At 59.1% G+C, this 69430-nt stretch overlaps 1 protein-coding gene across 1 annotated transcript; it reads left to right on the forward strand.

Moving 5' to 3' along the window:
* Window positions 1–326: 326 nt before the first annotated feature.
* NTN3 (netrin 3) lies at window positions 327–28562 on the forward strand. The gene is made up of 7 exons (XM_050906153.1): window positions 327–430; window positions 4252–5243; window positions 12433–12621; window positions 19456–19605; window positions 20220–20273; window positions 27669–27743; window positions 28018–28562. The coding sequence occupies exons 1-7, from the start codon at window positions 327–329 to the stop codon at window positions 28344–28346; spliced, it is 1893 nt and encodes a 630-aa protein (XP_050762110.1). The 3' UTR covers window positions 28347–28562.
* Window positions 28563–69430: the final 40868 nt, after the last annotated feature.

Consider the following 69430-nt stretch of genomic DNA (forward strand, 5'->3'; position numbering starts at 1 on the left):
TTCAGTGGCAGGGCTGCAGCGGATGGCAGAGCACCGCTCGAGCCACTCATGCCTTCCCCCTCTGCTTTAGAGAAGACTGCTCCCGTGCTGCGAAGGTCCTGGGATCAAATCTGGCTAATAACCCCCTTCCCTCCCCGCCCCGTGTTGTTCCACTTAATCCTGTAATTACGTCTGCAAAGCTGCCGCTGCCCCTGGTCTGCTGGGTGGTGACCCTGGGCCTGCTGTAGGCACCAGCATCCGTATTTGGGGAATTTTGCTCTCTTTGCCATGGCTCACCTGCTGCACTTGCCTTGTGCATTCCATTTTGGGGACCAAGCACCCACCCGATGGGTCGGCATCGGGAGACCCGGAGCTCCGGGCGTGCATCTGCATCTGGCATCGCTCTTGGCAGCGCTGCCTCCTGGGAAGGCAATGGGAAGGGGAACCCACGGTGGGCTGGAGCATCGCCCCGACAAGCCTCCTACAAGGCAGGGAAATGCCGCCGGTCGCCTTGGGAAGCATGCTGCTGTAAGGAGAAGGGGTGTGGAGGCGTTGGATGCGGTAGCTAATTTTTTTTAAAGCACTTCTGAAGCGCTACGACGGCGTGACTTCCTTCCAAACCGCATGGCTGTTAGCATTCCCCGAGCGGAGGAGTGAGGAAATCGCCCACCTCAAAAATGCAGCCGCTTCTGGGGAGGAGCCGGGAGGGCAGCCGCTTCCTCGGGAAGGGTGAGCCCCGCCGCCGTGTCCCCCCAGCCCCGCGGGTGCTGCTGCTGGCCAGGAGCTGGCGGCCACCCGAGAGCCTCGCTGGGGACGCCTTTGGGATGCTGTCCCTGGGAGATGCACCCCATCGCTTATGTCCCTCCTCATGCCGGATCCAGGCGGGTGCTGGGCTGGATTCGGCGCCGAGGGGCTCGTCCCATTTCTTCCTGCTTAGTCAGCAGCGTCTCCGTTTGATCTGAACCGGGAGCAGCAAAGATGGGAAGTAGAAAGGGGGGGCAGATGGGGGGCCGGGGAGAGAAATACCCACTCCCAGGCCTCTCTGGCAGCTTGCTGGCAGTCCCGGGGTCATGCTGAATATGCATAAAAGGGAGCAGATTGCAGCTTGCCCTCCTCTCCAATACGGAGGTGAGGCCCACGGAGACCACCGGCCCCGGCTCTCTTTCAGCGGGATAATGGGGTGAGCCGAGCGCGGAGCGTGCGTGCCTGTGTGTGGTCTCGCAGATGATAATGATTTCCATTCATGCCCTGCCTCCGCAGCGCCGATGCGCCACTGGGCGAGCGTTGGCTCCCCAGTGGCTGCTCCCTGGCAGGAGCAGGGCCCCCAAAAGTTGGGCACCGAATCTCTGGGGCTTCTGCCTTGGTATGGCTGGTGGGAGCGACAGAGCTTCCCATCGGGGTGGGGAGGACGGGCAGGAGATGCTCGTGCCCCCCATGTGCCCCAAAAGTAGCGGTAACCCCGGCCTGGGTCCTAGACCTGCTGCCCCAGCTCTGCTTATAACACCTTCGCCTCTGGGCTCTCCCCTTGCCACCACTGGGTGCTGGTGCTGTCTCTCTCCTCTGGGCAGGGGTTTCCCCATACCTTTGTGTCTTACTGAGCAGAGAATTAAAAGGCCTTTGCAGGTGGCATGCTTGAGCATGGCCCTAATCCTGTCCCCTTGCTGCCACGTAGCAGAGAGGAGGTGGTGGGTGGAGGAGACTCCTCCTTGGCAGAGTTTAGTGGGTGCCTTGTTTGATACACCCTGAGTCCCCCTGGAGTGGATGGCTGCAGCTGCTGAGGCATCCCCGGGGGGTTCTCCTCTCTCCTCCCAGCGCAGAGGTCTTCCCACGAGGTTGTCCCCGTGCTACGTGCTGCCCCGGGGCTGGTGGGATGGGAGGTGGTGGTGGCCGCACCCGCCTGGGTCCCCCTCTGTAGGGTGTGTGGTGGGATGGGGATGATGGGAGCTGGCAGCATCACGGGACTGAAGGGGCTGTGCTGGCCTCCGCAGGTATGTGCGTGGCCAGGTCTCGCCGGGCATTGCAGCGGGGTCCGTCAGCATTTCCCAGCGCACTGTGCTGGGTGTGCGTACAGGAGCAGGGCTCTGCCTGGGGGCTGGCAGGGGCTCTGGCTCGCTGCTCGGCACCAGGCAGGTGCTGGGGATGGTCCCGTCAGGATTGCGTTGGGGGGGGGTTAACCAGGCGCTGTCTTTGCTCAACAGTTCCTGGACAGGCAGGTGCTGGGGAGCTTGCAGCAGCCGTGGCTTTGCCTCCTGCCCAGGAGGCAGAGGGGGATGCTCTTCACCGCCTGGTGCTTGTGGCACAGTGCTTCCTCCGCTGTGGTGACTGCTACGTCCCTGCTGCTCCCCTCTCTACTCCTGTAGCCCTTGCCGGCATGCCACACTCCTCGAGTAGGGGGTTCTCGGTGCTCCAGGGACAGCATCCCTTGTCTTGCTGCCTGCCGGCTGCCCAGCCACCGAGCCATGGGCTGACATGTCCCCGAAAGGCTCTGCAGCACTGTCGGATAGCGGGGGATGTGCTGCTGGGGCGATGAAGAGACCACCAAGGGAGCTCCTGATTTTTCAGCAGTAAGCATCTCCTTTTCCATCAGCAGAGGATTAAGCAGTGAGGAAACAGCACGGAGGGGGCAGGGCCAGGATTTGTCCTGGGGGAGATGTCCAGGGATGGGCTGAGACCCCTGTCCCCGCTCCCCCCTCGGTGGGCACAGGCACTGGCTGCCCGGCTGAGCATGGCTGGGAAGGGAGGAGCTTCCCCCCGTTAGCGGTTTGGCAGCCCGGAGAGAGGCAGCTTCCTTCCACAGCCACGGCTCCTTTTTGGTTTTTTTTTGCAAAAGGATAAAAAACAAAGAAAAAAATCCCAGATCATTTGAAACGGGCTGTCCCCTGCCAGCCTCCTTCGGCCGGAGGGGGCAGCTGGACAGGCAGGAGCGGTGTTGGGGGCTGTAGATGGGGAGCAGAGCATCTGCTGTGCTGGGTCGTGCTGCCGGCACAGGGCTTCGTTCCTGAGAGTGAAGCGCAAAACCCAAGTCATCCTGTAAGGATTTGCTAGTGGGAGAGGGGACGATGCGGGGATCCCCTCCGCCTGCCCTGGCTGTGGCATGGGCTGGTAGAGGCCAGAGAACCCGGCTTGGTGGCTGGGGCGGGCAGCGCTCAGAACAGTTCCTGATGCCATCGGCCCAGCTGGGCAGCTCGGGGGTCTACCCCCAGCTGCAGCACTCGGGGCCGTTCTCCGGTGAATGTGTGAGCTGTGGCCGCTCGCATGATGCTGAGGATGGGGCATGGCCCATCTGCAACTTGTAGGATGTTCCTGCTGCAGCCAGAGCCGGCGAGAGGGGATGTGACCTCCAGTCCCTCTTCCACCCTCTAAGCCAGTGGCATGGGAGATGGGCCATGTCCCCTGGGAGTCACCCAGCATCCCCTGGCCCTGTGCTGCGGCTGCCGGGAGAGGAGCCCAGCCAAGCCCTGCATTTGGTCCTTGCCTTTCCCTCCATTAACAGACAGGCCAGACCCAGACCTGGGTTTCTTGGGGGTGAGGCCAGAATAACCTCCTTTTGCCAGTGGGAATACTCGGGTAGTGCGGTGGTGGGATTTGGAGGGGATCCAGCCCCTGGCTTGGAGAAGCCACCGTGCCCATGGCCAGCAGCATGCTGCTGGGGCTGTGGCACGGCAGGGAAAGCAGTGCTGGACCCAGGAGCCCCGGGGCTTCATCCTGGCGAGCTCCTGCCTGTTGCAAAACATCCCCGCAAGGTGTTTTTGCTGCTGCTCCTTTCTCCTGCACTGGCGGGAGCTGTTTTGGGCTGCGGTTGGGTAACTTGGGGTTTGCAGCTACTGTCGCAGCTGAAAGGTCTCCCCAGCTCTTCCCTGCCACTGTCCTTGGCAGCCGTGCAGTGACAGGGGTCTCCAAACTGTGCACAACAGCCGGGGCCGCCGGCAGGCATGAACGTTCCTGTCACCCCCAAGACAGTTTGTAAGAGGCCGGGGAAAGGCTGGACCCTGATTTCAACCTCCTCCTTCCAAAGCTCAGCTCCTTTTGCCATTTCCCGCGGTATTTCATTCCTGCTGATGAGCGGCGAGGGATTGTGTGGATAAGGCAGTGCAAAGTAATCGCCTCCCTGCCCTGCTCCCAGGATGCTGCATCAGTAGATGTGGGGTGGGAAGGCGGGCACAGGTCGAGGGCCAGACATGGGGATGTTCCCCATCCCTTACCAGCCTCCCCGCAAGGGCAGTGCCGGGGGCTGCCAGTGCCATTCACTCTTTTTGCTCTCACCCCAGGAAGGAGCCACTTCCCTCAGCCCCGGAGGATGGAGGTCCTGCAGCTCCTGCGCCTGCTCCTCACCACCGCCATGCTGGGCCTCTCTCAGACGGTGAACCCCTTCGTGGCCCAGCAGACGCCCCCAGACCCTTGCTACGACGAGAGCGGCGCTCCTCGCCGCTGCATCCCTGAATTCGTCAACGCAGCCTTTGGGAAGGAGGTTCAAGCCTCCAGCACGTGTGGGAAGCCCCCGACGCGGCACTGCAATGCCTCGGACCCCCGCCGAGCCCACCCGCCCGCCTACCTGACCGACCTCAACACCGCCTCCAATATGACGTGTTGGCGCTCGGAGACCCTCCACCACTCGCCCCAGAACGTCACCCTCACCCTCTCCCTCGGCAAGAAGTTCGAGGTGGTCTATGTCAGCCTCCAGTTCTGCTCGCCCCGGCCCGAGTCCACCGCCATCCTCAAGTCCATGGACTACGGCAAGACCTGGATGCCGTACCAGTACTACTCCTCCCAGTGCCGTAAGATCTACGGCAAGCCCAGCAAAGCCACCGTCACCAAGCAGAACGAGCAGGAGGCCCTCTGCACCGATGGCCTCACCGACCTCTACCCCCTCACCGGCGGGCTCATCGCCTTCAGCACCCTTGACGGGCGACCCTCCGCCCAGGACTTCGACAGCAGCCCCGTGCTCCAGGACTGGGTGACCGCCACCGACATCCGCGTGGTCTTCAGCCGCCCGCATCTCTTCCGTGACCTGGGCGGCCGGGATGCCGGTGAGGAGGAGGGGGGCACCGGCTCGACCCCCTATTACTACGCGGTGGGGGAGCTGCAGGTCGGCGGGCGCTGCAAGTGCAACGGGCACGCGGCACGCTGCGTGAAGGACAAGGAGCAGAAGCTGGTGTGCGACTGCAAGCACAACACAGAGGGTCCTGAGTGTGACCGCTGCAAGCCCTTCCACTACGACCGGCCCTGGCAGCGGGCCAGTGCCCGCGAGGCCAACGAGTGTCTGGGTAAGTGATGTTTAAATTTTTTTTTTTTTTATCCCCCCCCCGCCCAGGCTGAAACCCTAAAATGGGGTATTGGGGGAGGAATTGATGGGTGCTGAGCCAAAGTGATGGAGCATGCTTGTCCAGAGATGCTGGGGAGCTGGGAAAGGCTCAAGCATCTGCAGGTGCCCCCGCAGAGGTGCGGCAGTTTGGCCATGAGCCGAAGCACCGAAACCTTCTGAAAAATCACCAGTGTCTTCCAGCTAGTCAGCAAACCTCGGTGTGGGATGCGGGATGCCCGGCTGGGGGTGTTTCCCTGGGGCAGCAAACCAGCTGTCCTTGGGCCGGGAGGGGGAATCATGGCGGTCCCCTGCGAGATGTGCTTTGGGGCAGGGAGCAGGCAGCAAAACCTGGCAGAGATTAAGGAAATACTTGAGATACCCCGATTCAACATTTTATCATTCGCGTTCGGTCTGGCATGGTGCTTTGCGTGGTGGTTTTAGCTTGTCTGTCCTTGCGAAGGTTTCCATAAATTAAAAATATTGTCATCGAAATGAAACATTGCCAAAACATCAAACCGGCATTGCTTGGCTGTCCCACTTGTGAATGTTTGTGGGATTTTGGTGGAGGTTTTTGCCTTTTGTCCTGATTTGGGATGGGGTTGGGGGATGCCAGAGCCCTGTGAAGGTCTGGGAGAGGGAGGAAGAGCCTCTCGCTCCTCCTGGACCGGAGCCCGGGTCCCAGGGGGTGGCGGGAGGATGGAGACAAGGGAAAGCCATACCATTAATCAGCCCATGAAAGGCTCAGTGGATGTGCCAGAGGTCAGAGGGACTTGTTAGTATTTGTGATCGATGTCTTGTTGAGATCCCAGCTGTTGGGTTAAATATATGTATATTACAGCAGATTTCTTCTAAGAATGGCTAAAAAGGCAGTAAATTCAAAGCAAGTGGTGGAGCCGATGCTTTAAACCACCTCACACCCTATGGGAATGTGTCAGCCCTTGCGTTTTCCCACTTGTCTCAGAAAGATGAGTTTCGGAGCAAAGCTCAGAAAAAAACCCCTCAACTCTGCACCCTGCCCACGGCTGCTGCCTCCAGCTGCCGGCAGGTCGGGCAGGGGAGGGCTCCGGCTGGTGGGTGAACCCATGGAAACCCCCTGGGACAAAAGGAGGACCCCAACCCGATGGCTGCCTCCCTTGTGGCACCCCACGCCGCATCTGCCTCGCCGCTGAATCCTCCAGTAAAGTAATGTGACGGCAGCGGAGGTGGCTCTGTCGGCACAAAAAGGGTTAAACCGGAGGAGGCTCATTTTGGGGGAGCATCTGCAGATCTCCTGTCCGTCTGTCCATCTTGTCCATCGCAGGGTGAGGGTCCCGCTCCACAGGGCTGTGCTCCTGAGCATCCCTGCTCCCGGCTGCGTCACCCTTTTGGCAGATGGGGCTGAAAAGATAAACCAGGGAGAGCAGAGGAGGAGGGGGTGCAGCGCGGTCCCTTCAAGCTCTCCCCTGACAAGCCCCGCGCACAAAGACCCTTCCCCGAGCTGCGTGTGAAAGTAGTTTTTCCTGTTGATTCGCTCCCCTTCTTTCTCCCTTTCCCCTCTCGGGCTTTGTGCCCTCTCTGAAGGGACCTGAAAGAGCTTCTCCGTCACCCGCCTCCGAAGGGCTTAGCGGCTGAAAGCTGGATTAGCTCCCCGAGCCTTCCCCTCTGTGCCTTTCAACAATGACATCTCCCCAGCCAGCACGAACAGACGCAGCAATTAGCACCAATTAAAAGGAGAGGCCGCCCGGGAAGTTCCCTTTGCTCAGCCTGGGAGCTGCGGGGTTTCGGACTCTGTCCTGTGGCCGAGCATCGGTGATGCTGGCTCATGGTGGTGGATGTTCGCGCATGGCTGGGGAGGGGTGAGGAGGAGGAGGAGAGTGGATGGACGCAGGAGCTCGGCAGCCCAGTGCCAGCTGAGGGGCAGGGTTGGGGTGCTGCAGCACCCTGAAAGTGGATCCGGATGAAGCCACGGGGCTGGTACAGCTTCAGGTCGTGTTGGGATGTCACCTCTTGGCTCTGCTCCCCAGCGCCCTGCATGGGCGTTTGTCCCCCTCTGGTGCACAGGAGTCTTTGCCTGCTCCGGCATGGGACAAATTGACGTCCTGCGCCATGTCACGGTGCTGGGACATCCATCCACGCGGCTGGAGGTGAGGACAAACTTTTCTTATTTCACAAGAATTTCTGCCTCTGGCTGGTGCGGGGAAACACAGAGGTGACACAGCTCAGCGACGCCTGAGGTCTGAGCATCGGCACGGGGCGTGACCCCACCACGGCTGCCGTAGGGTGGCTGTGGCGTTTGCGGGGGCATCGCCATGCTGCGGTGTTATAAGGGTCAGCGTGACTTTGGCAAGCAGGCAAGTTTGGGGCTGTCGCAGCCAGGACGGCGACAGTGGATTTGCCACGCTGCTGGCTTGGCAAGAGGGCACGGTGCCAGCTCCGTGCCGCAGGGTGCATGGCCCCGTGCCTGGTGGTTAGAGCGCGGTGCCAGCAGTCCACAGGCACAGGGGGCTCTCCCGATACCCCAAAAAGGGCTGCGTGTCCCTCAGGGAGCTTGCCCTGCCAATATTGGGATGCTCTGTGTACCCTCTGCTGTGCCCTGCCTGAAACAGGGGAAAGAGAAGGGCAGGAAAGAGAGAGACGTGTCCCCACCCATGTGTCCCCCCAGCTTTTAGCCCGGGTCAGACTCAGTGAAGGATAATCCTGGCAGAGTGGCCGGCGGGAGCAGGATCACTGAAATCCCGAGCCCCCCCCCATGCGATGCATCAGCTTTATCCTTGCAGATTCGCGCCTCCTCCTTCCCACTGCCGTTGCCAGTCCCTGCCTGTATATGTGGAGCTGCTCAGGGCAGGCCAGTCACCCCCACGGCAGGCCGTCCCCAAAACACCCGGCCTGGGGAAGGCGGGGAAGCGGATTAGCACAAGGCAGCCACTGGAAGTAATTGATGCACTCGCTGGTAATGCGGGAGCTCTTGTTCCCTTTGTGGCCGTCGCGGCGGGAGCGCTCCCCGGAGCACCGGGATAATGCACGGGGCTTGCTTTGATCCGGGGGGCTTGGCGGGGAAGCGGCTGCGCTCTCCTGGGAAGACCTCGCTGGCTGCTGCTCCCTCCGCTTCAGGCTGGGGGGCTGTGGTGATTGATCCGGGATGCCAGTGCCTGAAAACACCGATCCCCGGAGCGGTGATGGGATTTAGAGGATCCCATGTGCTTCCCCCTTGTCCTCTGCCCCTTCCTGTACATGTTTGCTTTCTTTTTCTCTCTTGGTGTTTCCCATGCAAAAATTATCCCAGAAATCCCCCAGTGAGCTGACCTGGGCTGTTTTACGCCGTGGAGCAGGATCCGTGCTGCCGGTGGCCTGATGGCAGTCGCATCTGCAGCCCCTTCCCTTGCCGCATCCCCTGCAGTGGGGTGCTTCTCGCCCTCTCCCCAGCAGATGTGCTGGAAACCAGTGGGGTCCCAGCAGCGCCGGCCACGGTCCTTCCCCGGGGAGAGCAGGGGGGAGTGGTTCGGGGTAGGTGACGGCTTTCAGAGGTGGGCAAGCGGGCAGCATCCCCCTGCCACCCCTGCCTGGGCACCTGTTCCTCATGGGGTGCAGCATCCCAGTGGATCTAGGGTGCAGGGGGGAGGCAGCCACTGTGGTGGAGGGGATTAACACTTGTCTGACCATCCCGAGTCCTGCTTCTCCTGGGATGGGGCTGGAGTGGCTCAGCCTTGTCCCTCGCACCCCTGATCTCATCTTGCAGCCCCCTGGGGAGGGCTCTCCGCTTCTGCTTCTCTTCTTGCTTCTTGGTAGTAGAGGTTTGAGCTCCGGCCCCTCTCTCCGAACACCTTCCCCATGATGGAGGGGCAGTGCGGATGGGAGGGAAGGGGCTTCTCTGGTCTCGGCTCCCGTCCCCGGGGCGGAGGTGCAGCCCCATCCTGCCCCGCCATCCTGGCCGGGCTCTCCTCCAGCCAAAGCAGGGGCGTAGCTCGAATCCGCTGCGGGTTGGCAGACAGCGGCCGGTCTAGGGTTTCGCTGAGCCGGCTGCCTTCGCTAATTATTCCCAGGGAACTTGTAGGGGCGGCAAGCCCCGCTCCTGCCCTGCGGGCTCCATCGCCTGCCACGTGTGTGCCTCGGTGCACGACACTGCCCGTCCTGTGCCGGGGTCCCTGCCCCAAACCCCCTTGTGCCGTTGCCCTGGGCTCCTCCATCCGCAGCAGCCCGGAGGAGAAGAGGTTGTGGGGCGGCCAGGGCCTGGGCAGGGGTTCAAACACCATCAAAAGAGGGACAGAAGGTTACTCCATTGCAAGGTGTCGACGTTTAATTAGTCTATTATTGCAAATTATTAGATCTTGTGATTGTTTAATTGATCATATGATTGTTTAATTGGGCATACTGTACGAGGGCGGAAGCGAGCTACCACGTAATTAGCCCCAAACTGTGCAATTAAATTCTTATTAATACCCCAAACAGCAGGGAACATTCAAGCCTTTAATTAGTGATTAACGGGAGACAGACAGAGCTTGCAACCAAGTCGGCGCTGAGGAACAGTGCAAGTATTTAGCCGGGTAAGAGGGGGACCCGTCTGCCCCGATTAGCGCCGGATGGCTGCGCCGGGGGGTGAGGGGACGGTCACGCGTGCTGGTGTGACCCTGTCCCCGAGCAGGGGACAGCCACCCATCCCAGTGTGGCCAAGCCCAGCCAGGTCCCCATGTTGGCTGGCCGAGATTGTGCCAAAATCCTGGCTTGGCTCCTGCTAAGCCGGCAGCAGTTTGCTGACACCCAACCCGGGCTGGGAGCAACAACCCAGAGCGGGCAGCATCGCTGCCTGCAGGCAGAGGGGACGATGCTGAGCAGCAAGAGGAGGTTTCTCCCCAAAAGCTGGCTCCTGGGAGGATCTGCAGCATGTTCCCAGGGAAAGGTGGCCCTGGGGCTGACGGGGACGTGCCAGCCGGGAGGGCCCCCAGCCCACAGCAAGGTCGGTGATGCTGCAAAAAGGCCTCGGCCGGTTACTCTCTCACCAATTAAACTGGAGGCAGAGAGGGACCTGCGGCGAATCATTTACCTGACCTTTCTCCTCCGCTGCCCATCGCCTCCCCTTTGGGCTTCCGTCCCCTCTCCTTCCCCAGAGGATGCCGGGGGCTCGCAGGGGCAGCCCCGAGCATTCCCAGCAGGACAGCAAAGCGGCCTTTTGGGGTGACCCAACTGGCCTTTCAGTGATGCAAGGGAATAATGAGGTGCCTCTACCTGCCAAAAATTGGTCCTTTACTGCAGTTATGTGCAGCTGCCTCGGTTCAGCGGCGTGAGCCACCTCGGCTTGTCCCTGTCCCGTCATCTGCTGAATGCAAGAGCAGCCTGGATGTCGGGGTACTTCACCGCATCTCTCCTGGCCCTGGCAAAGCCTGGCTGAGTGTCGGCATCCCCGGCACAGCAGCATCCCTGGCACAGCAGCATCCTAGGCTGCCTGGGACCACGGGCAGTATTTGCTGCTCTCCCTCCAGGCACAGCATCCCAGCACCTAGCCCCCTGTCAGAATTTGCCTCAAAAGTCCCTATTTTTCACCGGCAGCAGGGAAAAAAATGAGCTCAAAAGGCACAAGCCCCCAAAAGCACCTACCACCACGCCGGGGTGTTATTTTGATGCCTGCCATGTGATTTTTACACTAATCTCATAACATGGGGGAGGTCCAGGGGGAGCTGAGGTTTGAGCGCGTGGTGCTGGCAGCGCCGAGGCCGGCACCAACCTTTCGCTCAACTCATTTAAGCCTCCGAAAAGGCTCTTTTTTAGAGCTGGGTTTTTCTCCGGCTTTCTTCCCCCAGCGTCTCTGAGGCCGGAGCAATGAGGCAGGCAAGGGAGCGTTTGATCTGCGCGGGCTGAAGCTCCCACCGGCGCTGCCGGCCGGGGGGGAGGCAACTTCACACGACCGCCAAGCCAGGCCTAAGCAGTTAAATCTGGGCTGACACGTTAATGAATTTCACAGTACGCCTGGAAAAACTCTCACCCAACCTCAATTTACCGGCGCGGGGAGGGGGCTGGGGCTGGGGGAGGAGGGCGTCGCGTTTTGCCGAAGGAAATCTTGTTCCCATTATCTTTTTGCGAGAGTGTTAAGCAGGAACGGGCATTGCTTTGCCTTTTTATCTCGCACACGTGGAATCGGGCGGGCGGGGGTGCGTGGTTCCTGTGACTAATGAAAAAATAGCGTGCGTGTGTGTTTGCAGGAGTGTGCACGTGTGTGTGCACATGTACAAGCATCTGTGCGTGCATATTTGTGCATGTGTACGTATGCACACACGTGAGCATGTGTATGAATGTGCATGCTCGCACGTGTGAGCATACATGGTTGTGTGTACATTTGCGTGTGTGCATGTGTAACGGTATGTGGATGTTTCTGTGCACATCTGTGTGCATGCATATGCATGTGTACACGTGTAATGGTATGTAGATGTTTAGGTGGATGTTTGTGTGTATGCATGTGCCCATGTACACGCTTGTGTGCACGTGTAACGGTATGTGGGTATTTAGGTGCACATTTGTGTGTGTGCATGTTCAGGTGTACATGTTTGTGTGCACATGAGCTTGTGTGTGTGCTTGTGCACATTTGTGTGTGCACACATGTGCATGTGCACGCATGGGTTGCTGTGTGGGATGCTTTGTGTGTGCACATACGCACACAGGGTAGAGCCTTAAATATAAGGAGTCTGGGGGCTCTGTTGCTGATGCTGAGGATGGCACCCTGTGAGGCAGCAGGGGCAACGCCGTCGCACCCCCTGGCATGAGTCGGGTGGTCTTGCTGAAATGCCGGCCAGGCTCTGTCACCGGAGCCGGCTGCCGGGGAAGGGGCAGGGGGGATGGCGGGGCTGCAGGTGCCCGGCTGGTGCTGCCGGACCCCCCGGCTGCACCCCTCTGTCCCATACTTGCCTGCCTTCAGCCGAGCGGTGCCCCGTCCCTACACGTGCCCTTTCTCCTCCGCCCTGACCTCCCGGCACCAGCCCTGTGGGGCGGCGGATACTGCACATCTGGACGGCACGTTGGGGCCGGCTGTGCCGTGCTGTGCCTTGCCCTGCCCTGCCCATCCCGCTCCCCCAGCGCCGGCAGCCCCGGCCCTCAGCAGCAGCGGAGGGCATGGGGGCAGCTCCAGCCCACCCAGGGGGGCTCCCAGGTTTCGCCTCCAGCCCTCACCCTCTCACCTTCCCTTGCAGCCTGCAACTGCAACCTGCACGCCCGGCGCTGCCGCTTCAACATGGAGCTGTACAAGCTCTCGGGCAGGAAGAGTGGCGGTGTCTGCCTCAACTGCCGGCACAACACCGCGGGGCGGCACTGCCACTACTGCAAGGAGGGCTTCTACCGGGACCTCAGCAAGTCCATCACAGACCGTAAGGCCTGCAAAGGTAAGCTGGGAGGTCTCCACGCGGGCAGCACAAGTGATATAATCTCTCTTGGTCTCCTTGCTCTTCCCTCCCATCCTTGGGACATCCCTCTGCTCTGCTCGGAGCCCAGCAGCTCCCTCCAGCAGCTACAGGTCACCTCCAGCCTTTGTCACCCTGGTCACCTCTGCCACCCCGAGGGCACCAGGCAGGGACATTGCTTTGAGCCCAGCATCTCCTCGAGGGACAGGGATGATGATGGACAGGGAGGGAGCCGGCTCCCAGGAGCCCCGTCCATCCCGGGAGGGTCCTGGTGTGGCCACAGTTATGGTCTCCGCAGTCAGTGTTTAGAGAGATGCTGGGCAGGTGCTGGAGAAGGCGCATGACTAAACGTGCTGGAAACCTGTCTCTGACACTGACGTCTGGGCCATAGACATGCTTGGAACCGTTTAAGCTGCTTCAGAAAATGACCCGTGGTGGCTTCCCTGCCTTGGAGGGCCGGGGGTGCTGACGGAGGTTTCCATCTCCCTGCTGGGCTGCCGTGCAGGGCCCCACAGTGGGTGTTTCAGCTGTGGGGTGGCTCTTGGGACCTGTTTTTGGGGGGATACTGAGCACCATGGCTCCCGGTACCGGCGGGCAGGGTGGCTTGTCCCCAAGCTGGCCAGGAGCCACCCTGGCTCCAAGCCATCAAGCTGCAGCTTGACCTCACAAAGTCCCCAGCCTGTGCCAGATGTCACAGGACCTGCACCTCTCCTCTCCCTCCTCTAGCTCCTGGCCAAGCCTGTCTGGTTTCTCTTACCTCTCCCTGCTCAGCCCCCTCTGTGGAGCCTTTTTCCTCTGTGAAGCCTCAAAACAATAGTTTCACCAAAGAAGTTGAGATAAGAAAACACCTTGCCTGTCCCCAAGGACTGGCGGGACCCAGCCTGAAACACTGGAGCAGGCGGGAGGTTGGCCACGGCTGCTCTGAGGCCAGGAATTCATCCTTGATCCCTTTTTTCCCAGCTGAGATTGCAAGTACCCCCTGGAAGGGAGCACAGCATCCCTCTCCAGTGCATTGTGCAGCCGTGTGGGCACCGGCCACCTTCGCTGCTGTGAGGACGTGATGCTAGCGTGTTTATGTAGGGCCTACAGGAACTGCTGAAGCTGGTTTCGGACCATTAACGTTGTGGCCACAGACCTGAATTGAAGGATTTGGCTTTTGGCGTTCCCCTCTTGGGTGCACTAGTGTTGTTTGTAGGTATGACTCATTTGGGTCCGGGACGTAATAGGTAAAATCCCTCCATTGCCGGTGCTGTGTGAGCTGCCCCTGCCTCTCCCCATCTTTGTTCCCTCGGGAGCAGTCGAGAGGACGGAGCACAGGGAGAAACTTCCCACGTTTGACTGACACGGCAGCGGCAGCGCGGCTGAGCAGGCACTGGCAGGGGGAGCCCTGCCCGCAGCCAGCTCGTTAGCAAACGGCAAGCTAATCATTTTTAATAACCCGAGCAGCTGACTTGACAGGTCCCACCTCGGCAGCCCGTGTCCCCCGGGGACCACGCGCTGCTTCCCAGCCCCGTGGCCTTGGCCAAGCCATGTCACAGCTATGGCTATGGGCATGGCAGCCTCCCGGCAGCAGCGAGGGTTTCGCGTTGACAGGGCTCGTGCCAGGTGGCAGCCAGGTCCCAAAGCTGTGCCAGGTGCCAGCATCCTTGGGGTGACACTGGGAGGCACTGGGAGAGAGGAGGAGGAGGAGGCAGGACAAGGCATGCATCCCGAAGGTCTATAGCACAGCATCCCGGGTCGTGTCCCATTCCTGGGAGGGGTCCTGGCTCTGACTGAGGCCAGGGAGGGATGGCAGCAGCCCCCAGCTCCTGCTGCAGCACCGCTGGACTGGGGCAGCTGCAGCAAAATTCCCTTTTCCACGAGGATTTTCCTTGAGTGCTGGGGGCTCGCAGGCAGCCCCGGCTCACCCTGACTGGCACTGGGGCTCGCGAGGCACTGGGGTGGCTGTGCCGCCTCCACCTCGTCTTGCATCCTCTGCGGGCAGCACTCAACCTCCCCACTCCTCCCCGAACGAGGGGTTTCTGATCCCCTTTGGTTCACCAGCTCCTTCTACTTTTGCTACCAAAATTATCTGATAAAATCCCAAGCAAAGTAGAAGCCTTGCAGGCGTTCACCTCCCTCGGGGACCCAGGGTCCCCAGTGCCACCTCTCTGCAGGGCCTTGAGGTCTCAGTTTCTGCTCCAGCCAGGGAAGAGAGCACTTATCAAAAAAATAATAATAAATAAAGCAAGCAAGATTTGGCTAGGTGCTGGAAGCAGGGAGGAGGGTCACTGAATACGGCCCAGCTCGACGTGTGGGTTGGAGCTGGGTACGGGTTTGTGGGACCAGGGACACTGTGGGCGCAGCGTTTCCTACCCAGGCTGTGGCTCAGGTCCCTCTGTTTTCGGGGCTGAGGATGGAGGAAGCAGAGGAGCCCCGGCTGCCTCCCCCTGCCTGCGCCTGCCTAATGCAGGCAGCAGCCTGCGGTCTGTCAGGGCGCGTCCTGCTCCACCATCCTCGCGGGGCAGTGATTGTGAGGCATTAAGGTGATGGAAAGCATCTTGGATTCAAGGTGGCTCCTCTGGAGGGGACGGGGTGGCAGAGCACCCTGGGGCACCCAGGAGCTGGTGGGACACGGCAAAGGCTGATGCCACTGTGCAGGAGAAACGCCAGCGAGCGATGCCCAGGCTGTGGCGGAGCGGAGGAGTGGGGTGCTGTGGCAGGTCCCCCCTTGCAGACAAACCTCCCTCCCCTGCCCGTCACCGTGCCAAGTCACAGGCAGGTCTCTGCCAGCCCGGGCCGGGGGGTGCCACTTCCGGAGGGCTGGCAGGGCTTGCCCGTGGTTTGGAAATGCTGCAAAGGTTCAGCCCAGCCAGATGAACATGTGCACAAGGGCCGTCCCCTGCTACGGTGCATATGTTGAGGAGGATCTGGCAGTAAAGGCAGTACCCTGGGTCTTGGGAGCCAGTTCCTGGCTCTGCCTCAGGGAACCGAGTTAATAATAAAATCCCTGATGCTTCTGCTCCTTTGGCTGCCCCTCCTTCAGTAAAGCAGAGAGTGTGTCCACCCCTTTCTTGTACTTATCCAGTGGTGGATCCATTGGAATTGGGAGCTCCTTGGAGCAGGACCAGCACCTGGGAGCCTGCCTGCCCGGTGCCATGAATGGGAGTTGGTGCTGCCAGAGATACATGGAGATGTGACGAGACAGTTTGGGGCTGGTTTTTCCAAAGGTGTGTCCTGTACCTACAGCTCAGATACCTACACTCCTGCAAGAAAAAAGAAAGAAAAGGAAAAGCATGGCTCGTGACAGCAGATCTTAAAAGCAGGTGTGGAGCAAGCTGCTGTGAACTGACATCTGCAGCTTTGAACGAAGGTCTTTGCACCCACCGCAGCACTACCCACCCAGGGCAGAAGCTGAGCATCCCAGCAAAGGCAGATTTTGCAGGCGCTAGGAACAAAGCTCGGTTCATATTCAGGAGGTGAAATACTAGCCCAGAGGCCAGGAACTATTACATTTTATTTAAACAAACCCCAAAGCATGTTACTAAATATCTATCCAACCCTGGTTCGTCTCCGCTGGGATGCAACGTCTTTGAAATAAGCACAAAAATATCGACTGCAGATTGCACAAGCCCACATTTCCTGCCGGCAACTGAGCAGAACCCTCAGCCACCGGCCGGTGAGCGGGGAGGCGAGCTCTTCCCTCCAGCCGCCGGCTCGCCAACAGCCGGCGTCACTGCTGGACGCTGCGAGACGGAAAAGCTGGGAGGATGGAAAAGGCAGAACAACCTACAGGATTAATTCAATGGTGGTAATTGAAAAGTCAAATAAAGAATGGCCGTGCATTAATCCCTGTAATTTAAACAAAGCTGTAAACCGTGAGCTTTCTCCAATGAAAACTGGTGAAGCAGTAGCAGCTAAGCCTTAAGACGCAAAAATACCCTCAATATTAGGTGCAAGACATGCTTTCTGGCAAGCACGGCTCGATGAGTTAAGCTCCGAGCTAGTGACTTAATCCACCATTCAAGCACTGTGGGCCAGATCCTGGCAACCGGCAGGGCTGCGAGCAGCAGGGCTTGGTGTGTGGGCAGTGGGCATGGAGCTGTGCTGTGCTCCCAGCGCCTGCGTTCCTTGGTGCCGGAATGGGGTCCCCCGGCCAGCCCCCCTCTGTGGATCGTGTCAGGACGAGGAAGGATGGAGATGCTACAGCTGGAGTGGTGGGATGTGGCCGTGTTGGGATGTGGGACTGGTCTGGGTAAGGACTGAGTGCTGCCTGGGATGCTCTTCCCATCGGAGCGGGAAGGAGCAATGGATTTTTGTGGGACTGCAGGAAATCCCACCACGGTGGGGTGAGGGGCCAGAGGGTGGTCTGGAAGAGACCAAGCTCATCTGCCAAAGACACTTATCTGTTGCGGATGTAAGATGAGCAAAACTGCCTTAATTGCTGATCCAGGTGAAACATCAAGAGTCATTGAAAGCCGCCTTCCACCGCATGAAGAGGGATCTGCTTAGATGAATCGGATCCTGATTGTGCTGAGATTTATGTCCTTCCTTAGACTTTACACCAGGAATACACTGCTGAGGCCCAAGAGATTATCCACAATGTGTGAAGCTAAGCGCTTGTATAAATCTTTGCTGGAAGCGTGCCTTTGGCCATAAATTTTTTAGGGCATGGACTGTCTGTCGCTGTGCGTGCAGAGCCAGAGTGATGGCTGCAGGGACCTCTGAGCTCTTCCTGCACGGTTACATCTCTCAGGCGAGCGGGTGTTTGGCAGGGCTTGTGCCCAGTTGCTCTGGGGTGGGTTGGACTTCACCAGGTGGAGATGGGTGCTGTGGCCCTGGGAGCGCTCCGAGCACCAATGGTGGGGTGAGCGCCCCTCATTCAGGGCAGCACCGGGCTGGTGCTGGTGGCACCGGGCTGCTCCTTCCAGCACGGGTGGCGATGAGGATGGGCGATGCTTCATACCCAGCCCCACTAACAGAAACCCAAGCCTTTGCTAGCGGAAAAGAGACAAAGCAACGGATGGTTTCCAAGAGGTGTACCTGCCAGCTTGTCAAAGGCACCTGCTTCCTCCAAGTGCCGCAGGATCTGGCCGAGCCCACGCAGAAGAGGCCGGTGGAGTAGGCATTGGGAGACCATCAAGATGCACCCGAAGCAGCTGAAATGTCCTGGAGCATGGTGGTTCAAGAGAGGGCGGTAAGCCCAATCTTCTCCTCCAGGCGAAGCAGCAGTGCTGTTCCCACGGGTCATCCGAGGTTGGCCAAGCACTGGACCATTGTTGCCAGTTTTGCTCCTCACAGGCCAGGGCTGGACCATCCCATGATCTCAGGACCTTTGGGGGTCCCTGATAACCTGATGGTGGGTGTTTGCAGGAGAGCCGGGAAAGCCTGGCTCACTGGGGAGAGCCGGCCGCCCCGGCAGGAGACAAGCCTGTTGTGGCTGAAGAAAGACCCCGTGTTTCCGACAGCCCTACGTCATGCCAAGACTCCCTCGCTCGCTGCCATTTGTTATCACAGCTGAGCCCCCAAAATATCCTTGTCAGAAAGACGTCCGCTTCCAGTCCCAGCCAAGATCTGATAAGGATGAAGCATCTGGTCCCTATTAGAGGCTGCTCGCTCTGGTTTCTGGCCGTGCGGGAGGGGGCCCGAGGAGCAGCATCGTGGTGCTCCCACCAGTCCCATCTGGTGAAAATTAGGGAAACGATAACATCAGGGGGCTGCGGGGGCAGGCAGGGGGGATGTTTTTGTTTTGCTTTGGAATCACGTTCAACTCTTACACTGATGGAGGCCGAGATAACCTCCTCCAGCTTGTAGCCAGTCCAGCCCTGGGCAGGCAGATGGGAAGGTCCTGTTCTGAGTGAGCATCTCCTTCGTGCACCCCTCCTCATAGTCAACCCCTGGTGGGTCCATCATCCAGTGTTGTGTGATGGAGAGTCACTTTGGGTCTGTCCTGAGGATGGAGACCCAACTTTCACCCACCTCAGGTGTGGCTTTTCCCCTGGGGAGGCTGTGGTGGGAAGCCATGGGGACATCCTTTGGCTGGGGTCTCCAGGAGGCAGGATGGGCATTGAGGCTCATGAGCTTGGGAAGCATCAAGAAGATCCACTTCAGACCATCCTAAAACCAAAACAAGGCCAAAGTTTCTGTAAAAGCTCGGTGTTGGCTCAGCTCCGTGGACTGGAAAGCTCAGAGGTGGGGGAGCAAGTGGAGAAAATGCCTTTTACTGCTGTGACAGGAGCATCACCCCGGGGTTGAGGTGGGGGAAGAGCAGACCCGGGCACGTATCTGTCTGCTTTCTGTCCCTGCAGTGCCCTCAGGCCTGCCCTGGCCATGAACAAGGGTTTGCATGGCCCCGTGTGAGCCCCGCTCCCTTTGCTTGCACAGGACAAGGCTGGCAGCAGGCGTGGGGCTGCCCGTGGAAATCCCTCCTCCTGCCTGCACGCGTGCCGGGCTGTCCCCAGAGCAGCTGCCTGCAAATCGGGCAGGAAGAAACTGTTCTACTGGTGTCCAGACCTTAAATGCCAGCTGGCAGCTGCAGGTGCCTGTGTGAGCTGTGGGGTCTCCAGGGGCTCATCCTGAGCATCCCCATCAGCAGAGGCTGTACTCTGGCCAAGCCCTTCGTCCGCTCACCCTCCTGCCCATGCTGCTCGCAGTACACGTGGTGCCACGGTCTGGACCCATGGGTCTTGGCTGTGCCAGCCCCAGCAGCTGGTTTCCACTGGTGTGCTGGAAGGATCCACCTCCTCTTCGCCTCTCCAGGGGTGGCACGTTGGGTCCAGTTTGGGATTTCCATTGTGCATCACCTCTCATGTAACCTTTTCTCTCTCTCCCACCCAGCCTGCGACTGCCACCCCGTCGGCGCGGCCGGCAAGACCTGCAACCAGACGACAGGGCAGTGCCCGTGCAAGGACGGCGTGACCGGCCTCACCTGCAACCGCTGTGCCAAGGGCTACCAGCAGAGCCGCTCACCGGTGGCCCCCTGCATCAGTGAGTGCTGCCATGCCCTGCCCCGCGCTCAGGGACCCCCACCAGTGCCAGGGGATGCTCTCCTTGGGCTGGCTTGCGGTGGGTGGGAGGCTGAGCCGAGGGGCTGCCCATCCACGTGGTTCAAGGCAGGATGGTTGGTGCGGTGGCAGTGAGGGTAAGCTGGCGGAGCTGGCTCCTCTCCCTCTGTTGTTCTCCAGATTTGGGGTTAGGACAGAATTTCCCTCAGATTTTGTTGTCAGGAGTCCCGAGAAAGTGTCGTCTTTGCCCATGCGTATCCCTGTGCTGTGCAGCGTGGAGCACGCTCAGATCAGCCGAGCATCTGTTCATCTGTCCGCCCTGGGAGCAGGTGTCCTCTGCAGCAGTGACTTATGGCTCTTGGGGGTTGCAGCGTCTCAGCCTGTCCCAATTTACTGAGCTCAGTTTGGGCGTCTCCGGGTCTATTTAATGGCCTGTGATATTCACGTCAGACTCATCCCATCTATCTTTCTTAGCGAGCTGCCAGAGGTGACACACAAAATCCCCCCTGCACCCTGCTTGTGGAGGGCTTTTGTCCAGGTGTCACCCCCAGAGCTGGGGACCCCTTTCCTTAAGACATCTCTCCCTTTCTCTTCCAGAGATCCCTGCCATCAACCCCACCTCCCTGGTCACCAGCACGGAGGCGCCTGCAGGTAAGTGCTCTGCGTCCCGGGCCGAGCCCATGGCCCTGGCCCTGCCCAGAGACGTCCCATCCCACCTCCCCTCTCCCCAGCACACCAAGGAGAAGGGCTGAGCCCCACTAAACCCTTTGGCAAAAAGATTAATGGTGAAAAATTTTGGTGAAAAAAATGACTGAGATTTGAAATCCTATGTATTTCTGGAAAGGGACCGACAAAGCTTGACGAGGCTTTCTCGCGGAAAGGGTTTCTCCATCCCCTCTGAGGAGGAAACCAGGGATGCAGCCTGCCAGGGCCTTGCTGCCCCTCGGCAGCTTATGGCAGGGATTGTGGCGTACGGCACCTATGGCTCGGTGGGTGCTTGGGGCTTTTTTTAATCTCCTTTTATCAGTGCCAGTGCAAGAGGTTTCTCCTCGGTGCCTTTTACCTTTGCAGGGCCTTGGCTCTCTGAGCAGCGCCAGGGCGGTGGGGGTCCGGCAGGCTGCCGGCTGCAGGCAGGCTCAGGAGCCCCTGTGCTGGGGCGTGGGCTGCCAGGTCTCTCCTCGGGCGTGGGTGACGTGGGGTTCGCCCCAACCAGGTCCAGAGGAGTGAAGTGTCTGGGTCTGAGCTGCTTGTCCCAGCTCTGCGGGCTGATGGGACCACAGGGTGATGGGAGGACCGGTGTCACTGCTGCTGTCACCCAGTGGGAGAGGGGGGCAGCTCCGGTGGCAGGCTGCAGGCTTTGCACGGGCGAGGGAGGCATTTCTGCCACTGTTCTTAGAGCTCCTCAAGAGCCGCCCTGGCTTCCCCAGGCTGGAGCAGCAAGGCTCACGTCTCCACGCATGCTGCAGGTTTGCTCACGCTCTTGCGGAGGCTCGGCCAGGGCTGCCGCTGGTGGGTGCATGGATGCTGCCTGCACTGTTGGTTAGGGTCCCTCTTCCAGCCCAGCCACGGGTGCCAGGGCCCCACCAAGGTGCCCTCATCTCTCACCCTGACACGGTACATGCCGATAGCACCACACAGTGGTGTGCCGGCCTCCGGACCCTATGCTGCCGCTGCCACGCTCAGCCCTCCCTGGCACTGCAGGATGTGGCCCGGCAGATGCCATGGTAGACAGGTAAAGCAGCCGCTCTGCATCTCCTCCCCGACCGCCCCTGTTCTATCAGCCACCCCGTGCCGCCTCATCTGTCTTCCTGGCACCTCTGTGCCCTGCATGGTGGTCACCAGCGGTGGGAGCGGATGGGCTGTGCTGATGCTGGGCCAGCTCTTCAGAGGCACACATGGCTGTGCGTCCGAGGGGGCCGTAGCAGGGCTTTTCTCTCCCCCCTCTCCTTCCGCAGTCCCGTCGGCACCGTAGCGTGGCTCTTCCTAGCCATCCCACTGTCTATCCCTCTGTAGGGATCCCAAGCCAGGTCAAACGGGAGGAGCTAGGGAAGGAAGCAGCCCTTTTCCTCCTCAGGCCACCCTTCACCCTGAAGTCCCCAAGACCTTGGTTTTCTCCCACATGCCAGTACGGGGGAATAGGCATCCTGCACCATCCTCCACTCCATCCCGTGGCACGTGGTCCTGTGGAGAGAGCAGGGGAACCTCCAGCTCCCCATGCCTATATTTAATGAGGAGCTTCCCTGTGCCCTGTTTGGGGTACATCCATCCCGGGGGAGCCTGCACGCTCCTTGGAGACCTGGTGCCCTGCACGCATCCTTCTCCCCAGCTCTCCTTCCCACAGCCACCCCACCTTAGGGGTGGAAAATGCCAACAGCCCTTTCCCAGGCTGGAGCATGCCTGTGACGTGCTCCTCAGCCTTTTGGGAGCATCTTCCAGCGTGGCCCTTGCAGCTGCATGCATGCGCTCGGTGGCCGTAGGAGGGGGACTGGAACAAGGGCTGTCAAAGGTATGGAGCAATGGAAGGAGTAAAGCGTGTGGATGGGGATGGAGGGGCGAGATGTGTGGGAGAGCTCGGCTCCTCGCGGAGCGGTGCTGGCCCCTGTACGCACGCAGATTACATGTATTGATGCAGAGGCTGGGAGTGCTGCGCAGCCTGGTGCTCACCCAGCGCCCACGGGCAGGTTTCAGCCCTCCCGGCCCTGCTCCGCAGAGGCTCCGGGAAATGGGAGGTGTTACCGGGATGTGAATCAAGCAGCCCTGCGTGGATCTGGCAGAGGTTTCACTCCACGCTGCGGCAGCGGAGGAGAGCCGGTCCTCGATGGACCGTGCGTCTTGCACGATGGGACGACCGTAAGAGCTGAGCTGTCTGTGACAGTAACACTGCTGGGGAGGCTGCGCGGGACAGGGCAGACCACCACCACTACTACTCCTACCTGCCCTGCTTGCTCTGCCTGCCTTGCCTGCTGCGAGGGAGGGAGCTGGGAACGCCAGGCTTTGTGAAAAGGAAAAAAAAGGGGAGGGGAAAGGGGGATTTGGACAGTTTTATTGCAAACAGAGAGTGACACATGGAGCAGAGTTAATCAAGGTGACTCCCCTCCAGTGCTTTATAAATAGAAACAGTCTTAGAGTGATGTCTGATATTTTCAGCTGTGTAAAAATAAATGGCACTCACTGGAGACCCAGGTGTTTACTTTGTTTTAGCGGAGCAGGTCTGCCTTAAAGTGCCTCTAGTTTTATCTGTGGGTTTGTTGTTTTAAGATTTCTGGCTTCTAGCTCGAATATCTTTAATGCAAAGTAGCTCGCCTCTGCCCAGTGTCTGCGCCAGGGGAGCAAGGGACCTGGCTGGGGTCCTGCTGCCCCCTTTGCTGGGGGGGGGATCAGAGATGGGGCAGGCGATCCTGCCCTGCCCAACTCTGCCTGAGGTGCCCTGCCTCCAGCACGCTTGTGCTGTGGGCAGGGCTGGCCACAGCGGTGCACCCTGCCTGCTGCCTGCACCCTGCCCCGCTGCCTGCACTCCTCTCCCCTAGGAACCTCCGGGCTCTTCCACAAGCGGGGCACTCCCCAAGGGGGCTCTCAGACCCCCAGTGCCCCACAGTCCTCCCACCCCCGGCAGCCTCCGAGCCGCTTCTTCCCCCATTTCCCCACCTCCCTCCCTGCCTCTGGCAGCAGGTGCCGGGCTGCGGGAACAGGGGGACATTGTTCGGGGCTGCCGTGCTCAGGTGCTGGGCTTCCTCCCCCCCCCCCCCCCCCCCGCCATCCTCCTCCCTGATGGAGTCCTGTCCCCGGGTGCGTCCGGGCTTTTCGCTGACGTTGCCATCCTCTGCATCGCTCTTCCCAGCTTTCTCCTGCCTTTCCGACCCTCTGGAGCCTTTGAGGTCCGGCTTTGATCCCTCTGCCCGTGCGGCCAACTGGCTCGGCAGCAAAACGTCCTGGGTCCACTTCTTATAATTTTTATTATTATTATCTTAAAATATTTTCCACTTAGTGGGAAAAAAAAAAATCCTTGTTCCCTGTTAGCAGAATTAACAAAACTTGTGGAGCACAAAACGGGGCTTTAAAAGAATTCAAAGTCAGCAGTAAAAGATTTGCAGCCATAACACCTAATTAAGTTACATCTCTCTTAAAACAAAATATTCCTTCTTTTTTTCAAGGCAAGGAGAAATAAACCAGATGTGCAAACTTGCCGCCTCTCACGCATGCTCCCCCCGCAGAGATGGGGGATGCCCGTGCCAGGCCGGTGGCTCGCCGACCGCCGCCGACCTCCTGCGTGCGGCTTCACCCGCTGCTTGCCCCACTCTGTCCATCCATCCCACGTGCCGGCTCCCTGCTGGCAGCAGAGACATTGCCGGTACATACGGTACTACTGCCCGCACCACAGGCCGATGCCAGACTGGCATCAGCAGGCAGCGATTCGGTGGGCGCACGCCCATGGCAGCCGTCCCCGCTGGTGTCCGTGGAGAGTCCCACCCCTCGCCAGCATCTGCCGAGTCTGTCACCAGTGCGAGTCTCCCCGTTGGTCCCGGGAAGCTTTGTGGTGGCACTGGTGAGAGATGAAGCTGGGAGCTGGGACTGCCTGGGCTGCGGCTGTAGTGGGACGAGGCGGGCCAAGAGCTCCCCTGGGATGCAAACGGGACCAAGCAGTGTCCAGGATGGGGCTGTAGTGTATCCCAGGGATGCACCAGTGTCTGGGATGGGACTGTAGCATGTCCCAGAGGATGCAACATCATCTCAGGGGTTGTGGGTGCACTTTCACAGCCTCGGACTGGGGCAGGTCTCTGCCATCCCCCAGCCTCTCCACAGGGCTCGGCTGCCCCGTCAGGCTGCACAGACACAGCAGGAGGGGTGAGCAGGAGGGTGGCTGCAGGCGGAGGCTAAACTTGATCATCTTTCCAGTACCCTGCAGCATGTGTAGTGCTATGTCTGGGACATTTAAAAGGGAGCTGGGAAGGTGGGGGATGCTCTGGGAGCTGCTAGGGGAGAGGCGCTCCTGAAGCAGCTTCTCTGATGGCCATCGAGCTTCTCCTGATGGTTTTGTGGGGTGGACAGAGAGCGTGCCGCCCAGCTGGGCTGGCAGGGCAGCTAGAGCTGCGCCCAGGCTCCCTGGGGCCTGCCTGCGGGAAGAGCCACCAGCTGGCACGTGGCTTCCCGGCATGGGAGGACGGAGCCGTGGTCCCTAGCTGTGTCCCAGTGAGGGGTGGGGGGCTGAGACCCTGAGTAGAGCCCTGCTGCGGGGGGACCCTGCGGGGACAGGACTAGGTGCTCAGGGAGATGCGTTCGTGGAGGCGTGGGCAGGACCCAGCCACCCCCTGGGTGGGGACTGAGCTGGGCGGCAGCCCTGGCACCCTCGCCTGGCCATTTCCCCAGCCACAGCACCCACGCCCGCCCCACGCGCTGCGATGGAGGCCACGTGCTCAAAGGCAAGGAAGGGAAACTTCCTTGTTACTTGGTGGTTTTTTTTTTCTTCGCAAGTTTCTTACATAAATTGAGCAGGAATTGATTTTATATATGAGGAATGTTTCTCAGCACAAAGCCGAGGTTAAAAAAATCCCCAAATTAATCCCAAATTGTTAATTCCCAACACTATTTTCTGGCTCTTTTGAATCACAGTTTTATGATGTTAATCACGAGCGGGAGCCCAGGGCAGTTACTGGTTTTCTTTCTGCTTTTCTTACTTTTCTTTCTTCCCCATCACTGAGCGAGGGGGGTGGCAGGTTGGCCAAGGCTGCCCTGCAGCCTGGTCCCGCCACCCATCACCCCACCACCCACGGGCTCAGCACCGGTGTGGCCTCAGCACTGTGCAGCAGCCACCCTGGCTATCCTCCTGGCTGACACCCCAGTTCGTGCCACCCTCCTCTGCCACAGCACCCAGTGCCCACGGGCAGACCCATGGCAGAGCCACGACCGAAGCCGGCTGCAGGATGGTTTCCGTGCCCCACAGCCTCCTCCTTTCACCACACGGCCCTGCATGGTGTGGTGTTGGCAAACTGCTGCGGTGGCATGGCTCCCAGCTCCGGCTCCAGTGGTGGGGGCAACGCAAACCCATAAAGTCCTGCATCTTCAGCAAAGGCTCGCACGGGGCCGGGACCCAGGCTGGACCCTGCGGCGGGTGTGGAGGGGCATGCCCCGCACCCATCCCCAAAAAGTGCCTGGTAGCCCCTCCGTGCCAGGGCAGTTGCTTGGGCACACGGACAGCCTCCTCCACTCTGCCTGGGGAGGAAAAGCGCACCCGTCCTGCTGGGCGTCCCCAAAATAAGGCGAGAACTCCCTTTTGAAGTCCTCTTCAGATAGCAAGAAAAGACGGAGCAGTGTGTCAGGGACGGGGCTGTAGCGTGTCCCAGGGGATGCAGCGGTGTCCAGGATGGGGCTGTAGCACATCCCAGGGATGCAGTGGATGGGGGCACCTTCAGCACTGCGGCCGAGAGTTTCAGTGCACTCAGCAGCCACCCCGCACGGGGGGACCCTGCGCCCGCTCTACAGCCACCACCGCTGTCGCAGGGGATGCAGCGGGGCCGAGGCAGCTCTGCCAGCCCAGGCAGAGGGGCAGCGTGGCAGCACGGGGGGGCTGAGCCGAGAATCAGGGCTCACCCCCCTCTGCCAAGAATTAGCTTCGTGCTGCGCCCCTTCTATCGATGACAAATTTGGAACAGGCGACACAAGGTCCCTGATAAAAAGGAGCCGGGCAGAAAGGAGAGCAGCAGAGCCCAGGGCAAGTTCGTGCTCCTGGGCTTCTTTCTTTCCTCTTTTCTCCTCCTCCTCTTGGCACAGGGCGCTGTTATTCCCCCGTCTTCCTCCAGACCCTTTCCTCCATCCCCGGTGATCGCTGTGGCAACCCACAAACAAAGACAACTTCAGGGACTGCTGGCTCTGTCCCGGGATGCGGGGCCAAGCTGGAGAGAGAACCTGCAAGAGGGAGAGAAAAGAAGAAAGATGGGCTTAGAAAAAACATGCCATTTGGAAAGAGACAAATTGAGATGTTCAAAGGAAGATGGCAGGGGGAAAGAAAAGAGGAGAAGCGGGCTGCTTCAGGCAATTGTTGGGATCAAAGCCTTTGGGGAGAAGGAAAGAGGCATTCCCTGCCCTCCCTCTGCTTGAGATGCAAATCTCGGGTCTTTAGAAATGCACAGAAAAAAGCCTCCTTGAGGACATGAGTCTCTGGGAGAGCTGGGGGACAGCAGGGAGGGGTGCTGCGTGGGGTGGGACGACAGACTGGTGGCCTCCCCAGCCGTTCTGGAGCAGCTTGAGCAGGGGATGCTCGGGCAGGAGGAGCGACCTGGCGGAGCAGAGCCGCTTCCCTTGCCCACCTCCTCCCCTCGGCCTGAGTCCCCTTCCCTGCTTTTGGGACACTGGCGAGGCGCAGGTCTCTGGAGGGGCTGCCCCATGAGGATGCTTCCCACCACCCTGGCCCCTGAGGGCTGAGTTGCCCCTGAGGATCACAACCCCCTTGGACTGCGGTCAGACCTTCCTTTGGGTCCCCTCCCTGTGGGCCGATGGTGGGGTTGGTGCTGAGTCCTCTCTTCCCCGTGTTGCCCAGGTTTGCAGAGCCACAGCTGTTCTGGTTGACTCTCCTTGGCCATGGCCCCTGCCCACTCTCCATGGTGGCCACCATCACCTCACCTGCATTTCTCCCATCCATCCCCTTCTGCATCCCAGAGGAGAGTCCCCAGGCTCCCTCCACTGCGCCTGTGCTGATTTATCCTGCAGGACACCATCAGCACAGGAGGTGACATAGTCTGCTCGATGGGCTCAAAGCCACTTGGTTTCTCTTCCCAGCTGATGTGGTGTCAGTGTTCATGCCGGGACTTGAGCCTCCAGCTCCTGTGAGCTGCCAGGGAGGCAGCTGGACTCGCTGGACCCCCATCCTCAGCAGCATCCCAGGCCCCAGCTCAGGAGCCTTCTGGAGGGTGCTGGGATGTGGAGTACCCACCACCCTCTGGCAGGCTGGGTCTTGCTGCTGTCCCCTCCACCCTGTTCCCTCTTCCCTTGCGGTGGGATGGGACCCCACATGCTTCAAGCTCCTCAGTGCTCAACTCTGTTCTTCCTCCGCAGACTGTGACTCCTACTGCAAGCCAGCCAAGGGCAACTACAAGATTAACATGAAGAAATACTGCAAGAAGGACTATGGTAAGGACCTTCTCCCTCCCTGGCCCATGCTGGGCTTTGCTGCAGAGGCAGCCGAGGGCTGGCCACAAGCTGGCTGTGGGTCGGGGAGATGCAGATGTCCCAGGGGATGGGGAGCACCCAGCACGGAGAGGGGTCCCCAAATCAGCCCTCCCAAAGGTGCGATGGACAAGGCAGGTGGGGCTGCTGGGGACGGGCAGTTCCCATTGCCAAAGCTTGCTTTGGGGAGCAAGGCAAAGCATCCCCCATCACCATGCCTCCCCCTCTTTTCCCTCAGTGGTCCAGGTGAACATCCTGGAAATGGAGACGGTGGCCAACTGGGCCAAGTTCACCATCAACATCCTCTCTGTCTACAAGTGCCGTGACGAGCGGGTCAAGCGCGGCGACAACTTCTTGTGGATCCACCTGAAAGACCTGTCCTGCAAGTGCCCCAAGATCCAGATCAGCAAGAAGTACTTGGTCATGGGGATCAGCGAAAACTCCACCGACCGGCCAGGACTGATGGCCGACAAGAACAGCCTGGTCATCCAGTGGCGGGACGCCTGGACGCGCCGCCTTCGGAAACTGCAGCGGCGGGAGAAGAAGGGGAAGTGCGTGAAGCCCTGAGGGGTTTCCACCCATCCCGTCCCACCCCGTGCTCAGCCCCAGCCCGGCTGTGCGCTGCCAGACTGCGCCCAGAGACTCTGTACATATATATAGTGTGAATGGACTCTTCTGTCTATAGTGTATATTTTGGCAATGGTTTCCCTTTGTGTGTGCGTGTGCATGCGTGGGTGTGCGTGTGGGTCTTTTTCTCTAAGTGTGTATTAAAAATAACGCAGTAATGACAAACCTTTAATGAGGAGCAAAGCGGAGCGAGATCCTGTGCGTGCCTGTTGCCTGAAGGAGCTTGAAAGGGATTGGTGTCCTGCTCTGGGCATGCTGTTCGTAGCGCTCGTTTTCTAGGCTTTTCTGTTCCCTTTAACAAAGTCATCTTCTGCCCGGTGTTGACATCTGAGTTGACAGCTCTCCCTTCTTGAGCATCCAGGGCTTGCCTCTTCCTTGCTGTCTGAAAATGTGCTGCTGTCAGACCTCTCTCTGCCCTTCTCCTTGCCCAGTAGGAACAGGAGGACAGAGTCTTCTGTCCTTCATCCCAATGTGCGTACGGGCAGGCTGAGTGGAAACCATCCAACGCTGCAGAGGGACCAGCCTCAGGAGCTCCATCAGGAAGAACAAATGAACTTTTGCAAGGCCTGATTCTCTCGTGACCTCAGGTTTACAGGGAGCAGCTCTGCTGCCTGGGGCAGGACCCATGCGATGCTGCAGTGCTGTGGGGAGGAGTCAGGCCCTGGCAGTGGGTTGGTGGCCACTACCAGGCAGAGCTGTGTCCACCAGGCAGAAAGGGACAGACTTCACAACCCCCTGCCCGTTACCTGTCCTGGTGCATAGTCCAGGCGACCCAGCGGGAAAGACCTGGAGACACCCATTTCCCCCCCCCCCCCACCAAGGCTATAGCCTGCTCTGCCAGCAGGACCTGAGGTGGAGTGGACAGGCTGACCGGAGCCATCATGTATCATCGTCCATCCACCCAGGTCTGTGTCCCTATATTCTCAGCTGGTACCAACTGACATAATTCCACCCGTTTCTGTTGAGTTGACACCAAGCTGCCGTCTGCCTTGGTGTGCATCCTTCAGAGCTGGCCTGACTGTGTGCTCTCCTGGGAAGTAACGCTGTGCCCAAGGTTGTCCGAGGAGATGCACAAAGCAGAGGTGGCAGGAAGAGAGAAGAGCTTTCGTTGACCCACCTCTAGCCTTTTATTTCTTCTTCACTGTGTATTAGTCTCCAGTTCAAACAGACATCAGTATCTTCCCATGTTGAGGTTGTAGCTGTCTTGGCATAATAAATATGAGTAGAAATAATAGGTGATCTGACAATAGATATTCCTTTCCCTACAAACCTTGCCTTGCTTATTGAATGGCTCAGCGAGGTGTTGTAGTCTACATCACAGTCTTCCAGTGCTTTAGGATGATGCTTTGCCCTTTTGAGCCCACGGCAGCTTGCATGGAGTCCCCATCCCATGGGTGGTCTGGTGCTTCTGGGCTCCAGCATCCCAGGGTGGTGCTGGAGCCTGCAGCTGAAGAGACTGGTGGAGCACTGTCGGGGTTCAGGACAGGGGAGTTTGGGGAGTGAGGATCTAGGCCCTAGGGGATGTCTGTGTGGACATGCAGGTGCCCTAGTTGGGGAGCTCAGTGCATTGGTGAAGCTGCTGGAGATGCTGGAAGTGGCTTTTCAGAGATGCGGGAGGCCTGCAGTGCCATCTTTCAGGTCCCTATGCAGGGCACAGGCAGAGCTGGGGGAAGGCCAGAAGCTGAGGGGCAAAGGGTACTTGGGCTTGGATGAGCTGGTCCTGTGCCACACTCCGGACATAGACCCTTCCTTCCCTCCTCCAGCTGAGCTGAGGGGATCCTCCCATCCCCGGTTCCTCTTGTTCTGGTTGTCATAGGCTATCAGCCTCTGCCATGAGATGGCCCTTGAAGTACGTGGGCCACCCAGCTCTCCTCTTCCTCCCATGTCTGCTTGCACCCAGGAGCCCCAGAAGCAGAGCTGCTGCCCTTGCCCCAGGCTCACTCAGACCCCATGCACCCGACAGTCCTCACACAAGAGTCGGTGGTGGAACACCCCTTGGTTGTGCACAGCTGGGACTCCCATCGGCGTCATCCCCACGTCATGGGGTGTGGGGGCTCGCTGGCTCCTCTTGTCGGCAGCCACAGCCCACAAAGGAGCAGGGCGGCACCACTGCTCCATGGGTGTGGATGCTCCTCAGGGCAGGGCTACAGAAGGCACGTGCTTTCTCCAAGCAAGTACAGCCTTCAGGAGAGGCATGATGTGTCTGTGCTCCCCAAAAAGCGCTCTGCACAGCCTGCTCGGGCAGGAGGCTCCAGGGTGTCCTTTGGCACCTGATTTCTCCTCCCTTGAAGCAGGGCACCTAAAACTCTTTGAGGACTTCGGTGTTGGTGGTTGAAGTTCTCGATTTATCCTCCCAGACGGCTTTTCCCTCTTGTTTCAGCTCTGCCATCTGGGACTGCTGACGAGGAGGGATGGCTCCCAGCTGGTCTCCCAGTGCTCATGGGTGTCCTGCTGGGGCAGATCAGAGACACCGGGGCAGGACCACCACATACCCCATCGGCTGCTGCTGAGGAGAGGAGCTCTCCCTCTTTGGCTGGGGGATGTCCTAAAATCCTGGCCGAAGGACTGGAGCAGGCCACTCCGAATCTTCACGAAGGCTGCTGTCTGGAAGATGTTTTCCTGAATTCCCCTGCTTGTGTCACCCCGAAGTCTGAAGCAAGAATTCATCTTTCTTCTTCCTCTCCCTCTGCCCGGCACGGCCGGCTGGAAACCCCTGCACGCGGGTTTGGCTGTCCTTGGGACACCAGGGCTGGGTCACCCGGAGCTGGTGCCGGGGTGCCGAGCACGGTGGTGGAGGCACTATGGGGTTGCAGAGAGGTGCTGCTTGTCCTGCCCTGCAGCTCAGGGCAGGGCTTGGCGCAGACACTACCGCAGGCACAGTTTGGGGGAGGGCTGCAAAACCGGGGGCTGCTGTGCCATCCTCACAGGGGTGCTGCTGAGTTGGCTCTTCTGGCTGTGCCTTTCCATGCCCCGCTTGCCATGCAAGCAGCTCGCTGGGGAAAAGAGGCCCTTTGCAGAGAGGGCTGGCAACATTGCATCCAGCCTGTGTGCAAGCCTTGCACGGACCCCGCGCTGCGCAACCCCGCACCGCTGTAACTCTTCTGTCCGCGTTTAACTGAAGCCGGGTGCCAAATGCCAAAGCCGGAGGCATCCCCAGGTGGAGGAGGGACAACCCCGGCTGGGGAACCCAGCCTGCCAAGCCGTGCCTGACGCCTGCTGCAGTGGGTTTTTTGGGAGAAGTAATGCTGCCCAGGGGATTTAGACATGGAGCTGCGCCCAGACGCATATTTAAATCCCCACACACGTCCACATGCCTTTTTATCTTCTTTTTCTGCTTGCTTTATAATTTAAATGTATGACTGGATGGAGCAGATCCAGGATGCTGGTGGGATCCTTTGCGAGTCACCTCATGCAGATTTGGGGGTGGGCTCTGCTGTGCTTCTTGGGGTGCCCTGGGCCTGGCTGCTGGGACATGTGTCATGTAAATACCATCCCAAGGGCGCCCATGCAGAGGGACCCTGGCCCTGCAACGTGGTGGCATCTGTGAAATATGTAAAAAGAAAAGCCAGCGAATGTTATGGACCATAGCGTAACATATATAAGATATGTACGTTTGGGGTTTTATTATTATTTTATTATTATTATTTTTAATAACACGAGTCTAATAAGTACTGACCGCCTAATTCTGCGTCTTCTTTGCATGCACACCCAGTTTGCTTGTGGGCTGGGAAGCCGGGGCCTTTGCCAAAGGGTTTCTGTCTCCCATCACCCCCAGCTCTGCAGGTCAGGGCTGTGCTGACCCACAGGGTTTCATGAGTGCTGCAGAAACTTCCCCACAGCTTCATATCCGGACGTGAGTGGGCTCTGAGCATCCCCAGGTGCACCAGGGACTGACGGCTCATGGCTCATCGTGGCTCCCAGGCTTGGCTCTGCGGTTGTCCACCTGTCTGGGTACAACGGGGACGGCAGATCCCAGAGAGCTCTTCCACCTCACCAGGACTGGGTCACTAGCGTCCAGCCGACTTTCTTGTACTCATTGGACTCATCAGGCAAGTGGGGGGCTCTCCCCAAGCCCCCACCCACCTCCACTTCTCCGGCAGCTCAAGCATCTGGAGTTACCCAAAACCGGCAGGGCTTCACAGCCACGGAGGTTAAATAGCTGGAAAAACTCTTCCACCTTCCCATCACGACTCTCCAAGAGCTGTAACTGAAAAAAACAGAAACATTAATGATATTACTTCCAGTTTATTTTATTTAGGTATTGTTTTTATATACTCATTAATGGCTTATGTAATTATTTCATTGCTGTTCATAACACTAACATTGAAACAAAGCCACAGTTAAAAGAAAGAGCAATCAAGCCAAATTTCCAGTAGGCTTAACTACTTTCAAAGCTAATTTAAGGGGGAAAAAGGATAATTAGCAGTCAAACAAGGGGCTGCCTTCCTGCCTGCGTTGATGCAACGGGAGGCTGGTTGGCGCAAGCTCTGGCAGGCTGAAGCTGTGCTGGGGCACTTCCACGTCTGCCCACATCCACGCAGCCCCGGCCACCCCGTTGGTGCTGGGGAGTGCTTGTCACCGGGGGATGCTGCCAGAGCCCATGGGCGACGCAGGGCAGGGGGACTTGGGTGGCAGCAGGGGATGTCACGTGGTCCTGGTGGCCACGGCCAGCAGCCGTAGGCTTTGCAAGGGCAAGAGGTGCTGCAGCGCAACCCTGACTTGCCACAAAGTGCCACAATGAAGGCGGCGTACATTTTCCAAAACAGCTCTTCAAGGAAAAAAATATTAATTCAGCAAAGGATCTGAAAAGACTTCGGCACGCTCCGGTGCGCTCCCATTTCCCAGAGCACAGATCTCACGCACCCCGTGCAGCAGCTGGCTGAGCTCAGGCGTGCACCAAGAAACGCCGTGCCGGGACCAGCTGCTCTGGGCAGTGGATGCCTCGTCCCCACACGGGAAGGGCCAAAACGAGCACGCACGTTTTGCATCAGTGGTTTTTTTTTAACAGACCTTTTCCTAGTATTCAGCTGGGGCAAAATGTTTGAGATTCAAAGGCGACTGAAAGAGAGGCCAAGTTTGCAAGTTCCCCCCTGCCTTGGGACTGAATTTTGCAGCTGGTTAAAATTTTTCTCATTTCAAAATGCCGATGGACATTTTTCATGGAAACCCGAATTTGGCCAAGGAAAGAAGCAAAATGTGAGAATACTACAGAAAACTCGATGCTCTTTTTCCGTGTCGTCCAGCCAGCTCCACTCACGAGAGATCACAGGAGCTCAGACAACTGAACCCCAACCTTAGTGGACAGACAGATGGGTGGATGGGCAGACAGATGGATGCATACACAGATTATTTCCCATCATTTTGCTCTTGCTAACCAAAGTCCATATAAATAAAAATAGACCTGAATTCCACAGGAAAACACCTCCCTCAGGTGCAGCACAGTCGAGCAAAGAGCATTTTGCTTGGCCAGCGGGGCACAGCTCAGTGCTGGGCTCTGGAAACATGCTGCCTGGTGAGGAGCTGTGTCTCTAAGTAGGGGCAAGACCTACTTAGAGAGGCAAGACCTACTTGCTTGGCCCCTTGTCATAGCCTGACGTAGTCTCCTTGCTCTCCTTGCTCCCTTGATGATCTCTGGTACACAGAGCAACTTCTCTCCGTCCTGCGATGCTGATCCACGTGGGTCTTAGTAGTGGCTCCAGCTGTCGGAGAGGTGGCCCTGCCAGCCTGTCCTTTCCATGCTTCTGTGGTTATTAACATGGAAAAGTGGTGCTTTGTCTCCTGTGGATGTGGTGTACTAGGGAACGGTGACCTGCTGCCATCTCTCAGGTGTGGTGACCTGTTCAACCACCCCGCTCAGCGCCGCGTCCTCCGTCCTGGCAACCCTTGGGGACAGGCAGGGAAGGCAGCAGTGTCCGCAACAGTGGCCAGAGACCTATGGCTGGGACCTGCTGCTGAGGACAATGGCTCTGCACTCCCCCAAGGCCCAAAAAATCCCTCTCTCATCTGCCTTCCCCAACGTGATGAAAAGATTTCAAGTGATTTTCCCTTAGTCCTCCTGCAGTGAGACCGGAGATCACCAGCTCCCAGCAGAGCAGGTCTCCAGGGGCAAAGCCCGCACAGGCTCTGCCATGCCCTTGGTACCACAGCACTCTGTCCGCCACCCCTTACCCAAGCATGGCATTTTACTCGGTGCTTTACAACCCTCATAAGCCTCGTTAACCTCCCAAATTTTGCCTCCTAAGCAAACCTCGGCCTCTACATTTCCCAGCCCTCCTCCTGCCCTCCCAACCCTGACCAGGGCTCTTCCACCCACCTGCGGCCACCCAGGCTCCTGCCAGAGGGGCTGTAGGACCAGGGCAGGATACGCTTTTCCCACTCATGACCATGTCAGCCAAGTGTGCAGGGGGTTTAGGTGCTCCAGCCACTATCGTCCTTGCAAAATGATGTGAAATGTACTATTCTTCAAAACGCCAAGCATGTTTTTACAAGCCTTGGGGGCATTTATTACATCAGAGTTAATCACTGTGTCATTCATTCATTTGTTCATTTATTCCTTCATCCAATCTATCTATCTCCCCGTTCATCTTTATTAGGGCACAATTCACTGGTTAAACACATGCTCCCCATGTGTGCAGGATACCCGGCACCCGTGCGGGGCACGGGGGCACGGGAAGGCAGAGGCTCAGTTCAGCAGAGCCTGGGGAGCAGAGAGGCAGCTTCCCACATCGGCCGCGCGAGGGGAACATGAGGAAACCATTAATCGATGGGCTGGCCCATGCCGTGTTTTCCTAAGGAAGAGCCGAAGACGGGGAACGGCTGGGGTCAGCGGGGCACCATCTGGAGAAACCCGTCGACTCCCTCCTGCTGTGGTTTTCCCACCTCAGCAGCGATGGAGAGGACGAGGCAAAAGAGAAGAGCGGTTCTCACCAGCGCCCTGGGGATGGGGCGACCCTGCTGCACCCCGTGACCTGCATCCGAGCTGCGTTGGCCCTAAGGCATCGCTGCAATGTTGCACCGTGATGTTTGCCAGTGGCACAAAAAGACCATCCCACCCAGAGATGCTGCTGCCCCAGTAGAGCCGTGCTGGTCCCCTGTGACTCGGGCTCAGCATCGCTCCGCCTCCTTCCAGGCTTTCACGGCTCAGCTGCTGCCACAACCTCAACCCCCCCATTTCATCCTCTGCCATTCATGTCACCAGCCTGCAAGGCACAGGACCTGGGTGGAATTGTTTGTTTGGGGGGATGCTACATCTCCGTTAAGTCAACGACAGGCTGGAGGCCTCCGCACGGGGCAGGATCAGGCCCTCACTGCTGAGCCACCGGCCGGCATCCGTTGAAGTGAGTCCTCTATTTACACAGCCACTGTGAGACTCAAATAAACAGCTGATGTTTTCATCTTGGACAAGACGCACTACCCTGAAAGCTTGGAGAACGGGCCTCTCCGCTGTCAAAATAAACACCACCCGCCGCTTCCCCCTTGGTGCACCCACGCGATAGGAAACCATTGGCCTTTGTTTATTGGGAGGAGCAGGGAGAGGTGGCACTTCCAGAAGATGTCTGGTGCTGGGGGCGTTTGGAGGAGGGATCGCCTGTCGGAGAGCCGGCAGCAGCCAGCCCGGGCGCACGCAGCCGCCAGCTGACCCCTGGGTTTGTCACAGCAGGGACCACGGTCCTGCTCATGGCACAGGGAGAGAGGGAATGGAGACGGGGCAGAGCAGACCCAGCTCAGCACATCCGAGGGGTCCGGAGGCGCCTGGGTCGGGTCTCTCCCCAGCACCAGCATCCCCATAGAGACCTCTGAAGCAGCACCGTAAAGCCGGGTGCTGCATCCTGCCTGTCCCCTGCCTGTGCCCTGCCAGACAGATGACAGCGGGAGCAAAGCTGCTCCAACGCTTGCAGCTCCGGGGCTGTGCAATGGGTCGCTAACCTGACCTCATGGCCATTTGAGGCTTTTGGTATGTGGTGACTCTTAAGTGTCCCTTCCCAGTGCTGCTGGCCACCCAGGCTGTGATCCCTGCGGCCCCGGGGCCTGGCCGGGACAGGGTCAGTGCTGCTCAGGTCGGTGCCCCGGGAGCCCTCAGTGCTCTCCATGCCGTGACGGCAAGGGTTTGCTCTTCCATCAGGAAGCCCAGCAGAGCCTGGCACACTCTGGCTCACATCTCGAGCCAGAAATCGGGGTGGCTTTGGCCAGCCCACCCATACGGACCTTCACACTGTCCCTTTTCCAGCAAAGCTGGACAGTACCTGGAGCTGGGAGTGAGGCAGGGTGGCTGAAGGGGGCCGGTGGGGTGGCTGGGCAGCGCTGTCACTGTCACCGGCAAGGCTCAGATATTCCTCCTGCCCTGCCCAGGTCCAAGCTGTGCGGCAGCAGCCCCATGGGTGCTGGTCCCAACCTCCATCCCCATCCCTCGCTCCAGCGCTCAGCTCCTCGCCTTCAAGAGCGATCCCTTTCCATCAACCTGCCGGCTCACGTGGGGAAATTCCCGGTCTTGTCTGTTATGCAAAATTAGCTCTCAGGGAGCGCCTGGTGAAATCGCGGGGCCTTCGTCTGCTCCGGGTGCTTTCAGACTTTTCCCTGGCATCCACCGGGATGGCCATAAATCTCCGCTACTGCCTCCGAGTCGAACATTTCCTCCGAGTCCCATTATTAATTTTCTGAAAGATCCCATAAACCCCCAGATGGAAAAATACGGAGATATTTGCACATGTGCCGTAAAACACATTGCCCATCTATTTCAAATGGATGTGGCAATATATAAAACATACTTAGGGCATGAGCCAGGTTTCACGGTATTTAAACAAGGGGGCATGATGTAATTGGAATTTACAGTATAGGAGCAGATTGAAGCTGGGACTTGGTTGTGTACCATATATCTTCAATCTCCTGAAGATTTGGCCTGCTTTATAATGCCAAATGCCTTTTGTACTTGTCACCTATATTTTAAATGGATGAACAGCTCCTTTCGTGAAATATAACGGTTGGAAAATATGTATTTTTTCCATCTGAATTTTGCAGCCTCTCCGGAGAGGAGAAATCTGTTCTGTCCCTCTGCAAACAGCACATATTCCCAGGGATGCAGGTGTCTCAGAGCTTCGCTTCCCTTGTTCCCCTGTCCGGACGGCTCCTGTCCCTGGGCAGCACGGTGCCACCACCTCTCCTGCACCACAGCCTTGAGCCCCGGAGGCTCTGCACTGGGGTGAGGATGAGGACCTGCTGCCCACAGCCACTGTTCCATGGGGCAGGAGAGGGTGGTGAGCCCCCGGCGCTGCTCCCTGATGCTGGGAAGAGCAGCCAATTCTCCAGGCGCTGCTGGCAGGAGTGTGGGCAGGAGGTGCTCCAGGCAGAGAGCATCTCCTGGAAGAGATGTCACCATCAGGTCCCCAAAAAAGATGCTCTGGCAAAGCCTGTCAGATGTGCGCACACCTCCCTGCAGCCCCTTGAAGCCAGCATTGGGGGGAGTAGGGGGCGATGGGAAGGTGATGGGAGAGCCGAGGATGCTTAGAGGCCACCAACAACAGGGCTGTCCCCAAGCTGTCGCCGTCACCAGTGCAAGCACCCCTCTGCCACCCCTCCCCAGGACAGGGCAGGCAGACGGGCGCAGCAAAGCTGGGGATTTTTTGGCTCCAGCAGCCCAGTTCCTCCCAGCAAGGTCCTGGTTTCTCATCCCCTCCCCACGCTGCTGAGACCTCCTGCAGTGCTCACCACTCTAGGGGATCTCTGGGGAGGTGGGGGGGCCCCAGAGGGGCTGCAGCAAAGCCGGTCGCTGCCTGCTGCACCCCCTCCCTGCCTCGCCCGCGCCCTTCCCATGGCACCCACCTGGCCCAGGAGGACCCACCAGCATAGAATGGGGTCTGCGCCCCGGCGTGGGAAGATGGTGCGGCCCCATAGTTAGGGCATGGAGATGCTTACATGCCCTGTCCGAGGGACAGGTGTCCCTCCACAGCCTGGAAATCTCCCGGGCTCCCCCGGCCAAAGGGAAAGGCAAAAAAGGGAAAGGCAAAAGATACCAAAGCATAAAAATTGAAATTTTGCTCATAGATGAGCTGGTGGCTCCATCCCAGCCAGTCTCGCTGGTGGGCTGTGGGTGCAGGACTGATGGCACCCTGGTCCCCAGGCCACGAGTGCCAGGGTGCTGTAGGGCTCTGGGGTGGCTGTGGGCACTCAGAGGGGTTCTGGGGAGCCCATCTGCAAGCCTGGGGCAACGAGAAGGTGTCAGGAGCCCCCCATGCCTGCCAGCTTCAGGCAGGGCTGGTGGACCTGGTCTGGCCAAAGTCACTGGCCCTCTCTCCACCCTCCTCCAAGCATCCAGGGGGATCGGATAAGGAATTTTTGAAAAATGAATGAATCAAGTCGTTCCCTTCCGGCAGAAGGAAAAGCCCTCCAAAAAATGTCAGTTAGAAATAATCCAAGTGATTTATTTGGAAAATTTTGAAGCGCAGGTCCTCCCAAGAGCCAGGATGGCCTCTCGGCCTCGCTCTCCAGAGCCAGGAACCAAGAGCCAAGACCCCGGCTCCAGGGCAGGAAGCCTAGAAACTCTCATAGCCACGGCTCAAGCTGGAGCCCAACGGAGCCACAGGCCACCTGCAGCTGAGCCAGGACCAAGACCCCACAAGCCCACCCGGAGCCAGAGCTGAGCCTCCCCGGGGCTCTCCAGAAGCCGGGGTCCAGCCTCCCGGGGACCGGGCTGGATGCCGAGGAGGGGGCCGGTCAGCTGGCTCAGTTCAGGCAAACTGGCTTTTTCAGATGGTAAAACCAGTCTGATTGGGAATTTTCTAACTAGCCCTGGCTCTTGACCATCAAGTATTGTGCCGGCCGTGGATGAGACACAGGGGCTGGTGCATGCTAGCTGCTGGTGTGGAAACCAGGTTATTTCTCCTCGGCAGCCCCTGCACACACCACGCCAGTGGCAGCCCCTGCGGTGCCGTCCTGCAGGACCTTTTCCTGCTCCACAGCTCCAGACTTAATTCCCGCTCATGAATGAGCTGAACTGCTCTGCAGAATTGTGTTAGCAGCCATATGTTAGCTGGACAGTACTTGTGGTTTCTGCAGACCTCAAGAGACCTCCTCTATCATTTTCTGAAGGGCTCTTACTACCAGACAGAAGGTCTCTGAGGGTTTCTCGTGAGCTTCAAGTGTGTAACAGCACAGTGAAAACTCCTCAAGAAGGTTGTGTGTGTGTGCATTTCCAGCCCTCAGACCTCTTGGAGACCCAGCTATCAGAGGCTGTTGAGCATCAGCTCTTTGAAAGCCAGGAGCCTCTCCGTCATTGCCGCAGGGGAGGCTAAATAGGCAGGCATCTGGAACCACTTCCCATGTTTGAGAGTCTGGACTTCACCAGGCCAAAGAATCAGCCTCACCTACTGCTGAATTTTTGGCTAACTCTCATGGGACCTGTCCTGCAGAGGTGTTGGCATGAGCCGGTCAGCACCATGAGCTGAGTGCTGAGTTAGAAGTGCTGGTGGAGGTGCTTGGCTCCTCAGTCGCTCTGGGGCCAGTGGCAGGTTTCTGGCACAGATTAAATGACGTAGAGCTGCGTTCTGCCATCTTAATGGCATGTTTCTCTGAGACGAGCTCTCCCAGGCTTGTTGGTAGTCATCCACAGGATGCCATCACGTTGCTTCTCTAGGCTGACTGCAGTGGTCATTCAATATTTTGGCTCATTAATTCTAAGGGGAAGGGGAACGCAAAAAACCGAGCTTTTCTTGCGCTCCCCCCATGGCGCTATTTGTCAGGCTACCGTTACAAATGTAAGAAGAGGAGAAAGCAGATGATTTAAGCCCCATGGCTTTATCTAAGGAGTCTACAAAACCCTGCAGGGAAGGGGTGAGATTGCCAGAGGCTGGGAGCATTCAAACCCAGGCAAAGCAGCTCTGACAAATGAATGGAGCTGGAGGTGATGGCTCAGGAGGGGATAGCACAGATAATGGGAGACAGGCACTGCGCTAGTGATTCTCTGCCTGAAGAGATTGCAGATGGAGCTGCTCTAGGACATCAGAGATACCTGAGGCCTTTGTCTGTATGGCACACAGCAGGTACTGACGCTGCGGGGCTGACCGGCACAGAACAGATCTTCAGCAGGAGTCAGGAAACATGACAGAGAAATCATGTTTCTGCATCTCTGGATCTTCCTTTCACATTCTCACCACCCTCCTCCATCTTTCTCTTATTCATCTCTCTTGCCTTTGACCTCTCCCCTCCTCCTGCCAAACTTTCTCTTTTCCCAAGTTTCTTGCTGTTTGGCTGCTTGTTCTCCCATTCCCGTCAGGGATGATAGATCACCTCTTCAGATGAGCGTCATCAACATACCAGACTCATCCTTCTTTTGACCTCCTCGGCTCTGTGCCACTTCCAGGAGGTAAGAACTGGACACAATTACGCTGGAGAGGAGATCACCAGTCGACCCAGTGAAACAGGAACCGTTCCATTCCCCTTTTTTCCTCCAGTCACAAGTCCTGCCCTCGCCAGTCCTGCATGTTCAGTGGAGACTGCACATCCCTCCAGCCGTCATGCTGTGCATCCAGCTGGGGCACCTCATGCTAAAGAGATGGTCACGTACACATGCCCCTCTCTTTCTCTTGATCTCCCTTACCTTGCTCCCTCCTTTCCCTCCCCCAACACACATCTGCTCACACAGTTCCAGAGAATTCATTTCATCTCACCATTGAGCCGTTTATTTCTTTCCAGAGAGTTAAAAGCCTGTCTCCCTTGATTTAGTGAGTCAAGAGTGGCTGGGAGGGAGGGGGGAGAAGAAAAGAATGAAAGAAAGAAATAAAATAATGAAAAAAAGGTCTTGGGAACATCTGGAGTTGCTCTTAAGCAAGACGCAATATTCTCGGCCAGATGTTGAGTGACTGGCTTCTACTTGGGAAACGTCAACATGTCAGACGTCGAAATCCCACCCGACACCACCTTCCCTTCCCTCCCTGCCCCTCTTCGCCTCCTCCTTGTCCTGCTTTGGTTGTGCTGCCTGCATCATCCCCCAGGGATGGCACTGAGAGGAAGGAACGGTTTTTCTGGGACCTTGATGGGTGTCACCGGGAGGCATCAACGGCCCGAGCTCGTCACTTGGAAACAACTGGTTCACCAAGCAGAGGGATATGGAGAGGCTGGGTGAGCTCACAGTGGTGCTGCCTGCGTTGGATGAGGCAGAGCCAGGCATCTACAAGTGGTTTCAAAGAGCTGGGAATAGGACTGCAGCAGGACCGTCTGGGCGGTGAAGCCATCTGAGATCTCTGGCAGCACGGCTTTCCCAGCAAGGCAAAGAGAAGACCTTGCTCAATCCCTGGGTGAACACAGCTGAGCAGACAGCTGCCAGCGAGGCAGGAAGGGCACAGGCACGCAGGCAGTCTTGGGGCCGCTTCCCCAGAGGAAGGAGCTCTTGGACAGACCAGTCATACTGAATCATCGTCGTCACTGTAAATGGACTATGAGGATTTATAATGGCTTCAGAGCTGGCCAGGCAAGCAGGGAGAGCACGTCAGTGAAAGCCGATGTAGCCGAGGGGATGATGTCCATCCCGAGCCGGACACGCTCCGTGTACCGCAACACCCCACTGCGGCATGAGCGGCAGCTGCTGGAGGTGTCATCCCTCACGGGCTGGACGCGGCACATCTGTCAGCTGCCCAGGCCAGCACTGCAGAGCACTCTGCTCTTGGGGGGTGCCCCTCTGCCGTGCCCTGGACGCGGTCCATCACCCCCCACCCATCCGTCACTGAGCCAGCGCATCCAGCAGCGCCACCCAGGGATGCTTGGGAGTGAAATATTCCTTCTTCCCGCTGGTGGTTTATAAAATATGAGCCGTGACGTGAAAAAGCAGAACTGGGAGTTAATCAGAGGAAAATCCCAATAGGCTGCTCGGGAGGAGGACTGGCACCCCAGGACAAGAGCAGTGCTGGGTGGCACCTGCCACGCCAGGCCAGCTCCTTCCCCGTGCTGGATGCCCTGCAGAGGCTGAGGTCCATCCGTTTGAGCCTGACCACCTCTTCTACACCTCTGGCCTCAGCTCCCAGTGCTGTTACTCCAGGGCCAAGCCATGGCCTCCTCTAACCTGCTGCTCTTCAGCTTCGTACAACCCAGGGCGTGGGCTTGGCTGGTCCAGGGGAGTAACCATGGCCAGGACCATCCACCTCCCTTCATTCACACCATCCCGAGGATCAATAAGGAACAGGACCAGTACTGCTGCCAGGCAAACCCACTGTCTGGGGCCTTGTAGGTGGCTTTCAGCTCCCACATCTCATTATGGTGGGTGCCAGGAACCCAGAGTTTATGGCCAACCGTATGGGTTTTTCGGGAGCTGGAATCTATCCTCATGCCTCAGTGGTGTCTGAGTACCAGGACAAGCTCCCCAGGACTCATCCAGGGCCTCTCACACATCAGAGGTTACTCTGGGTGCACAAAGCACCACCGATGTCTTTCCATGTCACTGAGCTGGACCAGGTTAAGCAGAGACCTCCCTCCCTCCCCAGCGAGAGTGGGAAATGAAGGATGGAGAAGTAAAGGACAGCTGAGCCATTTGCCATCGCCAAACCCTGCCTGCATGTGGTTACCTCAGCAGGCGTTGCAGTGTCAGAGGGCTGTGATGGCTGGGACTTGCCCACAAGAGGCTCTGAGTCACGCCAGCAGTGCCCATGCCCAGGCAAAACCTCCTGCTCAGAGAGGGGTCCCTTTGGGTGCTGCTCTCCCCGCCTCCCCACCAGCTGCAGGGTCCCAAAGCCCACTCATGCCCTTCGGTTATTGCCTGAAGTAGCTGAGGAATCACAGCCAGAAGGAACATCTTCTGCCTCTTAAAGGCAGGGACCGGGACCACTTTAGCCAGCGTGTGGAGGAAAGACGCAGGACCAAGGCACGTGTCTGGGTCTGCCTGCAGCCTTCCCTGCACTTCTTTCCTTTTCCTGGACCGAAAAATAATAGCTGAAAGGCATCTGCCGAGAGCGCAGGAGCAACCCAACCTGGGGGGCTTTCCAGCTCCCCATGGCGCCATAGTCTCCTCTCGCCCAGCACAGGCGATGCTGCAGAAGGACACACAGTCCTCCCATCTCTGCTGGTCCCAGCCCTGCATGTCCCAGGCTGGGCTCCCCGTGGCCAGGAGAGGGGGGACCTGCCGAGGAGGTGTCAGCTGTCCCACTTGCTCAGTGGAGGTCTGCAGCAGGAGGGCTTGGTCCCCGCCATGACCTGATGCATCAGCAGGGAAGGTCTGGGGGAGAAGGGACTGCCACTGCTCGGGGGTGACCTTTCTCTGGGTGCCCAGAGCCTTCATCTCCACGTGGCATCAAAGCTCTGTGCTCCACCCTGCTATGAGGGGGGACATTTACTGCCCTTAATCCAGGGAAGGGTTACCAGGATATGATCTGTATGGAGACAGAAGCATCTCTGAGCAGCGAATCAAGTTCTGGTCCCCTTTCTGGGGGAGCATCCCTCCCCACACTGCCTGGGGAAGCCCTGACCCTCTACCCCTCCACAGGGATGGGATTAGCGGGACCCACCCCCACATCTTGTGGGGTTCCCTCTCCCTTGGACCAAGCCACCCTCCAGAGATGGAGGCGGGGCGGAGCGGGGTGACAGTGCCAAGAACGGGCACCGGACGAGCAGGATCCGCCATGAAACCCCCACGGGGCGTCCCCACTCCCGCGCCCCCACCCCACGGCAGCGGGGCAGGGTACCCGGTGGGAGTCGGGGGCCCAGAGCACGGGCAGCTCGGGGCAGGGGTGGCACGGGCTCAGGTGGCCGCAGCGGGGGCGTGGGGCCGGGGGCGGCCGTGGTAATGACAACCAGGTGAGCGGGCGGCGATAAGCCCCCAGGAATGCGGCAGCGGCAGCTGCCGGCCCACGGCTCGCTCAGACCTTGGATGGGCCAATTAAGTAAATAGAAAATTTGGAGCGCGGGATCAAAGCCGGAGCGCACGGGCTTTATTTATTTGGAAAAGGTCAGATTATATTGGCAGATGTGTTAAAGGAAAGAGGAGAAAAAAACCTTTCAAAAACATTGGCCCTGATTTGAGGTTTCCTGACGGGCGGGCCGGGTTTTTTTTCTTTCTTTTCGGGCCACGGGTGGGTAGGAGTGCTGGCAGCGCGCGGGGGGCGGTGGGAAGGGCATGTCCGGCAGACTTGCCCGCACCGGGCTCGCCGCCCCTGCCCACCCGCCTCCCGGCCGCCTCTGCCAGCAGCACCAGCCTCAGAAACAGGGGTCCCTCTGGCTCAGGGCCCACGCCCCATCACGTCACGCTGGCCGCAGTCCTCTGCAGCTGGCCCCTACACTGCGGTCCTCCGGCCGGCCAGGGAGGTGGTCTCCAAGGTGGACCTGATGGGCTCTGCCCACCGCTTCCCTTCCTGGCCCCCCCCAGCAGCTCCATTGGTGCTGGGCTCAGCATGCCGAGGTGATGCCGCTGTCCACCCGGTGCCACCCTGGCTGTCCCTGGCCATGCCGGGTCACCATCCCACCACTACTCTGCTGCCTTTTTGGTTTTCCCAGCCTGTAGAGGTGGAAAGCCCACCCAAGCTGTGCCCAGCATCACCTTGCTCTGCCCATCCTGCCTGCAGGCTCACTCTCCCGGGGGGCAGGGGAACCCCAGGATCGCCTCTCATCAATGAGCCTGGGACATTCCCGGTGCCATCAGCACTGCCAGCAGTATCTCCAAGCTGGTGCCCGGGCTGGGGCTGGACTGGGTCCCCCTGGCTCCCACTCCAGATCACCACCTCCCCACAGGTGCTCGGCCAGCCCCCCAACATTGCAAATGGGGACAGACATCACCTCCTTTAGCACCCCAAAACTGCGGGAGGGTCATGCAAACCTCAGCAACCCACATCCCCAGGCTTTTCTCTGCTTTCCCAGAAGCAGCGTGGGGGTCCCAGCTGGGGAAACTGAGGCAGAGGGGCAGGAGGGGAGAGGGGCGATGTGGTGCGGGCAGCGGAGGGTGGCAGCATCCAGCACCAAGGTGGGAAGGCGGCGGGAGGGACCTGCGATGGGGGAGAGGAATGTGTTCGCCCGGGCAGGAAATTGTTGGGCTCGGCAAGCGCGGGACCCGCCTGCTAAGAAAACAAGTGGAGGCTGAAAGGCAGCGGGGGCGCAGCGCCCGGCGGGGGGGCAGGAAGAGGACTCCGGGGGCAGGAATGCCGGCTATGTTCCCACTCCGGGCAGGTGTGCCGGACCCGCTGCCGGACCCGCTGCCGGCCCGCGCCAAAGCTGCAGCTCGGCCGTGGGAGCCCCTTTTCCTCCGCACAGGCAGGCGTGGAGGGGAGCAGCAACCCTAGAGTTGCAGGCAGCTCCTCTTCTAGTCTTGGCCTGGCCCTGCCTCAGTTTCCCCAACCTGCGCATCAGCCACGCGTGGTGGCGAGCCCCATCCCGGGTGTGCTGGCAAAGGCACGAGCTGTCAGCAGGGCTGAGAGCTGCAGGGCTTTGCTGTGCACGGCCCTGGACCTCACTCAGAGCCATGAGCAAGGGAGCTTCTGATCTCCCATGTCCATGCTTATGGAGAAGGCAACCCCTGTGTCACTGCTGGTCACTCTGCCGGGTCTTCTCCGGCTGCACGCCGGGTGCCACAGGGGTGATGGGGCGCGGAGCAGAGCCCACAGGGATGGGAGCGGGTCAGACCAGGAGCAGAGGGAGAAGCCAGGGATGGTCCTGCTGGAAAGGGCTGGTGCGAGGGGGTACGGCCACAGTGGTGGCCAGGGTCAGGGGGTCCCTGATGTTGGCAGCTGCCTGCTGGCTGGTCCCCCACGGGGCTGCCGCCGCGTGGCCACCCCGACCACCCGCCCCGCCTTGTCCACACCAAGGGATGCTCGGTGCAGTCCTAGGATGCATTTGCATCCGCATGGACATTTCTGGGTCCTTTCTGTTCCCTTTATGGGACAGCATGGCATGAAATGCTGCCTGGATCACGGCGCTGTTTAGAAACTCCACTGGCATGTAATACAATATCTGGCAGGAGCGTCTACGACTTTATCTGCAACAGATCAGGTTGGAGCAAAACCTTCTGAGACAGCATCTGGAAGTGGTTTAACCTTCGCCAAGTTTTGCATGAAATACCAATTTTCCACCCCTTTCATTTAGTTTATTGAAATTAGGAGGGGAAACTCCCCCTCCTCCCTTCTACCGCTCCCCTCGCCCCCGGGTTCTCCTCTGGGGCAGCTCAGCTTCTCAGAGCTCTTCTGGAAAAGCTGAAGACGTCATGGAGCTGCGTCTCAGGCTGGGGAGCACCTCCCCATGCTGTGACAGGCAGCAGGGCTGCGCCTGCACGGCTGTACCGGAGGTGCCTGTGATGAAGGCAGCTGCGCCGGGTTGCAGGCAGGCAGCCGAGGCGGGTTGCAGGCAGGCAGTCGAGCCAGGTTGCAGGCAGCAACGGGAGCAGGATGGTGGTGGGGGAGCCCGTGGTGGCCAGCACTGAGAGCGGTGGAGCAGGGATGGGTGCAGCATCCTGGGGCAATGACCTGAGGGAAAGTCCCGCTGTGCTGAGTAGGGACACAACTCATGACGTGGGACCTCAGCAGGAGCTGTGCGGAGCAGCCGGCGGCATCACAAGCTGGCTGTGCCAAGCTGCTACCGACACCGAGCTTTCAGAGAAGGGATATTTTAACCAAACCTGGCATTTTCACCCCAAGCTCCATCATGCCGAGCCGCAGGCCCTCACTGCAGAGCAGGGAGATGCGAGCGGCTGAGCAAACCATCGCACACACTGGAAAATCCGGCCAAATTCTGTACTCGGCTTCAAACTGCTCAAGCAGCTGCCGGGCTCCACACTCTCTCCTTGAAATTTCCCTTGAAAATGTGTCACTTGAGGCAGAGGGACAGAAAGGGACAGCTTTAGGAAGGGCAGTACCGGCCCTGCCACCAGCTCTGCTTGCAGGGAGCCGCCAGCCGGGTCCCAGGAGGTCCTGAGGGGCCAGCTCGCACATGTGCCGTGTTTGCAGGATCCGAGCAGGTGTTTTTAGGATGGAGCTGGCACATCGGCTTTTGGGACAGATTTGCATGTGTTTGCCCATGCGAGGTGGGGGCTCACGGCGGGACTGTGTCGTTCCTGGCATAGGGCAGAGGCAGTATGTTGTCCCACGGGAGAGCTGGCAGGGGACGAGGAACTGGCTTTCCTCCCACTGTGGGGACGAGGGTCAGGGGACAGGGACATGCCAAGGCCCCTGGCCAGGGGAGATGTGCTGGAAAGCCGGGAGCTGCACTGCCTCAGCAAGAAACTTGCGTATTAAAATAACTTCCATCTTCCAGGTTGGAAACACATCCCAGATCTTGCCCGGCGGGAGGTGGTGTGGGCAGATGCCCAACTGCCTGCAGCTCCCACTGGCACAGATCCATTGCACCACGGGGACAGTCCTTGCAAGCTCTTCCCTGGACATCCAAGGAGCATGGGGAGTGTGTCTGGGGGCAGCACCAACGCAGGCTGCATTACACAGCCTGGACATCCCCCTCCAGGAAGAGGGATGGGGGGTTATGAGGCTGCTCATCCCCTTGCTGGCCCTGGGGACCTGGGCTGGAAGCAGCCAGCACAGCACAGCTCTGCGAACCAGATCGTGGTGCAGGGTTCAGTCCTGCAAAGGTCCATCCCCACCATGATCCCAGCCCTCCGAGGCTGGGGGTCTGCGCTGGCTCCCCCGTCGCTGCGCAGCTCCGGCCCCGGCCGTGCCGTAGCTTCCCGCTGGGCTGCAGCGCGGCCAGGACCATATGTCCCTGCGATGCCGCGATGCTGCTGCCAAGGCTGAGCATCACTTCCCGCCGCTCCTGCTCCTGCAAAAGGGGGATGGAGAGAGATGGGGCCCCGTTTGCACATCCTTAGGATGCAGTGGAGTGGGGGGGGCCTTTAGCCCCGCCATGGCCAGGGTTGCTCTTCCACCCTGCCCCGGGACCTGTTGCAGCAGGGATGGAGGAGTCCTCTCCTGCCCCATGGGGTGGGCTTTGGGGAGTCCTCCTCTCCTGCACAGCCCCACAGCCCCCCAACCCCTGCTCCTCCACCCTCCCACCCCACTGCCCCCACGAGGGGCTGGAAGGGCATTTGCTTTCTGCTGGCGCGGGTCCACGCGGAGCCCGGCTGCCAGGCAGGGAGGGGAGGCGAGGCTAAGCCAAAAGCTATAGAGCAAGGCATGTGAAGCTCAAGGTTTAGCTGTCCTCGTCCCTGTCCTTCTCCTCCCACCCCCCGTCCCCAGACGACTGTGCCTTTCCCATATGCTGGCAGGGCCAGGCTGGCCGGGAGCTGGGCCAGAGCGGAGCAGCGGATGCACCCGGCTGCAGCAGCCTTGGGCTCGGGGGCTGCGCCGAAGCCCTTCTGCTCTGGGGAGAAAGGAGGGGCTGCCGAGGGCTCCAGGAGCCTTCCCAAAGCCAGGCACTCCCCAACACGTGCTGCTGCCTCAGCGTCCACCCCGTGTCCCCATCCAGCCCTGGCCCTGCAAGGGGTGGGCACAGGCTGGGGCTGGGCCATGGTGCAGGATGTGACCCATGGGGGTGAGCCTCCCCGGGTACCCGTCCTGGGCACTGTGCTGGGCACTGTGATTGGCAGGACACGTCCATCACTGCTGCTGCTGTCAGCAGGATGGCACTCATCCTCTCTGCCAACATTCTTGCGGGGTGAGGGGCAGCAGAACCTTTAGGGACCCCTGGAAAACCCAAGCTCCATTTTGGGTTATGAGGTTATAAGAAGAGCCAGCCCCCCCCGTCCAGCTGGATTTCAGCTCCTCCTTCTGCTGCCTCCCAGCACTCCTCGGGGGTCCCAGCCTGCGCTTCACAGCTGGGGAAACTGAGGCTCGGCAGGTGGGAATGTGTCCCAGCCTGGCCTCAGCCAGGTGCCACCAGCATCCCCCTGGGATCTGGGGATCCCCTGCCCTCACTGGGAGGTGTCCATCCCTGCAGCATGCCAGTATGGAGGTGGGATGTGATGGTCTCCTGCACACCAACAACCCCTCTGGGGTTTCTTCCATGCGCTTGGTGACGGCTCCATCCCTTTCCCCAGAGTGGGAGCCAGCCAGCACAGCCGCTGCAACCAGCCCTGCTCCTCCACCCGGCTTCTCCATCCCCGGGCTCCTCCATCCTGCAAACCCCCAGGGTGTCCCAGTGCCCACAGCCTCCTCCCTGCACAGAGTTGCACCTATTTAATTAAAGGTGTGAAATGATCTCATTAAATCAGTGTTGGGCTCTTTGTCCAAACTGCTCCCACAGCTTACGAATGGCTCGTTTCCACTATGTTTCATCCCCCCCCCCCTTTTTTTGGCTTGGTTTCCAAAGCAAATGAGGTTTCTGCAGTCGTGGTATGTGCGGGTATGTCTCTCTGTCCAGCTCTATAACTTTCAAAGCCACCAGCCAATTTCAACAGGAGTCAACGGAGGGATGGAGAGTTCAGAGATGCTCCGTCCCCACGTGTCCCATGAGAAGGGTGGGAGATGCTGCATCCCCAGCCCTGCTTTCACTGGACACCGGAGGAGCCAGATGGGAAAACAGCCTTGAGACACAAATCCCCAAGTCAGGGCTCACCCCCAGCAGCCCCAAGAATAATTTGCTCTTTCCTACTGGAAATTTTGCCTGCATCGATGCTGCTGAGGTTGATTCACTGCAGGAGCCTTTTTGACTGCAACCCCAATTTTAAAACACTCTTCCCGTTTAATAATAACAACTGAGGAAGAGGAAAGGAAGAGCAAGAGCTGAGCAGCGTGAAACTTGGCCAGGGCACTGCGGGGGGAGCTGTGACAGTGCATACAGCTCACACCAGACTACCCAGCTAGGATGCATCCCTATGGATTAATATTAAATCCTGCCAATAAATCAACCATGGAGGTGCTTTCTAGCCTGGGTCTCTCCCTCGGGATCTGGCAGGCAGAGGGATGCTGTTGCATGGGGATGAAGACGACCTGACCACAGGCTCTCCCCTCCACTGCCACGGTGAGCATCAGGCAGGGGCTGCCTGGCACAACCGGCTGGCAGCAGTGATGCCGTGGGGTCCCGGAGGTGCTGACTTGTCCCTGTCCTTGCTCTTCTGCCACTGCCCTCCACTGCAGTCCCTTCACCCCCTCCTCGCTCCCGCTCCCAGCTCAATCCCTCGCTCCCCCCTTTCTTGGCCGGGTGTTTGCCAGCGCAGGTGCACGCTAGTCCCCCCCTACCACTGCCCATTTTTTAATTAGCCGATAAAGAAAGCGTCCTTTTGAAGCAGGTAGGGGATTCCACACATCCCTGGCATTGCTGGGCTGCCTGGCTGTAACCCTATTCCAGTTAAAAGCTTTCTGCACCCGTCCACGGCCCGCCGGGCCTCCGGCTCGCCCCACACCTGCAGGCAAGTCCTCGCGGGCTGCCCGCTCGGCCACTCGTGCAATTACCCAACGTGATGATTAACTGAGGGAGAGCAGGAGGGACGGGGCCTTCGACCTGCCAGCAGCAACTGCCTTCACCCCTGAAGCGCGGCGGCTGGGTCCCCCCGACCCTGGGCAGGCCAGCACCCAGCGCTGCCTCTAGAGCAATCCCCAAAGCTGAGGCCGCAGGTGGGTGTTGGGGGGACGTGGGTCTCAGCTTAAATGTCCCCTCCCCAGCATCCCCATACCCGTCTCAGAAACGGGGTGCTGTGGGGCGTAGGGCTGTTTGCTGCAAAGGCCAAAGCTCGGCTGGTTTCTCTGCGCCTCCCAGCCCTGAGCTGACTTGGGGAGAGAAAACTCGGAGATGGGGCTTGGAGTCCTCTTCTGGGCAGGGTCTCTGCTCCCTGGCCTGGAAGCCCTCAGTCAGATGGAGGACAAGGTTGCAAAGCCTGATGCACGTCCTCCTGCAGCCCAATGCATGTCCTCCTGCAGCCCAATGCACGTCCTCCTGCAGCCCAACATGCATCTTCCCAATGCATGTCCTCCTGCAGCCCAATGCATGTCCTCCTGCAGCCCAACGTGCATCTTCCCAATGCATGTCCTCCTGCAGCCCAGTGCATGTCCTCCTGCAGCCCAACGTGCATCTTCCCAATGCACGTCCTCCTGCAGCCCAATGCACATCCTTCTGCAGCCCAGTGCATGTCCTCCTGCAGCCCAACCTGCATCTTCCCGATGCACGTCCTCCTGCAGCCCGATGCACATCCCCCTGCCACACGTCCCCCCTGCAGCCCAGCACATCAGCAGGCCCCACGGCGTGCCAGCATGCCGAGGCAGCCTGTCAGCGCAGCATGGCTCCCGGCCCCATGTGCTGCCCGTTATATTGCGGAACCAGTAAAAATTATTTCGGCATGTGCCTGTGTGGTCTGCAGCAATGCCCCAGCCTGAGATAACCTAAGCAGAGGAAGCCCCAGGCTGAGCTTTAAATCTTCCTGCTCTTTGCCAGTAACCCCCAAGTGTCTGATCCCCCATCCCACAGCCAACATCTCCCCTCTGTACCGGAGAGATGGCTCGGGGACCCCAGCAGCAACCCCCGGCGGGGTGAGCCCTGCACACCACGGCGGTGACGGCATTCAGATCCCGCTTTAAATCAATTGCTGTGCCTTGGCAGCTCTATTTCCACGGTCCCATGTTATTCTTTCACTCAATCATGGGGAGAATGACTCTGTTTTCCTTCGACAGTTTTGGTTCTTTTTCCTCTTTTCTTTCTTTCTTCCTTTCTTTCTCAGGGCGAAGGATGGGGTCGGAGCGAATATTCATTTCCATGGTTCCAGCTCATTGAGAACAATAAGGGCAGTAAACAGAGGGCAGCATTGCTCAGGAATGCGAAGCATTCGCCTGCGGTTTAAAATTACTAATTTTTTTACAGGCAAGAATATATATATTTTTAGAGACCTTTAAGGACAGGCCAAATTCTGCTCCCCCACATTGCTCCCCCACCAGCACCCCCAAATCTCCCCCCCTCATTGGGTTTGTTGCAAACTGGCGCTAAGCATGAGAGGTGATGGAGGGCTTGGCAAGCCGGGGGTCCCGGGGGAGCCCGGCCATGGAGCTGGAGCAGGGAGGAGAGACCCGAAGTCACCGGTTGAAGCTGCAGAGGTTGGACCGGGAGCCTGAAGGTTTCAGCAATGGGCACAAAAAAAAAAATGCTGCTGCGCGTGCCTCTCACTGCAGAAAAGAAAATGAAATGCGGCTGGGGGTGAGACAGCACAGGGTGGCAGCGGGGAGGGGATGCAGCCGTGGGCATCGCTGGCAGCAGTCCAGGCTGCGGGGCAGGGGGACCTGCCAGGACATGCGTGCCCTTCCCGGGGTGCTGCAGGGCAAGGCCAGGCTGTCCCCGCACAGGGGTCACACGCTGCTGCTGCCCATCAGGAGCGAGGGCAGGGGAGAACAGGGCCACCGGCTGCAGGGAGGAAGCGGGGACACCCCGGGTGCCCCCAGAACAGCCGCAGTCAGCTGCTCCCCCCTGCCTGGCCACCCAGGACCTTCCCAGTCCAGCTGGGACAATTCCCAACTCCGGGAGTGGAGCAGGCACTCGGAGGGGCTGTGCCCCACCACTGCCGTGCCCCAGCCCGGAGGCACTGCCCGTCCGGCCCCAGTACCATCCCATCCCTGCATCCGTGCAGGCTTAGATCATCCACTTCCCCCTCGTCGTGATGCAAGCCCTATTGCTGCTTCTCCTGCAACAAGAGCTGCTCTGGGAAGACTGAAGGGATCCGGGAAGGCAGGGATGTCTTCACTTCCCAACCTCAGAGGGATGGTTGCGCCTGAGAGTCCCTAGCTTTAGACCTGCTCAGCTGCCCAGCGCCACAGCCAGCAACCGGCACGGCAGGCAGAGCCGTGGAGCTTGGCCTGGGGGCACCGGCACTGGCTGATGCAAAAGCACACGGGCTCCTGCTCAGCTGCACCGATCCCCGTGTCTCCATCAATTCCTCCCTCTTGGAGAAGGCAGGAGGACCAGGAGAGTCAGCTGAGGACATTCGGGCTCACAGCTTCACTTCCGAACGAAACGGAGGAGGAAAGCATTGTTTTATTGAGCGCAGTTGCTTTCCTAGCCCTGCCCCAACAGACATGCATGCATCCTGTCTCAGGGCTGATTAGCTCCAGATCTGCACACGCTGGCTGTGTGGGGATGGCTGCCTCCCGCTTCCCGCTCCCGCAGCCCCCCCAGCCCTGGGGCTGCCCCCCGCCGACCTTCCACCCCACGTCCCCAAAGACATCCAGGCTCCGCTCTCAGGGAGCAGCTGCGGTTCCCCCCATCTGGATCCTCTTTGCAGATCCAGCTCCCAAACATTTCGCCGCTCACCCGGAGGCTGAATGGAAACATTTGGGCCCTTTCTCTTTGCTCGCCTCTTCCTCTTTGTGGCCGTGAAACCCTCCCTGTGCCTTCTGTGGCGGCACGGGTGCTGCCCTGGGGCATCAGGGCTCACCCCAAGCTGCTCTCCCCTGCGGGACATCGGGCAAAGGCCACTGTAGACCCCAAGCCGGACCCTGCAGCAGGACCAGCCTGGGCTGAGGGATGGATTTGGAGACCAGACGAGCCCCCGGCTGATGCAGTTTGCTTCCACAGGCCTTTTACGACAGTCAAACAGCTTGAAGAGTCACAAACCATGAAGGAATATAGCAAAAACTCCATAAATCAAGTAAAAAGGCATAGACATAAAGCTGGGAAGACATTTGCCTTTTATTGTCTCTTTGGACAGGCTTAGCATTTAAAGGCTTTTATCTCCTTTTTATGGCTTTTCGTGTGGGCTCCAAGCCAATAGGTACCTCGCGTCCTTGCTCTGCGTTAAATTACATCACGAAGAAAGGAGGCTGGGGAGCAGATCACAAGGAAGATGCAGCCAATGCATCCGTACCCGCTGCCGGGGAGGACTCGCCTCTGCCAGGGCCACCCTCCCAGTGGCTGCGGGGCAGCTTTCCTGCCCTGAAGACCTCAGCCTGTTGTCCAGCCATAGCTGGTGGGAGGAACTGCCCTATCTAGGACTTAGGTGATGCTTTACAAGCCAAAGGGACTGCAACCCCTCTGGGTTTTGGTCTGGATCAGAGCTGTGCCTGCACTAAAAGCCTGGATCCCAGAGCTCAGACGATGGAGGGGAGTCCCAAAACCTCAAGGGCTTGTGCAAATGGTTGGGGAAATCCCATCTTCCTTCCTAACAGACCCTTAGCGCATCGTCCCCACTCCCACGTGCCAACAGAGACCCCAAATCTACCCTCTCTGAGGCAGCGCCTGGCTGCAGCGAGCCAGAAGCACCCAGCTGATGGGACCACGGGAGCCCCAGCCACCCCCGGGACCCCTGACCCCCGGGTGGGTTCAGGAGTGGGGATGCTGCCGGAGTCGAGGAGTGGGCTTATTGTGGGAGAACCCCAGGGGAAACGCCGCCTTGGCCAAATCACCCCCACAAGGCAGGCGGGAGGCAGGAGCTCACGGTGAGCTCGTGGTGAGCTCGCGGCAGAGGCGAGGGCAGCGATGGGAAGGGTGCACAACCTCCCCGATCCGGCAGGCAGACCCCTCAGCGGGGTGGCTGGCCCGGCTGCAGTGACCCGCAGTTTCAGGACAGGCTGTTCGTGCCACAGAGCTGGGTTTGCTTAATAACAGGCATTGAATTGAATGTGCTTTTTGTGCGGTTCCCTGCTGACACCAGACATCGGCTGTGTGATGAAAGACCTCTGCTCCCCCCAGCCCAGCACCCCACGGCTTCCTCCCCGGACCTTTCCCTGGAAAGGTTCCCATCCCTCCATGGAAGCTCCTGGGGGGTATCAGGGCACAGGGAGAGCGAAGATGGCCTTTGGACCCTCATCTCACCCATCCCTGCAAGAGTTCTCCCCAAAATGGGGTCACGGTCCCCAGAGGATCATGGCACTATGGATGGCGTCATGAGTGGGAGGCGTAGCGTGCCAGGAGCGGGGCTGTGGGTGCACGGTGGGCTATGTCCCAGTAGCTCCCTGCTCCTGCATCCCCTGGGGCCGGGCTGGGTGGAGGATGGACAGAAACCTCTGCATCTGCAGGTGGCTGCTCCCCGAAGAGCCACTCGCACCTACATCCCAGCACCTCTGCTCCCCCAGCTCTCCATCACCCAGGGTCTCTCCCATCCCAGCTGCGAGCCCTGGGGATGGGCTGTCCGGGGGCCAAGGCTCCTTCTTCTGCAGGACTCCCATCCCCCAGGGACACAGGGGACCAAAGCCTGTGGTGAGCATCTCTGCCCCTGCCCTGCTCAGCCTCCTCGCCCAGTCCCAGTGCTCAGCAGTAACTGGGCACCCTGGTTTCCCCCCGTGGGGCTGCAACCTCTGCTGAAACCCAGAGGCTGCTGGGGCTGCAAGACACTCGCTTAGATGCCCGAGCAGGCATTTTTCTTCCCAAAGCTTGTTTTGTGCTTGTAGCAGCAGGTAGCTGTGTGGGCAGTGATGGAGGGGTCCAGGCATGGCTGCGGGCAGGCGGTCAGGAGAGGGGAGTCCCGGCAGAGCTGTGCTCCCAGTGCCTCTGGAGCAAGGACCTTGCGGTCAAGTGGAAGAGCAAGCCTCACCGCCTTGTTCAAACCAAGCGTCTTCTGGCCAGACATCAGGCTGGAGGGACAGCTGTGGGCTGGTGGGGAGATGCTGTGCGGGGGACACATGGAGAAGAACCAAGGGGAAGGGACACGGCACGTGAAGGGTTAAAGGTGTCCTTCCCACCCAGCATATGCTGTGTGCCAATCCTCCTAGCCATGTGTTTGAAATCCTTTCTGCTATCTCCTGAAAATATTTACAGTACACGCAGATAAATTAGCTGTAGCGCTTATTACGTCTCCCTGGAAATATATACAGCAGTTAAAGATGTTTAAAAAAAATAGCCGAAAGCCGTCTCTTTACTATATCTGGAAGATATTTCACAGTGCGGGGAATTTACAGGGCTGGGTGGTGGGGAAATCGCATTTATTTTCACTCGAGTAGAGAAAGTTAAAGGACCCTTCACTGGAGTTTATTTTCATCTCTACTTGCAAGACAAGGATCCAAGGTTGGCTTGGAGTGAGCCGGCACGCCGAGGCAGGGGTGCAGGGCAGGTTGGGGTAGAGTGGGGATGGAGACCAGGAGTTTGGTGGCACCACGAGCTCCCAGACACACGTGGGTAGGGACCAGCGGTGCGGATGCAGGCTCCTCACACCGCTGCTGGAGGGCATGCTGCCTGATGGACCCCCAGCTGTGCCTCCAGGGAAAATGGGTGACGTGGAGGTTGGGGACACCATCGCCGGGTATCCATGGAGGTTCAGAGGATGGGACACCTCTGGTAGTCCAGGCTGCCTGGTCCAGGGTGAAGGGCTCTCCTCCTGCCAGGGGGATCTTGGCTGATCCCACTCCTCACAGACCTTCTCCTACAGAAGATGTGCCTGTCCCCTTGCCCCCAAGCACACATTTCTGAGGGCACTGAAAGTGTCCAGAGCCCACACAGTGCCATCAGAAGACCAATGCCCTCAGCCAAAGCAGCCTGAGACGTTGCTCCCATTCCCGGTGCCAGCCCAAGTCAAGAAGCTCTGCCAGGACAAGGTGACGAGGCATTGTCGCACCTGACAGCTGCTTTGTTGGTTCTTGTCTGCCAGAGAAAAGCAAAAGCTGGTATCATCTCCATGCACAACTTTCTTAATAGCTTCCAGGTGAAAATCAAGGTGATCTCTAAACCCACAGCAGAGGCACCAGCTGTCACAGACTCTCCCCATCTCCAGACTTCGAGGCTGACCCTCCTCAAATGTCCTTTCCAGAAGTCCTCAGATCTCCATGCTGGGGTGAAAGGGCTGTGGTGGAATATCTCCACTTCTCGGTCAGCTCCTGTAGCCGACATCGTTGTGTCCGGTGAAAGCTCGTTGACTGGATCGTTGTCTTCCTGTCTTTTCTGGCTTCTCCCTTGGCTGAGGTTTCCCATGGTGAAGACACCTGCCAGCTAGGAGTCAAAGACCAAGGTCCTCAAATGCACTCGTTGACTCATGGTCACTGACCCAACATTAGATGACAATGTCTTCTGGGCCACTGGCATCAAGATCTGGAATCGAGCTGCTGGTCTTGACGTAAAAGGCTTTGGGAAGCCATTTGCTAATTCCCCTGAGTCACCCGCTCCCTCTGGCTGTTTTGAAATTCATATCTAATGAGTGGTTTGGGTGAAGGCATTCTGCAAAGATGCAAACAATTCCTTTGCCAAAATAAATGGAGCCAGAGCCGGGCTTATAAACATATAAATCATTTCTAGTTTTTAGCTTGCAAACAAGATACTTGTTTCTTCGTACGGATTTGGGGGAGAGCAGGAGGCAGGAGGAGGAGCGGGGGGAGCCAACTGAAGGTCCCCTCCAAAGGCAGCCCATGCCTTCCTCGGAGCAGAACATGGGGCACCAGCCACCCTCCAGAAAGTCTCCAGGAGGAAGGAGCTCCAGAAAGTCCTCCAGAAAGTCTCCAGGAGTCTCCAGGAGGGAGGAAAGTTGGGCTCTCCACCAGCTTTTTTGGTTATTGGCTCCTCAAACAATAATCTGCAGCAAATTAACTCAACCAATTCTTAATTTTCTCTCCAATAGAGGGATGTCATGTTCTGGGCCAGGCAGGGAGGAGAAACATCCTTGGGGTTGAAGGACATTGCACAGAGAACAACTTAACCGTGCTGCCCAGGGCTGGCTAAACGTGCATGCTTTGCTATGCATGTACTTCACGCAGGATTGCTATGGGACAGGAGGAAAATGGTGTAAATCACCCAAAACAAAGTCAAGCGTAGCATGGCCCTGGCACAGCTAGCAGAGGATGGAGCTCACCTGGCTGCAGGCTCCCTCGTGTCATTTCTGTGACCCCCGCGCTGCTGGTGGGGTTCGGCACCCCTGGGACACAGGTGGCCCTTTGCTTTGGCAGCCGTTTCGCCCAGGAGCTGGGAGGTGGCAAACCCGCGCCCTGGGACGGGAGCTGCTCCCATGGAAGAGGTTTGCACCGAGCTTGTGCTAACCGCATTTTTTCCCAAATAAAGTGTTCTAGCTTGGTCAAATTTGAGCATATTCCAGGGACACAAGACGAAGCTCAGCCTCTCTTCCCTCCCTACTTGCCAAATTGCTTCAAAGGCAGAATTTTAAAACAAAATAAGGACAAATGCTTTATTTTCCCTTATCCCCATTCTTGGAAAGAGCTATGCTCTCCAGCTGAAATTTTCCCCCCAAATTTAACTGGAGGCTGCAATCCACCCTGCAAAAAATTGCCACCCAGCCTGGGATGGTTTGGCAAAGCTGGCAGCAACTGCAAGGCAGGGTTTCACAGAATGAAGGACCAAGCATCCTTAAAAGTAGGGGGCACCTCTGGCTCCCCATCCCGAGCACATGGAGTCCGTCTGCAGCACACCCAGAGCACAGTCACTTTATTTATAGGACGCCGAGGATCTGCCTCGGTCTTCCAGGGGCTCTTTCCCCTTTTTTTTCCTAAGCCTGCGGAAGCCAGCCAGATAACCAAAGCCGTTCCTCACTTTCACAGCAGATAAGCTAATTGTCGGATGTGCCCTTTGAGATAAGCAGAGCCCGGGTTTACGAGGGAACATGTGTTCTTGGGAAACGCTGTCACCCAGCCGCAACGCGTGTGATAACCCAAGGACGTGCAGGCTCCCTCCCCAGGGGAATTGGGGTGTCCCTTGGTTGCGGGGGCTCAGGGGCAGCTGCCTTGGGCCACAGCGCCATGTTTTCAGGGGGGATGTTCCCCTGCTTCCCTGCTCCGTTGCTGCTGAGCAAGGAAATGTTGTGGTGCAGAGCACCGCCAGGTCCTCCCAGAGAGAGACCCAGCCCTTCAGATGCTTTGCAATTCAGCAAAAAGTTTAATGCCTATTGAAACCCACAAAAAAACCTGCAGTGAGTTTAGGACTTATTGGGCCAGGCTGGTGGTGATGAGGAGGATTCCCTGGCAGCACCGGTGGGTGCTGAGTCCCTGCCCGAAGCATGAATGCAGGCAGGAGGGTATTTCCCTCCAGCTCCTGCAGACATATATGGCTCCGCCACTGGTGTGGCAATGGTTGAGCACTGGTCTGCACTGGGGAAAGCTGAGGCACCGGGGGCTGAGGCTCTGTCCAGACAGAGCTGAGCAGGGGGAAGCCGTGGGTGACCCCGCAGATGGGTCACTGATGGGCTCCTCTCCTCCAGCAAAGAATCTCCGGAGAGGGCCTATTGCCCACGCACAGCCTCCAGACCAAGGCTGGGGCCAGGTTTCCCAAATTTCACAGAAATGTGAAAGCCAGGGGACCCCTTGGAGGCCATTTCACCCGCCCCAGCCTGCCCTGACTGCAACCAGCCTGTTTGGGAGTGGTCAAGTCCTCGACTCTCTGCTGATGGGGATGGCAGAAGTTCCCGTGGCATGGCAAGGCTCAACCTGACGTGCAAGCCATGCCGTGCTGGCAGGAGCATGTGCTGCCCAAGGGATTTGCACCAAAATCCCTCCCACACAGTGTCCCCAGTCTTCCCTGGCACAGGAAAAGAGCAGCCGTGCTCCTCCGGGGCCACACTCACACACCAGGAGTGAAAGGCAGGCAGAGCCAGGGCACCAGGGTGGTCTGAGCCAGCGTGCCCCCAGCCCCAGCGAGGATGCTCAGAGGGTGCGCGGGAGGGGGCTGCGGGAGGAGATCTGCTTCTCTGCCCCCCAGGGAGACTGCCTTTGGTGTGGCCTTGACCTCCTGCCTGGCCCCTGCTCAGACACCAGCCCTGCTGTCCCAACCAGGACCTCCCAGCCTAACCATGGGGAAGCCACTCGCCTGTCACTGGGGATGCTCAGTCCAGTGTGGCTCCCAGCACTGGGGATGCTCTGTCCCATCTGGCTCCCGGTGCTGGGGGTGGTCCATCCAGTCAGGCTCCTAGCACTGGGGATGCTCTGTTGAGTCCGGCTCCCAGTGCTGGGGAAGCTCAATCCAGCCCAGCTCCCAGCACTGGGAATGCTCCGTCTGGTCTGGCTCCCAGCACTGGGCATGCTCCATCCAGTCCAGCTCCCAGTGCCAGGGATGCTCAGTCCAGTCCAGCTCTGAGCATTGGGGATGCTCAGCCTGATATGGCTTCCAGCGCTGGAGATGCTCCATCCAGTCCAGTTCGCAGTGCCACCACCCACAGCCGCACCTGCAGGAGCTGCACAGCAAAGGCACCCACACCCTGTGATCCCACCATCCCCATCCGAGCCGCTCTCTGGGGCCGTGGCAAGGCCCCCGGCATGCGAGCCACCCTCGCTCGGCTGTCCCTTCGTTCCCTCCCCCCGAACAGCCATCACTCACCAGGCTTTGATTACGGCCACAAAGGAGCCTTGGAGGAACCACGGGGAAGCTGGAGGGAGGCAGGCAGATGATGAAAGAGCTGTCAAATGGGATTAAACAGTAACCGTCTCCCCTACTGCTGGGCAGCGGGAAGGGGGACAGATTGTACTGGATTGTAATGCAGGAGCCCTCCCGCTGCTGGAGCCTGCCAGGCCTGTCCTCCCGCGGGCTGCCGGCCGGCCGTGCCCCGCCAGCGGGCAGCGGTCCCCGGGCGGGAGGTGGCGGTGGGTGATGCATGGCGGCTCTTCACACGAGCACCCACATCCCACAGCGTCACCCCCAAGCCCTGGGTGAGACCTCCTGCATCCTCTCGAGGGCTGAGGAAGCCATCCCCCAAGTTCCCAGGCAGAGAGCCCCCAGGGGTTTGGACGGAGGCTCTGTCCATTCCCAGCCTGTAGCTGGTGGTGTCCCCTTGTCCCCAGTGGCACCTGCTGCTGCCAGCATGGCCCTTGCCTCCCCTGCCAGCCGGTCCCCAAGGGGAGATGGTCTGGCAGGGGACACCTCACTCACAGCATCCTTCTTGCCAGCCCTTGGGTAGAAACTCCCTTTTTCCTTGCCTGGCTTCCAGGCACAGGATCACAGAGGTGGGGAAGAGGTAGGTACGCTTTCTCGTAGCACAGGGACAATGCCAGAGCTGCCCAGGGACTTTCTGCAGCTCCCCAGGGACGTGGGTGCCACTCGTCCCACCAGGCAGAGCCCTGGGGGCAGGATGAGCACTGGGGACTCTGCCTTTCCGTGCATCCTCCTGGTGACCCCCGAGCAGCACAGCGAGCAGGGCACAGGGTGCCACAACCTGTGGAGCCATCCCATGCATGGCGTGGGTGTGTTCTGGCTTTCCCAGGGGTGCGCGGCATCGGGATCTCGGCACGTGGTTGATGAAACACCTGGGTGCCGGCACGTCCCCCAGGATGCTGAGCCACACTGCCACCGGTGCCCTGGGGCTCCCACCCCTCCACTCTCCCCTGCTGCTCCGGCTCTGCCTTCACCCCTTCGTCCGCTCCCGGGGACGAAGTGGCATGTGTGGGCATGGGGGTGTTGGGAGCCCATTGGGGATGCTGTTGTCCAAGATCCTGACAAGCCACTCAAACAGGATCTAAAGTCCAGCATTGCTGGAGCCGTCCCGGTGTGGGAGCAGGTCAGGGGTCCAGCAAACCCCAGCCAAGGAGCCCTCCATCAAAACTGGGGCTGCCCTGGCGTGGCCGGGCATCTCCTTATCCCTTCCGCATCTCCCAGTTTTCGGCTGCTCTGACATACCTGCCTGGGGCTGCTTTTCGCCGCAGTGGGTGACACAGCGGGGTAGACCTTTCCCCACGGCTGCGTGGAGCCAGTGGCTGGGAGTGCTGGGACGGGCACCGGCAGGGCTGGCTCCCCGCAGGCAGAGGGACAGGCAGGGGGACCCGATCCTTGGCTTTCCAAGCACCCAGGCAGCAAGCCCCTTGGGGAGCCCATATCACCCTGCCGCCTCCCCATCCCAGCACCGCGCGGGAGCCCCCAGCCGGGCGCTCGCAGGCAGACCCCCCCCGGCCCCCCGAGAGCCAAGTCCTCACCACCCACTCCGCCAGCAGCAGCTCCAGTTTCTCACAGCACCCTCTTTTCTGAGCCATTCGTCACGGCCCCCAGCACAAAAGCCAGGGAGAGAAAGAAACAAGGAGTAGGAAAAGGAAGGAAGATAAAAAAAAAAAAATAGGGAAAGGGAGCAAGAAGGAAAGAAAGAGGGAGGACAAGGCATGAAAAGAGCCAGGTCTGTCGCCGAGAGGGGAGGAGGGGAAATTATGAAATAAATGAAGCACCTCGGCGGTTCGGGGGGCACTGGAAGACAGCCCGACCACGGCTGAATTTTAAACGCCTGCTGCACAATCGGTCCCATTTTGCGAAGAGAGGAAGCTGTGTCCAAAGATCCTCATGTTTATTCATGAGGAGCCTCGCTGGCCCCTCCCACCCTATTGTCTGGGGGTATTTATTTGGGGGCATCTGTCTGGCCCGATGAATGGCGGAGGGGTAATAAATGGGATGGTGGGGCCGGGGAGGGGAGCCGGCGCAGCCGAGCTGGGCGGTGGGCTGCCCTGTCTCCCGACCCCCTTCCCACTCCTCCTCTCGGCCCCATGCCACCTGGGGGGTGTTTCTGCCCCCCGCGCTGTCCCCAGCCCCCAAGAGACCGCAGGCAGGGCTCCCCGCAGAGCCATGGCAGCCCAGGGGTGGCAGGGCGAGGGGAGCAGGGACAGGTCTGGAGGGGCAAAGCTGGGTGATGCTGGGCTGTGGGCTGCGGCTGCTGGAGGCCAGGGGAGAGAAGGGTGGGCGTCCCCAGGGTGCCAGTGGCAGCAAAGCCAGGACAGGGCACGGAGCATGGCATGCCACTGAGAGTGGCTGCATGGGACAGGGCTCGCTGGGGGCTTGCCTTGCCTAGCTGGGAGCAGTGACCGGCCCCTCCACAGGCAGCAAGGAAGGGCAGGCAGCCTCCAAGGGGCAGGCAGGGCTCGTTCAGGAAAAGGAGGACCCGGCTGATCCACACAGAGGGGCAGGAGGCTCATCGGGGACAGGGTGGGCAGCCTGCAGTGGGGAGAGCTGCATCCCACATCTGCTAGGCCAGGCCACCACTCTCCCGCCTCTCCTGCTGGAGAGGAGCAGCTTCCTCTGGTGGAAGCTCCTCCTCATCCTCCCTCGATGGGACACGGTCCTCATGGGGAGCAAGGAGGAGCTCTGCATCAAAGCCAGCCTTGGTCATGTCAAGAGGCTCAGGCACTCCGCAGCCCAGAAGCAAGACGCTGGGGTGTCCTGGGGACATGGGGACCCATGGGGCACAGCAGACTCCGGCCAACCTGGCTCTGTGGGAAGCACATCGCACCGGAGAAACCCAGCAGCTCTCCTGCCAATGGGGCTGGTGGAGGTGTGGGGACAGAGTGGCTGAGCTGAGGCAGGCAGCCTGGCTTTCTCCATCCCAGCCTTTCCTTCACCTTGTGCTCAAGGAAGCTGGTGTCCAGCCTGACCCTCGCCCAGGGAATGCCGGCGGGCCGCAGGAGTGATGCTCGTTTGCAGACAAAGTCATTACAAGATCACCCGGCTGGAAGCTGGAGCTCATCAAATTCAACCTTGAAACAGAAGCTACAGCCTTGCAGCTGCCAAGAAGAGGAGCAAAGAAAGGAGGTGGCTCTTGATGGCACAGCCGCAAAAGCCACTTCCCCAAGCGCACGCTGTCACCCAGATGCTGGCAGAGGCGGCACAATGCGGGGAGGGGACCAGGGCTGCCCGGTGGCCACCTCCACCGCCGCGGCAGAGCCCAGACAGATGCTCCTGCCCAGGCACCGGGCACTTGAGGAGGGTTAGGAGGCACTGGGCAGGGAGAGCAGCCGGGAAGAGCCAGCCTGGCCGGCAGCTCGGGGAGCAGATGGTGCAGTCAGCAGGGGAGTGCAGACACCTCCCCGAGCAGGCCGGGAGCCAGGGCGATGGCATGGCTCCCCACCGGCACCCACGGGCTCTGCTGGGATGGGGAGGCAGCCGGGCAAGTGGGCTCCCAATCTCCTCCCTCAAAACACGGTTGTCCTCGCTGCTGTGTGGAGCAAGCATCGCATCGGCCAGCATGTATGCCCCGAGTGCAGCGGTCGGTAGGAAGATGTCAGAGCCATGCCTCCATCTCAGTTGCTGGCAGAAGCTGGCTCAGCAGTTTGCTTGCGAGCTCTATCCAGGAAAGTATTTTTGGAAGGGCGTTAGGTTATTGGCATAAACGTCGCCTCGTAGCCATGTAAGCCCAAGCACAGCTGCCAGCTGCGCTTCCCTGATCTCTCCCATTCCCAAACCTTGGCAGAAAACCCCTCTGTAGTCACAGCCGGTGATCCCCAGGTCCCTTCTCCCTCTGCCCCTGCGTTGGACGGCTCCTGCCTCACCCCCTCCCCACGTTCCAACCCCTGTGCCAGTTTGTGTCCCACCCAAGACAAGGTCTCCAGCAAGTTTTGGGACCGCGCAGGCTCCACGCAGGTCCCTCTGGGATGAGTACCTCCGGGACAGCCATGCCGGGGAGCAGGTCTCCAGGAGGCCAGCTGAGGGATGTCCCCCAGCCACCAGCCTCTTGGGACAACAGTGTTGAGACAGACCAGCCCAGCGGTGCTGCTGAGGATCCTGCTTTCAGCGAGGATATTAAACGCTTGTATCCGCCATCCCCAGGACTCTGCCACTAGACCTTCACCTTCTCCTGGCCTGGGTGACACCACACGCCCTGGGAGGAAGGGCAGGAGGAGGTAGTGGGGAAAGAAATTGATGGGAAAACCAGCCTATACTTCAGCCCAGCAAAATCAAACACCTCCTGAGCCAAAGCAGGAACAGGGGAGTGATGTGATGAGCTGGCAGCCTCCAGAATCCCATCTCCTCTCCACTCAGGTGCCAAGGGAGAGGGTGTGCACGGGGAAGATTACCACGGCAAGAGAAGATGGTGACCAGACAAGCTCCTCACCCTCTCGCACGCCGGCCAGCCCGCATCCCTACGCCGCTGGCAGAATGTTTTCTGCACCCTCTGTGTTTTGGAGACCTCACTTCCCACTAATGAGATGCTTCCTAGGTTGTAATTTGGACAAGTTGGCTTCGGTTGAGAGAAAACCAGAAGGAAAATCCTCCCAGTCCTTCCGGCTTCTGTAATTGAATGCAAATTGCTCGGTAAATATCTGCAGCCAAACACCCCTGCAGCCACGGAGCGGAGGAGGGAGTGCCGTGCTCCAGCGGGGATGGTTTCTACCACGGGGTGATTTTTCCGGCATGCACACTTGGCTCTTCATGACAAAGGGAGAGAGCTGGGGGGCACATCCCCAGCCAGCATCAGCTTTGCTTCACAGAGGTGATGACAGGGTGGACAGCACATGTGCGGGAGGCTGTGATCCTCCCGCTGCCTGTGGTTGCCAGCCCTCCCTGCCTGCCGGCCCCGTGCCCCGTGGGGTCCGGGGGTCGCTGCGGGGAGGGCGGCGTGGTGAGGCAGGGCAATGCCCTGGCCAGGAGGGATGCTCCTTGGGATGGGAAATGAGCTGGGTGGAGGCTGGGAGGGTAGGAGGGAAGAGATGTGGGAACAGAGACTGCCACACGGGCGCTGCCTTATGTGTCATGAGCCATTTGGGCAAGGGGGGGCCTGTTGAACCCCAGAGCCACTTGGGCTATGGGAGCCATAGCCAGGCTTAGGGCACTGCCCTGCCCAGAGCCACAGCAGCTGCCAGCAACCTCACTGCAAGCGGGGGGTCATCTCTGATACTGCATCCAAGCCTCAGGGATGCCTTGTCCCCCCCCTCCATGGCTGCGGGGTGCAGGACAGTGTCCGGGCTGGGCCCTTGGGGAGAGGGAAGGGCCCCAGAGCAGCGCTGGTCCCCACTCTCACCCATCACCCATGGGGAAACCCACCCCAATCTGCACTGTTTCATTCAGCCCTTGGCCTCAGGCTGGCCACCCACCCGTCCCCCTTCACTCAACACATCCTGACGGTGGAAGAAGCATCTCCAAAAGCCGGCGTGACCCACTGGCACTGTGCAAATACTGTACGCATGCAAAGCTGTGAACACCTCTGTGTGCAGACACAGACACATGCGATAAGATCCACGGCTACACAAACATGCTCCTGGGGAGATATTTAAGCAGGCAAGGGGAACGGCCCCAGATGCCCAAACTCGCTAACAGACAGATGCAAACATTGAGCGAGACACCCGGAGCCCACGACATGTGCATACACACAGTCAGACACATCCGTACACAATACCTCATTAAACATGGGCAGTGTACAGTCCCAGATTAGGTCTGGCTGGGCTGTGGGCACCCAGCCAGGCTGGGATCAGGGTTCAACTTCAGCTTTGACAAGTCCTGAAGTCTCACGAGCTGTTCTCGTGGGATTCCCGTCGCCCTGGACTCTCAGCAGGCACAGAGGGGCAGCCCTGGTCTGGAACAGGGGACAAAAATGCTAAAGCTCATCCGGTCCTAAAAGCAGGTTCAGATCCCCTGAACCTGTTGTGGTTGCCCCTGTGGATGCCCCATCATTGGAAGTGCTCAAGGTCAGATCGGCCAGGGCTTTGAGCAACCTCATCTACTGAAAGATGTCCAGGGAGGATGGACTAGATCTTTAAAGGTCTCTTCCAACCCAAACCATTCTCTGATTTTATGATCTAGGGATGGAGTTGGCTTCAGCCCGAGGGTGCCGCTCATGGGACCACCGTGGGACCAGGAGCCGGGGCGAGGGGACGTGCATCCCCTCCCGGGCCGGGACCCGGCAACCCCCCGGCTGCCGCGGCTCGTCCCCGCGACCCCCGGCCGGTCCGTCCCAGGGCCTTTGCTGCCACCTCTCCGCGCTGCGGGGAAGCACAGCCCGGCCCCGGCCCCGGCCCCGGCCCCGGCCCCGCGGGGGAAGCGGACCCCGGCTCCCGCAGCACTGCGGGGGGTTTCCCGGGGCCGGGAAGGGCGGCTGCAAGGCGGCCGGTGCTCCCTCCTCCTGCGGGAGCCGGGTACCTGGAGGGGACAGCCTCTGCTGCCGGCTCGAGATATTTTGCCAGTTCGTTACAAACACATCATGTCAAGAAATAACAAATTTTCTACTTGGTCATTGCTCCAAAGCGATGCCCGGGACGGAGCAGTGATAAGGACTCTCGGCTTCTCCCGCCCTGAGCTCGCTGCCTGGGAGGCACGTTGCCCGTCAGTAGCTAAAATGCTTTCCAAACCCTCCTGCTTTCAAAGGTCTCTCCTCTCCCTCACATCCAGACCACTCCGAGTCAGTGACGTTGCCTTATGGGCTCCAGCGAGGTGCCCCCCCTGAAACCTGCAAGGTCCCTCCCCTGCTTCTGCTCCCCAGATGTCCCTCGTGCCCCATGCCACCGGCAGTCCTTGTCCCACTCCCAGCCCTGCTTCGGCAAGATGCCCGAGACCCCTGTGCCCGGCCCTTCTTCCCAGTGCAATGAAGTGTCCCACCTCAGACTGGGAGAACTTCCGCACTGCCCCGAGCCCGGCACCTCGGGGGAGGATGCACTTGCTGTGCCGTGCTTCCCACCTCCAAGGGCTGATGGGTCCTGCAGTGAGTGGCAGGTCCCCACAGAGGACAGGGCAGGGGAGGTCGGGCACGGGCAATGCACCGCATGGGTGCAGCTGCCTGCGGCAGCCTCTGCCCACAATGCAGCTCTCCACACTCCTGCACGGGACACCATGGCTGTCTGAGAGCAGCCCAGCCAGCAGCCGGTAGGATGGGGTTTGGGACAGGCCGTTAAGTGATTGTTTGGGGTCTGGAGGCCAACAGGCCCAGCAGGACGTTCAAGCTAAGGTGCTGGGCATCCTCGTGGACGGAGATAGGCCATCCTCCATGAACACGGGTGATAGTCCCCCCTTTCCTGTTGGGACAGGCAATGGACTTGAGCAAGCAATCCTCAGATGTACCGCAGGCACGGAGCAGTGGTTCCTTCTCCACATCACTTCTGAGCGTGACCATCAGCTCTAAGCAATGTCTCTCCCTTCAAATGCCAGATGGACTTCAAACCCCATGCAGGCGTCCTGGAGAGAGGGGAGGCCAGAGTGTCCCTGAAACCAAACCTCCAGAGCTAGGCCTGGGAAAGAGGAACGCTTCACATCTTCATTGTCTCACCAAGTCCTCAGCAGTACATAGCAACAGGGAAACACAATTATTGAGACAAATGCAGCTGCCTCCCACATGAAGGAAACAGAACTGGTCAAAGCCGGGAAGCTCAGGAGGGGGGAAGGAGAAAATTTTCATAAAATACTCTTCTTTAATGACAGCGGGGCTAAATGCGCATTGCACACACGCACACACACACACACAAAACAAACAAACAAAAGCCCTAACACACACTGAGGTCCTCCAGCAATGCCTTGAACTGGTTTGTGGGAGGGCCTCCCTACAATGCCACCATCTCGATGGCCGCCCCTCTCCTGTGTTGACAAAAGGCAGCGTCACACATGCCTGAAGAAGCCAGTCCCAGAGCCCGTTTGCTGTTCTTTCCATTGTTTCACTTTAATGAGTTGCTAGCGAGGGATGACCTTTCCCTCTCCCTCCTCAACAAAGAAACAAATACATTTCTCAAAATCACGGGGGAAAAGAAAACATATCAGAAAGCACGATGGCCGCAGAGCTACCAAACGTGCCATTGACAAAGACCAAGAGAACTGCAGCGAGCCGGCACGGCTGAAGAGCCGTGGTGACCAGGGGGCATCAGGAGGGCTTCAGTTGGAGGGGATGCTCCTGCGAGCCCGGGGCTGCAGGTGCAAAGCGCTCCGGGGGCTTAGGCCTTCACCAAGACCTGCACAAAGCAGGTCCCAAAGATCTCCTCTGGGGTGGGACTCCATCTGCCAGCCAGCAAGGGGACTCATGCCTGTCCTGAAGAGCTGGCGCGCCAGGAAGGAGCAAGACCTGCCTGTACTCACACACCAGAGCCAAAGCTTGTGGGCTCCAGGTTGACAGAGACCCCTCAGCTCCCATGTCCCCACCACCCCAACACCTCCCTTGGGTACAGCAGCAAAGGGCTGGGACCTCATTGCCCCCGGCAGAGGGAAGCTCCAGCAGCACGGCCAGGTCCTCGCCCATCCCTGTGCCAGGGATAAGGCAAAATCATTGAACGCTGAGGTCAGTGCAGCCCTAAATGTGCACTTCAGCCTGGATTTTTCCTGTTTAACATCTCTGCAGTTAATGGAGGAAGGCAGGCGACTCCTGGGGAGCACCCTGACCCAAGACCGACCGCATGGACCTCTGAAGGTGCCTTCTTCACCACAGAGGAGATGCTGCTCCTCATTTTGGCACAGTGTGCACCACTACTTCAGCTCTGGGACAATAGTGCTGAAGCACAAAGTCTTCTGCTGACCCAGTGAGACCAAAACAGAGCTGTGACCCCTCCCAGCATCAGCTAGTCAGGCCATCACTTCACCAAGCCATTGTTGCCTTGGCTCAGTTGTCCTAGACCTGCCCAGATGGTTGC

This window comes from Gymnogyps californianus, chromosome 15, assembly GCF_018139145.2.
Source record: "Gymnogyps californianus isolate 813 chromosome 15, ASM1813914v2, whole genome shotgun sequence".
NCBI lineage: Eukaryota > Metazoa > Chordata > Aves > Accipitriformes > Cathartidae > Gymnogyps > Gymnogyps californianus.

Excerpts from the sequence above, each read along its gene's own strand:
- NTN3 (XM_050906153.1), top strand. The coding sequence starts at position 327 with ATGGGTCGGCATCGGGAGACCCGGAGCTCCGGGCGTGCATCTGCATCT. Across the intron at positions 12,622-19,455 it reads AGACCGTAAGGCCTGCAAAG|CCTGCGACTGCCACCCCGTC; the intron begins GTAAGCTGGGAG and ends TCTCCCACCCAG. Across the intron at positions 19,606-20,219 it reads ACCGGTGGCCCCCTGCATCA|AGATCCCTGCCATCAACCCC; the intron begins GTGAGTGCTGCC and ends TTTCTCTTCCAG.